At 56.3% G+C, this 61,843-nt stretch overlaps 3 protein-coding genes across 13 annotated transcripts in view; all 3 read left to right on the plus strand.

Moving 5' to 3' along the window:
- The window catches only part of LOC118702108 (keratin, type I cytoskeletal 42), a 6,189-nt gene extending 1,783 nt beyond the window's left edge, over nt 1-4,406 (plus strand). The window contains exons 2-6 of the mRNA XM_036407758.2: nt 1,373-1,455; nt 1,574-1,730; nt 2,805-2,966; nt 3,797-3,922; nt 4,182-4,406. Of these exons, the coding sequence (XP_036263651.2) occupies nt 1,373-1,455; nt 1,574-1,730; nt 2,805-2,966; nt 3,797-3,922; nt 4,182-4,406 (753 nt within the window). The remainder of the gene's footprint in view (nt 1-1,372; nt 1,456-1,573; nt 1,731-2,804; nt 2,967-3,796; nt 3,923-4,181) is intronic.
- A 3,521-nt stretch (nt 4,407-7,927) lies between these two features.
- Nucleotides 7,928-22,900, plus strand: KRT17 (keratin 17). Of its 2 annotated transcripts, XM_036407711.1 has the most exons (8): nt 7,928-8,485; nt 9,592-9,674; nt 10,066-10,222; nt 10,734-10,895; nt 11,826-11,951; nt 12,056-12,276; nt 12,363-12,388; nt 13,156-13,382. In XM_036407711.1, exons 1-8 carry the CDS (start codon nt 8,033-8,035, stop codon nt 13,248-13,250), a joined length of 1,323 nt encoding a protein of 440 aa, XP_036263604.1. In that variant the 5' UTR covers nt 7,928-8,032; the 3' UTR covers nt 13,251-13,382. The 2 variants fall into 2 exon arrangements, with proteins under 2 accessions (XP_036263604.1, XP_036263605.1); XM_036407712.2 differs by lacking the exons at nt 12,363-12,388; nt 13,156-13,382 and adding an exon at nt 22,832-22,900 and having other exon boundaries at nt 12,056-12,280.
- LOC118702084 (keratin, type I cytoskeletal 14) lies at nt 20,350-55,799 on the plus strand. Of its 10 annotated transcripts, XM_045570776.1 has the most exons (11): nt 20,401-20,725; nt 39,319-39,632; nt 40,711-40,793; nt 41,344-41,500; nt 41,667-41,828; nt 41,911-42,036; nt 42,129-42,349; nt 42,446-42,492; nt 45,030-45,038; nt 49,499-49,504; nt 55,787-55,799. In XM_045570776.1, coding segments are annotated over exons 1-11 (1,359 nt in total). In that variant the 5' UTR covers nt 20,401-20,493; the 3' UTR covers nt 55,789-55,799. The 10 variants fall into 10 exon arrangements, with proteins under 10 accessions (XP_036263616.1, XP_045426732.1, XP_036263612.1 ...); XM_045570775.1 differs by lacking the exons at nt 39,319-39,632; nt 40,711-40,793; nt 41,344-41,500; ... (5 more) ...; nt 49,499-49,504; nt 55,787-55,799 and adding exons at nt 20,765-21,030; nt 21,464-21,546; nt 21,696-21,852; ... (4 more) ...; nt 33,659-33,664; nt 43,036-43,339 and having other exon boundaries at nt 20,402-20,728; XM_036407723.2 differs by lacking the exons at nt 45,030-45,038; nt 49,499-49,504; nt 55,787-55,799 and adding an exon at nt 43,036-43,339 and having other exon boundaries at nt 20,350-20,469; nt 39,088-39,632.
- The last annotated feature ends 6,044 nt before the right edge of the window (nt 55,800-61,843 follow it).

Below are 61,843 nucleotides of genomic sequence, written 5' to 3' on the forward strand. Positions count from 1 at the left end.
TTGGTCTGGGCCACGGGGCGCCCGGGAGAGCCCCTATGAGTCAGCGTGTTCCCCAGTCCGTTCGGGGTCGGCCAACTCCCCAACACCAACCCCAGTGCCCCCTGCACCCCCGCCTCCGCCCCTCTGAGTCACCGTGCCCCTCAGGGGTGTTGGCAATGGCCCCGGCGCCCCTCACCAGGCCCGGACAGCATCCTGAGCGGGGAGGTGAGAGGGACGGACCCACGGAGGCCTGCCTCCCAGAGCGGCCCCCGGCTCAGCCTGGAAACCTGGGGCCGGAGCCAGGAGGAGCCGACCGCCGAAGCTTCCCTCTCTGCACCTTCTGCACTCCAGCCCTCAGCCTTCCCAAAATTCCAGATCGCACCCTCCAATCCGGGCCTCGCTCTGCCCACCAGCTCCATGGGTCTTGGCTGGAGTTTCTCTTGGGCATTTCTCACAACAACAACGACGACGACAGCAGCAGTAATAATAACGGGCCCTCTGCTCCTTCGCGAGTCTTCCCTGTTTTCACTTACACGTCCCGATGACCCGGTGGGACAAGAAAACGTTGCCCTGGGTGTGCGTGCGGCGGGGTCAGTGGTAACCTCGCTAATTAATTAATCACCTCATTAAAGGAGTGTTTCCCCGGGGCCAGCTCTGGCCCAGGCGCCATGCCCAGAGCTGGGGATTCTAAAGGGAAGGAGACAGACGTGGCCCAGAGTCCACGGGGGGAAGAAATAAAAGAAGCCATGGAAAAATCACACTCGGGAGAAGCGCCGTGAGAGAGGGAGGGGCAGGAAGGAGACATGTCCAGGAGGAGGGACCCCGGTGGGGAACTGCTGCGGGCTTCCTGGAGGAGGTGGCAACTGAGTCTAGAGGTGAAAGAGGGAGACAGGCCCTAACTGGTTTGGCTCAGTGGATAGAGCGTCGGCCTGCACACTCAAGGGTCCCAGGTTCATTTCCTGTCAAGGGCATGTACCTTGGTTGCGGGCACATACCCAGTAGGGGGTGTGCAGGAGGCAGCTGATCCATGTTTCTAACTTTCTATCCCTCTCCCTTTCTCCATAAAAAATCAATAAAATATATTTTAAAAGAAAGAAAGAAAGAAAGAAAGAAAGAAAGAAAGACAGAAAGACAGAAAAGAAAGAGGGAGTCAGGTCCAGGTGGCTTGGGCAGTGACCCCATGTTGTTTAGGGATAGATGTGAGTCTGCTGGCATCATGGTTACCTGGGCACAGTGCCCCTGCCCCTCTGTGAGTCCCCCAGTTAGGTCCTCAGAGGAGGAGTCCACACCATGGGGACCCTCCTTCCCTCGGGCACCCCCTCCAAAGAGCTGCTAGAGGGGTGCAGGGTCTCCCTGGGTGCTTGCTCACAGGGCCCACCATCGCTCTCCCCAGATCCTGGCCGCCACCATCGACAACGCCAGCCTGGTGCTGCAGATCGACAACGCCCGCCTGGCCGCCGACGACTTCCGCACCAAGTGAGTCCGGGCCTCCGGGGCTGCTGGCCGTGGGTCCAGCCCTGTGCCTCACCGGGCCCTCCGTGTGCCCGGGGGCGGCCCAGGGGTCCCCCATGGCTCACGCCTCCGCCCCTCCCAGGTACGAGATGGAGCTGAACCTGCGCATGAGCGTGGAGGGCGACACCAATGGCCTGCGCCGGGTGCTGGATGAGCTGACCCTGGCCCGGGCCGACCTGGAAATGCAGATCGAGAACCTGAAGGAGGAGCTGGCCTACCTGAGGAAGAACCACGAGGAGGTGAGGCCCGCCGGGGGGTGACAGCAGGAGACACTCGCCTGGGAACGAGCAAGGCTGGGGCCTCCCGATCTGCCTGGGCCAGGGCCCTGCTCTGCACCCAGTGCCCATCCAGGGTGGGTGCCTGGCCCTGGCCCTGACCTGGGTGACCCTGGGAGGGCCCTGGGGGAGGCCCGGAGGGCCCTGTCCCCACCAGGATACTTCCCATGTCCCCGAAGGCACGGCCTGCTGTGAGGTGGCAGTTAGCGATCTAATGAGATTGCATTCTAAGAACACGCGTGCTGATTAATAGTTAATTAAAGGGGTGATAGTCATCTGCCCGGCACACGGCAGTGATTCACAGCAAAGGTCTCCGCTGGCACCAGCACCAGCGCTGCGAGAAAAGTGTGGGATCTCCCCTCCATCGGGACGAAACGGGGGCTCAGAGAGGCTCAGGGGTTTACCCAAGGCTGCACAGGCGTCTTTCCTCCAAACCGCCCGACCCATGTCCACATCCCGGTCCAACTCCACCCCTCTGCCACCTCCCCCCCTCCTTTTTCAGGGAACTCTGCATCCCGGGGGCCCCAAGACTCAACCCAAAACCCTGCAGGGGGGGCGGCTCATGAGCCTGTGGGCTTCCTTCTCAGCTGACCTCTGGGCTGCCCTGAGCTAGGGGGGCCCGAACCCCGAGCATCAGAAGCCCAGAAAGTGCCTCCGATGGGCTTTGGGGCTGGTGATAGGGAGGGCATTTCCTAATGAGACCTGGTCCTTGGGGCTGCTTTGTGGTCGGCAGTGGGCGACAAGGCGGGGAGCTTGTCCCGGCGCGTCCCCTGTCAGGACAGAGAGCTGGGGATGGACACACAGCACACACTGTGTGGATGGAACCGAGTGTGTGTTGGGGAAGATGTCCGATGTCCCCACAGCCCCGCACCTTGGAGCCGTGACAGCTGCCCCCACCTTCAGGGCGAGGAGCCGGTGGCCTGTCTGTGTGCCTGTCCATCTGGCATCGGCACCCGTCTCGCCCGGTGGAGAAGGCGGGCCGCAGGGTCGCTCTCCCTGGGGGGCCCTGGGTGAGCGCCCGCTCTCCTCTCTGCCCAGGAGATGAACGCCCTGCGCGGCCAGGTGGGCGGGGACGTGAGCGTGGAGATGGACGCCGCCCCGGGCGTGGACCTGAGCCGCATCCTGAACGAGATGCGCGACCAGTACGAGAAGATCGCGGAGAAGAACCGCAAGGACGCCGAGGACTGGTTCTTCACCAAGGTGGGTGGCCCGCGGGGGCAGGTGTGCGCACACCTGTGCGTGCCTGTGCCGCGCGCGGAGCGTGGGCTGGAGCACGTGTAGCCGCTCAGGCTGTGCCATCTGGAAGGACCTTCGGAAAGCGGTTGGACCAACCCTCAAGTTGGGATGCGGATGGCGAGGCCCCCAGAGAGGCCCCAGGCTCAGAGCTCACAGCATCCCCCACTGCGGCCTGGAAACCAGGTCTCCCCGCAGTCAGGGCTTCGCCCGCTCAGGCCTCTGCAGGTGTGTGTGTGTTTGGAGGCACACTCAGACCCTCAGGAAACACGTGGAGAAGTGACAGGTCCCCAGGACAGGACCAGGCACAGAAAGACAAGACCCAGCTGAAACCGATTTGGCTCAGTGGATAGAGCATCGGCCTGTGGACTGAAGGGTCCCAGGTTCGATTCCAGTCAAGGGCATGTACCTTGTCTGCAGGCACATCTCCAGTAGGAGGTGTGCAGGAGGCAGTTGATCACTGATTCTCTCTCATCGATGTTTCTAACTCTATCTCTCTCCCTTCCTCTCTATAAAAAAATCAATAAAATATATTTTTTTTAAAAAAGAAAGAAAGACAAGACCCAGGCCTGTCTGAGCCTTGCCCACATCTCAGGGGCAGTAGCCCATGCAGGTGCCCGCAACGCAGGGCGAATTCCGAACCGAGGGGGTCTGTGTGCACGTGTGTCTGGGGCCCCCAGAGGCCAGCGAGGCACTGGCGGGGCAGGTCTGGGAGGCCAGGGCTCGGGGGTGGCCCCTGTCCCCGGCCCCACCTCCACACGGGGCCTCCTGAAGCCCCACGGCCCTCCCGCTTGCAGACGGAGGAGCTGAACCGCGAGGTGGCCACCAACACGGAGGCCCTGCAGAGCCACCGGACGGAGATCTCCGAGCTGCGCCGCTCCGTGCAGAACCTGGAGATTGAGCTGCAGTCCCAGCTCAGCATGGTAGGGCTTCGTCCCGCCCCTCCCCGCCTCCCTGCCTCGGCCCTGTCATCACAGGGCTACCCCGGCTGCGTGGACCCCCCCCTCGGAGAACCAGACTCCCTCACCTGTGTCACTTCCACTGTGACAGAGCCCCTCACTGCCCCAGTGACCACCCCGCCTCGTTACTGGCTGCACCCACAACCCCCACGGGGGGCTCCTCCTGTGGGTGGGGAAGGGTCCCGGCTCCGTCTTACCCGCCCACCCGCCTGCTGGCCCACAGAAAGCGTCGCTGGAGGGCAGCCTGGCGGAGACCGAGGCGCGCTACGGGGCGCAGCTGGCCCAGCTGCAGGGGCTCATCGGCAGCGTCGAGCAGCAGCTGGGCGAGCTGCGCTGCGACATGGAGCGGCAGAACCACGAGTACCAGGTGCTGCTGGACGTGAAGACGCGGCTGGAGCAGGAGATCGCCACCTACCGCCGCCTGCTGGAGGGCGAGGACGCCCAGTGAGTGGGGGCGCGGGGCCCAGGCTTCCCCCCCGGGACAGGGGCAGCCCTGGCAGAGGCCAGGCGGAGGTGTGGAGGCTGGCAGGGGGTGACACAGAGACCGCTGGCTGGGGTCTGGGGAGCACGGAAAGCCGCCTTAAAGCAGGCTGAGTCAGTCGTGTAGGCATGGAGGGGCTTTGCACAGAGCCACAGGACATAACAGGCACAGAAAGACAAAACCCAGGAGGTCAAGAGGTCTCAGAGCATTCCCTCTGGCTGCAGACGGACAGCTGCATCCTCGAGGCCAGGGGGTCACGGGGGTCACGGGGACCTGCCAGGAGGCTGGAGCAGGGAGTCAGGCCGCCTGCTGGGTGGAAGGAGTGGGGGCACAGGCAGGGGCAGGGGCAGGCCGGGGTGTGGGGGCGAACCTGGCTCACAGCAGGATTCAATCAGAGCTGAGTGAGCATGCGAATCAGAGCTGAGTGAGCGCGTCAAGGCCTGGGTAACCATGACCCTGGGTTTCTGGTTCCCATGGCTCGCGGTGGGCGATGCCATTACCCAGGATGGGGTGCGGACCGGGGCGGCCATCTGGTTTGGAGTTGGGAAGGTGGATCGGGCCTACTGTAAAGGGGCCGAGACCGTCTTGGAGCCGCCATGCTTCGTCATGTATTCCAGCGTTTTTGTGTCCTGAGGATGGTGACGTCTACCTGTAGTCCAACCACAGTCTCTCTTGCTTCACTGGAGTCTATTTGCTGGGCCCTTCTCCTTGTAAACCCCGGGCTGGCTGCAAAGGGCCTCTGGGCCCCTTTCCGTACTCCTGTCCATTTTTGGGCCTGTGCCCTTTGACCTTGCGGTTGCTGTTCTTTTCCGTGCACTCCCAGTTGGGATTCCTCTGATTTTCTGGGACCTCTCTCCCTCACTCTGGGGCTCCCCAGCTGCTTCTCCTTCAGGGAAATGGGGCTCCCAGCCAGCACCCCTGGGCTGACGGTCCCCTCTCCCTCCCCGCAGCCTGGCCAACCAGTACTCCTCGTTCATGGCCTCACAGCCCACGCGGGAAGGTAAGAGTAAGCCCCATCCTGCCCAGGGGAGGTGGGAGAGTGGGAGGACCTTCTGTGTGGGAGACGGGGGGAGGGGCTCGGCCTGAGGTTCCCTGCCCCACCCCCTCCCTCTTCAGCCACGGTGACCAGCCGCCAGGTGCGCACCATCGTGGAGGAGGTCCAGGATGGCAAGGTGGTCACCTCCCGGGAGCAGGTCCACCGCTCTACCCACTGAGCCCTCCCCCCTCGCAACAGCCCAGCCTCGAGGGTCACGGGGCGGCCACCGCCTCCAGCCCCCAGCGCGCTGCTGCTGGGCCCCGCGCGCCCGTCGGGGCCTCGGCCTGCGAGCTGTTGCCTTTCTGTACCTGCTTCCCACCGCCCTCGCTGAGGGGCCGCCCGAGGTGGCCCCCGTGACCCCTATTAAAGCTTGGCCTGAAGTTCAATGCCTCCTGGGGTCCAGTGTGGTCATTGGTGTGGGGCCCTGTGGGCTGAGGGACTGGGGGCGAAGGAGAGTCCGTTCCATTTTGGGGTGGAGGATGCCTGGCTGGCGTGGCTCAGTGGTTGAATGTTGGCCTGTGAACCAGGAGGTCGTGGTTTGATTCCCCTCAATTCCCAGTGTGTGGGCTGCAGAAGCACCCGTCAGTGATTCTCTCTCATCATGGATGCTTCTATCTCTCCCTCTCCCAACCTCTCTGAAATCAATAAACATATCGATATATTTAAAGGGTAAGCTCTCACCTCACCCTGTGGCCCCTTGGGGTGGGGGAGGGCTAGGGAGGTGGGAGGGGGCCTGGCTTTCGGTTCTCCTAGTTCCCTTTGACCGTGAGGCCCTTCCCACAGCGGCCATTGCCCCATCTGGTAGCTCAGCTCCTCTCTGCTCCCTGGGCTCCCGGGAGGATGAGAGGGAAGGAGGAGGACGACCTAGGGCTCGGCGATGGGCCAGCCCCACAAGCGGGGACTGTGTCTAAGAATCAGCCCCTGGGTGGCCATCGCCTGTGCTGGCCCCTGGGAGGACCCCTGGCTTCCCTGGGAGTTTCGCCTGTTCTAGAAGCTCCCGCCTTCGCCTGGGTCTGGGGGGGAGAGGCTGGGCAGGGGGCTTCCTGAGGGTGGGCCGGAACATGGGTGGGTGAGAGGAGGTGGCAGCGGCACAGCCCGAGAGACCAGACCGGCTCTGCCCGGCTCGGGGTGTGTGTGAGGCGGGGTGACCACAGTGTCAGGGAGCGTGGGGGGCTGTCTTGTTTGCTTTGGTGGCTTGGCAGCCGCCGGGCTGTTGGGGAATCTCGGTCGGCTGCCGGCGGGGGCTGTCCGGGCCTGCCTGGGGAGTGGAAGCCATCGGCAGGCAGCCTGAGACACGACCACATTCCGCCCAGCCCGTCTGCTGGGGCCTGGAGCCTGGGACCCAGGCCGGGCCTGGGTGGGGGGCAGGGCAGGGGAGCGCTGAGGGGCGGCTCAGGGTCCATCCCGAAGGCCCACGTCAGGGAAGGCTGTGGGTGGGGGACTGGCTGGGAGGGTCTCAGGAAGGCCTCTTCTTAGGCAGTGTCCTTGGACAGGAGCGAAAGGGTAAGCTCTCACCTCACCCTGTGGCCCCTTGGGGTGGGGGAGGGCTAGGGAGGTGGGAGGGGGCCTGGCTTTCGGTTCTCCTAGTTCCCTTTGACTGTGAGGCCCTTCCCACAGCGGCCATTGCCCCATCTGGTAGCTCAGCTCCTCTCTGCCCACTCCAGCCCTCCGCCCCCGCGTCGGCGAGTCCCGGGGTTGGGGCAGGTCAGATCACTGGCCAGATGGACTTGCAGCCCCTAAGAGCGCTCCCCTGGGGCCAGGGCTGGGCAGAGGGGGGCGGGGGCAGGGGTCTGGAGCTGTGGGACGAGGGGTGAAACACCGCCAGGCAGTGGGACACGATCCCTCACAAGCCCTCGTCTCCTTAGCTGTAACATGGGGTGGTCAGCTGACACCTGACCATGTGACTGTGTTGTGTGCTGAGCCTGGTGGTTTAGGTCCAGATGCCAAGGCAGGATGGGGGCTCCATCCTCGCTGCCTCCCCAGCCCACAGCCCTGGGCGTGTAGCGTGGTGTGTCAGTAAGCTCAGGCTGGGGGCTGGGGGAGCTGCCGGGTTCCCTAACCTTTTCCCTACCGGGCCCAGGGCCCAGGGCCCAGGTGGGCCGGGGTGGGGAGGCAGCTGCCTGGGAGGGCCTGGGACAGTGACGTCCTGCCTCTCCTCTTCCCCATATTAGGTCATGGGAAAGCGTAGCTCCGGGGCCTGCCTGAATCACAGGTGACGGCTTAAGCACAGAGACAGGCGCACGCACATGCAGACGCCCAGCGATGGGGCTTCGGAGAAATGAGGCAAAACCCGGGGGTGGGAGGGGAGGGGGCCCACGGGCACCTGGGAGCTGGCTGCCAGCCAGGGGTGATGAAAGCCCAGGGGAATGGAAAGAGGAGCAAGCCTATTGTCATCGCCCACTCCCCCTTCCCGCCCTCCCCGCCCACTGCCCGGCCTGTTATAAAGGAGCAGGCGGGCCCCAGCAGCCAAGGCACCTCAGGCTTCTCCTCAGCAGCCCTCTCTCTCTCGCTCTGTGCTCCTGCTCTGTGCTCCTGCCTGCCACCCACTGCCACCACCATGACCACCACCATCCGCCAGTTCACGTCCTCCAGCTCCATCAAGGGCTCCTCCTCGGGTCTGGGGGGCGGTTCGTCCCGCACCTCCTGCCGCCTGTCTAGCGGCCTGGGTGCCGGCTCCTGCAGGCTGGGCTCGGCCGGCGGCCTGGGCAGCGCCCTGGGCAGTGCCCTGGGGAGCGGCAGCTACTCCAGCTGCTACAGCTTTGGCTCTGGCGGCGGCGGCAGCTATGGCAGTAGCTTCGGGGGCGTCGACGGGCTGCTGGCGGGCGGCGAGAAGGCCACCATGCAGAACCTCAACGACCGCCTGGCCTCCTACCTGGACAAGGTGCGCGCCCTGGAGGAGGCCAACACGGAGCTGGAGGTCAAGATCCGCGACTGGTACCAGAAGCAGGCCCCGGGGCCCGCCCGCGACTACAGTCACTACTACCACACCATCGAGGACCTGAAGAGCAAGGTGGGGCGCCGGGGAGGGGGCTGTGGGGGGCCGTGGCTTCTCCCCCAAATCCTGCCCAGCCTGGGACCCAGCCCGGGCGCTGTCACAGGGCCTCAGGGGGCCCAGGACGGCTCGGCTCTGGGGTGGCCTCTGGGAGCCCAGCTTGGGGGCTGCTCTCTGGCTCATGTTATTCATTTTTTGGGGCGGGGCAAGCAGGCCTCAGGGAGCTCCTTCTAGTCTCCTTGTCCTCATCCCAGAGCTTCTTGCCAGTTCGTGGGTGACAGGACCAGGCGAATGGGCACATCTCGGGGACTGGGCGGGCTCGGGAGGCTGCAGGGTGTGTGGGCACCTCTCTCCTCGGAGCCTGAGGGGGTTTGGGGCAATGGCGGGGTCAGGGGTCTGAGTGAGCATCAGTGGCACCTGCTGGGAGGCGGAGACAGGAGAACGGGGGCGGGGCCTCAGGAGGCCTCCTGGGAGCCTTATTTGGGTATTTTTCTGGCTTCCCCATCCCTCCTGCTGCTCCCTCAAGAACTGGGCTGAGCCAACAGGGGGGTGGGGGATTAGGGGTGCAGAAGGGGGGGTGGGGAGCTGCCCTCTGGAGCCCTCAGGCAAAGTTTAGCAGGAGTGGAGACTTCTGGTTGGAAAACACTCTTTAGTGAGGACTCTTAGCCTTCCTTTTGGGGGAGACTCTCGGGGGCACCATCTCCCCAGCTGTAAAGTGTGGGGGTTGCCCACATCCCCGCTGCTTTCTGGGCTTCTGGGACAGCTTCTGCCGGGAGGCATCCCCTGCCCCTACCTCCCTCCCACCCACGTTCTGGGGCTCCCCTCCCACCACCTGATTCCCAGCCTGAGAGCCCCCAGGTGGGCGGGCTGCCTGCTCTGGGAGTCAGCTAGGAAGGTAGGTCCTGGGGGGACTGGAGGCAAGTTTCAGCACATTAAACTCATGCTGGCCTGAGGGCTTTGTTAACAATTATGCGCAAGAGAGGAGAGAGGCTGGGCGGGGGGCGGGAGCCCTCCTGAAGCAGGCGGCCACCTCCTGGCCCGCAGGCAGGAAGGCCCAGCTCTGAACCCTGGTCAGGGTTGAACCCCCTGCACCCCGTGACCCGACTATCCCCCCACTTCCCCAGATCCTCACGGCCACGGTGGACAACGCCAGCATCCTGCTGCAGATCGACAACGCCCGTCTGGCTGCCGACGACTTTCGTACCAAGTGAGCCTTCACCGCTGAGCCGGAGAGGCCCTGGGGCCCCCCTCCCCACCCAGGGACCCCTCAGTTGCTTGTGATACCGGCCAAGAGCCAGGGGTGTGGGGGGATGGGAGAGTCTACCTCGTAGTCCGGGGTGCAGCAAATTCGGAAGGTCCCGGGCTGAGGTGATGGATAAGAGAGAGCAAGCGGAGGCAGGAGGGAGAAGCAGGAAGCCAGGTGGGGTATGGCCTTGCCCTGCCTGTTCCCAGGGCCCCAGCGCTGGAGCTTGCTCCCACCCCTCGCCATCTTCATTCTTCATGAGCCTCAGGGCGCCCTGGCGGAAGCAGGGTGCTCGCCAGGACCCGGCCCTGCCCGTCCCAGTGTCCAGACGGAGGTCTCTGGGTTCCCTTCGCAGGTTTGAGACGGAGCAGGCCCTGCGGGTGAGCGTGGAGGCGGACATCAACGGCCTGCGCCGGGTGCTGGACGAGCTGACCCTGGCCCGGGCCGACCTGGAGATGCAGATTGAGAACCTGAAGGAGGAGCTGGCCTACCTGAGGAAGAACCACGAGGAGGTGAGGCGGGCGGGGTAGCAGGTACTCCAGGCTGGCCACCTGGTAGGGCTGCCCTGTCTGAGGGGCCCTGACCCCCGGGGGTCCAGAGCCAGCAAGCAGGCCAGCCTCCTTCCCTCTTCCCTGCATCGGAGGGACCTCCCAGGGGCCCACAGAGGCGTCTTCGGCCCTCCCCTGCTTTCACCTCCCTCCCAAGGACAGGCCCTAAGTGAAGAGGTCCCCCTGTCCTAGCCCAAACCCTTGAACCAGGGTCCCATGCAGCAGTTTGGAAATGAGAGGGGATATTCTGGGGGACAGGCCTGAGAATGAGATTTTATCTTTGGGGGGAGACACAGAACCTGCCCGCAGTCTGACGAGGGAGGCAGAGCCCGTACAGAGCAGGTGAACTCGTGGTTGGGAGGGTCAGGGGGCAGAGGGCAGGCAGAATGAGGGAGGGGTCTGGAGATCCTGCATGGTGGGAGTGAGAGAGCGGGGCATGCCCGGACGCCCACGTCACATTCCCCGTCCCCCACAGGAGATGAACTCCCTGCGAGGCCAGGTGGGAGGCGAGATCAACGTGGAGATGGATGCCGCCCCGGGCGTGGACCTGAGCCGCATCCTGTCCGAGATGCGCGACCAGTACGAGAAGATGGCGGAGAAGAACCGCAAGGACGCCGAGGACTGGTTCTTCAGCAAGGTACGGGCTGCTGGGGCAGAGGCCTCGCCCAGAGGCTGGGGAGGCTGGGGTGCAAGAGCCGAGCCCCCGCAGCAAGCCCAGGGCCTGGCATCCTGGGGGCACCTCTCCTCAGTGAGCCAAGCGCACCCAGGAGTTCCGGCTCGCCCATGGCATCCACGGCTGGGAGCTTGGCTAAAGCTGGGATGTGGGGGTGGGTGGGGAGCCCCACTCAGGAGCACAGCCAGAGGAGACAGGCCCCGGGACCCTCCGCCTGTCCTGTAAGAAGGCAGGAACCGCCATCAGGGGCCTGGCTACAGATCCTTAGCAGGGGAGGGGAAGGCACCCATTAGAGTTCTCTTTTTTTTTTTTTAAATATTTTTTTTAAAATATATTTTATTGATTTTTTACAGAGAGGAAGGGAGAGAGATAGCTAGAAACGTCGATGAGAGAGAAACATTGACCAGCTGCCTCCTGTACACCCCCCACCTGGGATGTGCCCGCAACCAATGTACATGCCCCCGACCGGAATTGAACCCGGGACCTTTCAGTCCGCAGATGGACGCTCTACCACTGAGCCAAACCGGCTTCAGCCCATTAGGGTTCTCAAGTTTCCTACTCTTGTACCTTCCACCTGTGGGATTAAGGTTAAAACTGAACATACTCCCAAGGTTTCGGGGCTTTGGGAAGTGGGAAGCTGAGGAGAGACAGTCCCCGCACAGTGAGGCTGAGGAGGAGGGCTGAGTGGCCCAGGGGAGGTCAGCAAGGCGAACAGGGTCAGGGTCATGGGGTGTGTGTATGTGTGTGTGTGTGGGTGGGGGCGGTGAGCATGCACCTGTCTGGGCACAGAATGGGTCCTGGGCTGAGGCTGTGCAGGGCGGGGTGGTGGTTGTCTGACTCGCAGACGGGATCCCAGGCCCGCTCAGCACCGTCCGTCCTGTGTTCTGTCCGCAGACCGAGGAGCTGAACCGCGAGGTGGCCACCAACACGGAGCTGGTGCAGAGCAGCAAGAGCGAGATCTCCGAGCTCCGACGCACTGTACAGGCCCTGGAGATCGAGCTGCAGTCCCAGCTCAGCATGGTAGGGGGGCGGCCAGGCCCGGGGCGGGCTCCCGGGGTGGGGGGCCCACAGGGGGCATCCACCACCACCCACTCTGACCCCCTGCGCCTCCCGCCTTCCCGCAGAAAGCATCCCTGGAGGGCAGCCTGGCGGAGACGGAGAACCGCTACTGCGTGCAGCTGTCCCAGATCCAGGGGCTGATCGGCAGCGTGGAGGAGCAGCTGGCCCAGCTGCGCTGCGACATGGAGCAGCAGAACCAGGACTACAAGATCCTGCTGGACGTGAAGACGCGGCTGGAGCAGGAGATCACCACCTACCGCCGCCTGCTGGAGGGCGAGGACGCCCAGTGAGTGGGGGCCTGGGGCCGGGGCTGGGGGCGGGGCTGGAGATCTCAGACCCACAGCTGATCTCCCCTCTCTGTTTCCTTTGCAGCCTGACTCAGTACAAGCCCAAAGAACGTAAGAATCTCGGATTGTGGTCTCTGCGGGCGGGGCGGCACGGGGCACGCACCCATCTGCACCTTGCTGGGGGAGGATCCCCCCGGGCTCCAGGAAATGATGGCTGATCCTCAGTGAGGCTGGGGGAAGGGACCCATTAGGGTTCAAGGTTGATGCTCAGGGCAATCAAGGAGACACGGTCTGGCTCAAAAGGCTGGGAGATGGTCCTTCATCCTGGAGTCCTGCTCTGACGGGGGAAACATGGTCCTAACTCCGGAGACCGACCTCTGATGGGGGGGCAAGGACCAGGTCTTGTGACCTTTGCCCTGAGACCCTGTACATGAGCGAAAGCCGTCCCGACTCTGGCTCTAGCCTGGCGGGGGAACGGGGCTTGGTCCTTGTCCTCAGATCCCAGTCTGATGGGGGACATAACATCCTAGCCTGGCGGAGGCAATGGGGACCAGGGGCTGGCCTTGGGGAGCCCAGCCCAGGCTGATGGGAGAGATAGGAGCATAGACCATGCCCTGGAGATGGCAGAGAAATGGAGTTAGACCCCATGTGTGGGCACCCCGTCTGCGAGGTCCCGGTCTTTCAGAAGGACACGTGGGTCAGAATCACCCCACCCACCTGGGGGCCGGGGCACCAGCAGCAGGACGTGTGTGTGTGTGTGTGTGTGTGTGTGTGTGTGTGTGTGATGCCGAGGAGCAGCAGAGGCATGGACAGAGCCGTGGCTGTGGGGGAAAGACTCTCTGGGCCCCCGCCCGCCTCTGACTGTCCATCTCCTGCAGCCGTGACCACCCGCCAGGTGCGCACCATTGTGGAAGAGGTGCAGGACGGCAAGGTCATCTCCTCCCGAGAGCAGGTCCACCAGACCACCCGCTGAGGACACTGCTCCCTGTCCCCTGCCCCCAGGGCCCTCATCAGCCCTGCAGCCTCGACCTCCCCAGCCTGAGCCCCCTGGCTCCCCGTACCTTCCCCACGCCCCTGCCTGACCAATAAAGCTTGTTAACTCAGACGTGGAATGCCTCCTGATTGTGGCCACTGATTGGCCCCAGGGAGGGGTGGGTGAGCGGAAGCGGGGGCGGGGATGGGGCAGGGGAGGAGTCCGAGGATGGACGCCCCTGGGATGGACGTCACTGTTGTTGACGTAGAGCACATGTGTCAAACACAAGGCCCACAGGCCAAATCCGTCCCGCCAGGCCTTGCAATGTGGCCCGCACCGCGCTGTCATCACTGCACTCCGCTGCGTTTCCATCACAATGACAGTTTATGACTGTTCAGTAAACCATTCGGCCCGCGATTTAGGCTGGATTTTAGATTTTGGCCCCTTCTCTGATTGAGTTCGACACCCCTAATGTAGAGCCTCAGACCCAGGTAAGGAGTAGGTCTGGGCAGAGCTTGTGTGCGGTGGTCCCAGGGCCGGCGGTGCAGGCCGGGGGAGACCCGAGTGCGGTCAGTGTATGGGGGTCTTAGGTGACCTCCTCATGGCCTCTAAGTGGGTGTGTGGCCTTGGGCAGTCGCTTCCTTTTGCTGAACCTCATTCTCTCATCTGTACATGGGGGAGCAGATTACAAGTGTGGGAGCTAGAGGTCCAGGGAATGTTGCATCACTCCTCGAGGTCTCCATCTAAGAGGGGACAGGGTTGGGACAGGACAGTCTGGGTTCTCTTGGGAGAGGCACCGGGGGAGGGGAGATGGTTAGGGTCCCCCGTTGCCTAAGAGAAAGGTGGAGTCTCCCAGGAATGTTTTCTTAAATGGTCAGCTGCCACTTGGGATGGGGTGCTGGGGCGTAGGTGGTAGTGGGGAGCAGCCCCATCCTGCCTGCAGGTGGGGTGGTGGGAAATGCATCCTGGAGAGGGGCCGGGGCAGCCCCGCGCAGCCCCACCCAGGACCCTCTGGGCCCCACCTCTTTCAGGTGAGGAGCAGCTGGGAGGAGCCAGACACCAGGAAGTCTGCCTTTGAGTAAATCCGGAAACCATGGGGTGGGGCGAGCCTGCTTTCCTGGTTTTCTTGGAGAAGTGGGAGTGGGTGGAAGGGATGAATAAGGGATGGGGCTGCCGCCCCATCAGACCTGGGTGTCCCAACACCTGCTGGATCCTGGTGCCTGGAGAGGAGGGCGGGGCTTGGGCGGGTAGGGGGCAGGAGCCGGTGGGGCAGTGGCAACAGCGGCTGTCTAGGAAGTGGGCAGCTGGGGTTGGGCTTTGGGCAGGCCCCAGACCCACGCTGGACCCCAGAAGCCACAGGAAGCGAGGAGTGAGATGAGTCCCAGCTAACGGCCCTTCTGGCCCTCATACTGGGGAGCCCACGCCTGCAGAGGCCACTGGCTCTCCAGGGGCTGGGCCTGCAGGTGTTGCTCTGTCAGAGGCTGACGCCTCTCAGCCGCCTGAGCAGCAGCAGGAAAGGATTCAGGATGGGCAGGTGGCATCGTATCCCAGGCCCCGCTGCACATCCGGCCACAACCAGCAGAACCAGCCCTGGGCTGAGGACGGCTGCTCCGGGGGGTGATCTCATTTGTTTGAACAGCCTTCCTAGGAAGCAGGAGGCTCTGGGAAGAGAAGAGGCGCCTCCTGTGTGAACGGGGACACGGAGGCTCTGAGGAGCTGTGACTCAGCCCTTACCTGGAGCCTGGCATGTCAGGGGTGGAGCAGGTGCTGCCGGAGGCGGAGACGCTGTGCTGGGAAGAGGAACCCAGAGCCCCACCTCCTGCCCAGCCTCAGGCTGGGAGGCAGCGGTTCTCTCTCCACAGACCGGGCTCCTCCCACGATGCAGCGTGCGGAGGAGTCAGTGTGGGGCTGGCCAGCGCTTCTCTTCTTGTTTATTTTATTTTATTTTATTTTATTTTATTATTTTATTTTATTTTATTTTTATTGTTGCCCCTCTGCTGGGGAAGGAGACCTTGCCCACAAAGTGAGGGGGTGCGTGGCTCAGAAGGTCATAAGAGGGGAGCAGCCCGATGTGCTGAGAACTGAGTTAGGAGAGGCAGAGGCTGCCATGCTGGGGTTGGGGTTCACGGGAGACAGTCCTGGGCCCCAAGGGGATGCCCACTCTCTCCGGAAGTGCTCAGCCCAGGCCTGGGCAGGGGGGGTCGCGGGGCACAGACTAGGTTCAGGGGACTATGGCCTCTGGGGGGTGGCATGAGAATCTTTGGTGGCTTTTTTCGGGCACCATTGCCTATGAATTGGAAGACCCAGCTGTGGGCGTTATACAGAGTCTCACGGTTCATCCGTACTCACCCATGTTTTGCACCGAACAGTTAGTGGGTCGGTCACTGCCCTCAGTGTGCCTCACCCACTCTGTTAGGATGGACCCCCACCCACCTGATTCCCAGGCTCAGACCCTAGGGGTCACCAGCCCCTGAGACTCCTCCACGTCCTGGGATGCTGACCACAGGCAATACACTGCCCATGGTACTGCCCGCTCTGTGCCTGGGTCTGCATGGGGCCTGGGGGAAGCTAGAGACACCGGCCCTGGTCTGCAGGGACCCTAGCCTAGGAGCGTGAGCACTGCACAGTGGTGGGCTGACAATATGCCCTTTGCCTAATGCAGTGTGGACCTCCTGTGCCACCCATGCTGTGGGTGGCTGAGGAGACAGCGGGCCCAGAGCCAGGACAGTTCTCCCACCAGGCACAGGACTCAGGCTGCAACTGACATTGACCCAGCCATGGGACTCCCTGAGGGTGTGTAGACCATTGTGAGGGGCCATGACAGCCCCTGCCCGGGGGGAGGAGGGGCATCAAACACGGGGGAGCTTGGCGTTCAGGTTCACCCAGATCCTGGGACCAGTCATGGGGCTAGCGCCTGAGGCAGGGACATTTGTTCACCCCCAGAGAGCTTGCCCCACCCCCTGCAGCCCCTCACAGCTGAGCACACTCTACTGGGATTGGCTCTGCCCCCAGTCCTTCCAAATGGTATGCCCTCAGCGTTTCTCTTCTTGTTTTTTTTGTTTTGTTTGTTTTGTTTGTGTTTGTTTTTTAGTGTTGTTTTTGCACATCAATGCACATAGTAGGTGCTTTATAAATATCTGTGAATAAATGTAATATGGCCACCAGTCTGTGCTTTATTTATTTCATCTCTAACATGCCTGTGAAGTAGTGCTGATCTTCCCATTTCCCAGAGAAGGAAACTGAGGCCCAGAAAGACACAAAGTCTTGTCCAATATCTGGTCCTTGCTTGCCTGACTCCAGACTGCTCTGTCCTGGCCCATCCAACCTCTTCTCCCTTCATCCTTCCCTGGAGCCCATGGATGTGGCTGCCACCAGGAGCTGAAGGCCCTGCAGCCCCCTCCTCACTCCCCTCAGCATCCCTGGGGCCTTCTTCCCCCAGGCCTGGCTGGTTACTAGAAAGAAAACAGTCCTAGGACCTACCTTGTCCTGGTGATGCTGTGCAGTGGGCTGAGGCTGTGCAGTGAGCTGATGCTGTGCAGTGGGCAGAGACTGTGCAGTGGGCTGAGGCTGATGCAGTGGGCAGATGCTGTGCAGTGGGCAGAGACTGTGCAGTGGGCTGAGGCTGATGCAGTGGGCAGATACTGTGCAGTGGGCAGACGCTGTGCAGTGGGCTGAGGCTGATGCAGTGGGCAGAGGCTGTGCAGTGGGCTGAGGCTGATGCAGTGGGAAGATGTTGTGCAGTGGGCAGATGCTGTGCAATGAGCCAGAACAGGGCCCAGGGATCTGGATAGAATGCTGGTAATCAGTCAGATTTGTGAATCTGGCAAGTGGAGGCATGGCATTGGCCAATAGTATTTCCTGGCAAACTCTGGGATGAGATGACCTCATACCTGAGATGGGACGGCCCCAGAAGAGGGGAATGAGGTGAACCCACTTCCTGGAGGTGCTCTGTGCCCACCTGGCCTGGGGATTCCGGCGCTTGGCAACTTTGGGGCAGGTGTAATGGAGGAAATGCTCCCCACTCCTCTGCCAACTCAGATCGTCTGAGGCCCAGCTGGAGCCTCCGCTGGTTCAGCCACCTTCCCAGGAGGGTCTCAGAGGCAGCCCCTCCTTTACTGCGGGGCTGGGAGCTGGTAATACTCACCCAGCTGCATCCTGAGGACAGAGTGTCTCCGGGTTTCTGGCACTCGGTGCTGCATCCCCACCTCAGTGTTCTCCCCGGGTCAAGTCATAAGGTCCAAGGTCAGTGACTGTATCACACCCCCTGCGCCCCCAATGCCAGGCGTGTGGTGGGTGCTTGGTCTGTGGTGTTGACTGAGTGGTTCAATGGGTTGGTCAGCAACTTTATTCCTGCAGCTTCTCGGCCCAGCCAGCTCCCTGGGCCTTCAGTGCTGGGCCTGTGTGCACCCCTCCCTGCACCTGCAGGGATGGGGGAGGGGCAGTGATCCAAGTAGAAAGGAGGCAGAAGCTGTGTGGGGGACAGAGAGGGAAAGCTCGAAGAACAGGGTTCGGGTTTGAGTCCCTGCTCCCTGGCTGTGTAACCTGGGGAAAGTCTCTCTCTCTCTTTGGTGGGAGCTTGGTGGCCTTTGGTGACCTCAAAGGTCATGTCCAGTTCTGAGGGTGATGAGTCTGGAGTCGGCCCTGACCTCCAGGCCCGCCCTGACACCTGGGTTGGTAGGATTTTTTTCGTCCAAAAATTCCAAGCCCCCTTTACCTATTTGCAGAGTGTGGGGAGGGAGGGAGCATCTCCCAGGCTTAGTCCTAAAGGCGTGTGCTGGGCACCAGCTCTGCTAATACCACTGGCTCTGTGCCCACAGCCAGATGACTGATGGGGTGCCATGCAGCACTGGCAAAGCCCGGCTGTGCTGAGGCAGAGAGTTTCAGGGTGGTATCGCCCAGCAGAGCTCAGGCTGAGGCAGGCCCTCCCTACTCCTCGCCTCGACAAAGGCACTTCCGAGCAAAGACCATGGCCAGCTCTGTGGGTCTCCCCTCAGTCCCCCACCCCCCAAGGAGGCCTCTGATTTTGGGTCTAGACCCTCCCGATCCTGCCTCCAGCCCTTGGGCCAAGGTCATGCCCACTGTGGGCAGAGCGCCTTCCAGGTCGGTAGATGAGCACAGACACACCTTGGTCCCTCCTCTAAGACGCTGTGGGCAAGGGGGGCTGTTACGGGGCAGAAACAGAACAGCGGGTCCTCGCTGTAGCTGTAAGACACATTAATCACACTCTGTTATTCGCGATCGTTCTGCCCTGATTAGAGAAAGCACATTCTGGCCTGGCTGAGAGTTGTGTGCCTGGGGACATGGGAGTCAACCTCGGAAGGCGGCCATTCTCCTTTTCCAGAACTGCCTGTCATCACGGAAACTTGAACAAGCTTGTTGCCCAAACAATCTGGCCCCGGAGGTGCCCTCCCTTTGCGACCACCAGCATGCCTGGCCGGGAACCTGTCACCGTTATCCCATGCCCGCTTCCCATGCGTGTCCTTCCTGCTGTCCCAGGTGACCTCTGTCCTTCTTCCCAATACAAGCATGTGGTGGTGGTGGTGGGGGGCAGAGCAGATTTTCGTGATGGCCAGCTGCTCTCCCATGTTGCCGGCAGTACTGGGATAGACACTCTGTGGCTGCTCCATTGGCTCAGGTGGTGACAGGCAGCCCGGACCCGTGCCATGTTCGGAGATGGCCCAAGCTTGGTCCTGGTCCCAGACTAATGAATGACTTCAGGGGAATCGCCCCCTCTCTGGGGTTCCCTCTACTTCACAGGATGAGTTCAAGACAAAGATGTATGTTGGGGGTGCACAGAAAGAGTGGCTCAGAGTGGTGGAAAGGGCTCCAGCTGGACAAATGGACAGACTGGGGTTCCGACCTCAGTTCCCCATTGACTGGGGTCTTGGGAAGCCCACTTACCTTTGCACTTCCCTGTCTGTGAACTTGTGGCAGGGACAGGCGCAGGTAGGACACTCTATGCCACTCCCGAGAGTGGCAGGTGACCAAGAGCCACCTTCCCATCTCTCTCAACTGAAGGAGAAGGCCCTGCCAGGAGTCTGTGGACTCTTGAGAGAAAACTGCTGGGAGCTGAGCCCTGGACACAGTGTGGGGACTCAAAGCCCGTGGAGTGGTCAGGGGTCACTCATGGTGCTAGTCGCAGGACAGGGACCCCCTCCCATCACAGCGTACAGTGGGTGCCAGCGATTAGGTGAAGCAATGCATTTGAGGTGGGTTGCTCATGAGCACAGAGAGGAGGGCAGGGGTGTGGGAGGGAGGTGCCAGGAAGAGGTGGGCTTGAGGAGGTAGGTGAGGGGCATCTGTGCTGGATAAAAGGGGGGGGCCTGAAGGAACTGGTGAGGGAGGGTCAGAGCTGGCCATTGGGGAGGGGCCGAGGGGTTCTTCGTGCACATTTCTCTGTGGCTGGTGGTGTGTCCTCCACTTTTACAGATAGAAACCCCTGGGGTCCGAGGGGCTAAAGGATGCCTGTGCCATGCAGCTTGTAGGGGGCAGAGCCGGGGTTGAAGCTGCCACCTGGCCAACTCCATGGGCACTCTATCCAACTCATACATGATTAGTAAGCAGGCTGGTTCCATGGTGCACACACGGAGAGTGATCACATCTATAGAACTAGCAGGGACTCCAAGACCACCCGGTCCAGCCTGGTCACTTTGCTGGGGGTATAGGCCCAGAGAGGGTAGGTGAGGGGTCCCAGGTCACACAGGGAGCCAGGAAGAGCCAGGCCAGGAGCCAGCTCTCCTGCCAACAGCCAGGCGTGCGGGATCCCCAGGGCCGCATCCCGAGAGGGCCCTGGGACGGCGCGGCCGAGGCTGTCACCGTGGGGCAGGGAGTCTTCCACGGGCTGACTCACTGCCCGGGGACGCAGCCGACACAAAGCGGCCCGGGCCAAGGCCCTGCAGTCCCCTGGGGCTCCGGGAACAGGAGCTGATGGCTGCCGCCCAGCCTGAGTCACCACCACCCGGCTTTTGTGTGTGTTTTCTCTCGGCCCCACACCCCCAGAGCTGGGTGGGAACTGCGAGCAGCACAGCGACCCCGGGCTGAGTAATCCTGCGCGGGGAGTTGGACGGGACTGGAGTGACGAAACCCGGAGGGGAACCCGGAGTCAGCAGTTGGGAGGGCCCCGCCTTCCCAGGAACAGTATAAAGGTGCCGGGCTCCCCGAGCCCCAGCATCCTCCCGCCTTCCTGAGCACCTCTCTCTTCTCTCTGCCGACTCACTCGCTCGCTCACTCACTCACCTCCAACATGACCACCTGCAGCCGCCAGTTCTCCTCCTCCAGCTCCATGAAGGGCGCCTGTGGCCTTGGCGGCGGCTCCAGCCGCATGTCCTCCGTCCTGGCTGGCGGGTCCTGCCGGGCCTCCAGCGCCTTCGGGGGCATGTCCTCCTCCCGCTTCTCCTCCGGGGGAGCCTGCGGGCTGGGAGGCGGCTATGGCGGCGGCTTCAGCAGCAGCAGCTTTGGTGGAGGCCTGGGTAGTGGCTTCGGAGGAGGTTATGGCGGTGGCCTTGGTGGTGGCCTTGGTGGTGGCCTTGGTGGTGGCTTTGGCGGTGGCTTCGGCAGTGGCTTTGGTGGTGGCGATGGTGGCCTCCTCTCTGGCAACGAAAAGATCACCATGCAGAACCTCAACGACCGCCTGGCCTCCTACCTGGACAAGGTGCGCGCCCTGGAGGAGGCCAACACCGACCTGGAGGTCAAGATCCGGGACTGGTACCAGAGGCAGCGGCCCAGTGAGGTCAAGGACTACAGCCACTACTTCAGGACCATCGAGGAGCTCAGGAACAAGGTGGGCGGGCCAGGGGGGTGGCTCTGGTGGGTGGAGCACCAAGAGAGGTCCTGGAGCAGTGGCCCTTAGGAAACCACTTGCTAGCATCTCCGTTTTATAAACAGGGAGACCGAGGCTGGCCTGGGGGCAGTGGCCGAGGGTCCTTTTTCAGCATCGAGCTGGGCCTGGGACCCAGGCTCTCTTATTTCCCTGCATGCCCAGCTTCTCTCAGACTCGGGCCCGGAATGGGGTGGTGGGAGAGGTGGTTGCGTCCCCACCGCACCCTGAGCTGGGTGGGAAGGCACCCCAGGCTGGCTGGAGAAGCAGAGAGCCTGACCTGCCAGCCAGGAAACCCCCAAAGGTGGGGAGACTTCCTTCTCCCCTCTGTGCTCTTCGCCCCTGAGCAGCGGGGATGGTGGTTAACGCTGCCTCCTGCCTTTCTCCTGCTCTGCAGATCATCACGGCCACCATCGAGAATGCCCAGCCCATCCTGCAGATCGACAATGCCAGGCTGGCAGCTGACGACTTCAGGACCAAGTGAGTCTTCTGCTTGGCAGGGCCGAGGGCCGAGGGCCGAGGGCAGAGGGCAGGGTTTGGGTCTCAGAGGCCTACCCAGGGGCACCAGCAGGGCTTGGGTCTCAGAGACCTCATGGACACAACCTGATGCCCTGACCTCTGTCTGCCAGGTACGAGCATGAGCTGGCTCTGCGCCAGAGCGTGGAGGCGGACATCAACGGCCTGCGCCGGGTGCTGGACGAGCTGACCCTGGCCCGGGCCGACCTGGAGATGCAGATCGAGAGCCTGAAGGAGGAGCTGGCCTACCTGAGGAAGAACCACGAGGAGGTGAGGCGGTGGCAGCTGCTGGCATTGGTTAGTGGGAGGCGGGGTCAGCGGAGGGGATAGATGCTGAGCTGACTCCCTCTTGCCATCCCTTCCTAGGAGATGCTTGCCCTGCGGGGTCAGACTGGCGGGGACGTCAACGTGGAGATGGATGCCGCCCCGGGCGTGGACCTGAGCCGCATCCTGAACGAGATGCGAGACCAGTACGAGCAGATGGCGGAGAAGAACCGCCGAGACGCGGAGGCCTGGTTCCTGAGCAAGGTGGGGCTGGGCCCTCGGGCCTCCCGCCGGACTTCCCAGCCGGGGGGCCGCCGCTGGAGTGCCTCACACCTTCTGCTCTGCTTCCCCATCTCAGACCGACGAGCTGAACAGAGAAGTGGCCTCCAACAGCCAGCTGGTGCAGAGCAACCGCAGCGAGGTGACCGAGCTCCGGAGGACACTCCAGAGCCTGGAGATCGAGCTGCAGTCCCAGCTCAGCATGGTACGAAAGCTCGGCCCTAACCCCAAGCCACCAGGGATGGACACCAACCCCTCAACACCGCCACAATAGTTCCTCCTCTCCTTCCCCAAGCGTGGGGCTGAAGGGAAACTTGTACCCACTCTATAGATGGAGCAATGGAGGCCCAGAATGGGGGAATAACTTTTCTCCATGTTGCCTGACCCCCATAGCCCATGCACCTCCCAGAAAACATGCCCAGAGACCTGTAGGGACGGCAGTGACCACCTCCAACGACTCTCTTTTTCTCTCACGAACAGAAAGCATCCCTGGAGGGCAGCCTGGAGGAGACCAAAGGCCGCTACTGCATGCAGCTGTCCCAGATCCAGGGCATGATCGGCAGCGTGGAGGAGCAGCTGGCCCAGCTGCGCTGCGAGATGGAGCAGCAGAGCCACGAGTACCAGATCCTGCTGGACGTGAAGACGCGGCTGGAGCAGGAGATCGCCACCTACCGCCGCCTGCTGGAGGGCGAGGACGCCCAGTGAGTTGCCTGCCCCTGCACCCCATCCCCCCCAGTCCTACTCCATAGACCCTTCAGCACCCCCACCCCATGCTGCTGCTCCCAGCACCTCTAACCGCTCTGTCTTTTCTCCCCCCCAGTCTCTCCTCCTCTCAGCACACGTCATCATCCAGCCAATCCTATTCCCGAGATGGTAAGTAAGACTCCTGAGGGTCCCAGGCACTCCAGAGCCTCTGTCCCCTCCTTCCTCCTCCTTTTCCCTGTGTGGGGCCAGCTGAGCTGCCAGAATCCTTCTCACCTCATCTCTTCTCTCCCACAGCCATGTCCTCCTCCTCCTCCTCCGGCCGCCAGACTCGCCCCCTCCCCAAGGAGCAGGGCTCCTCAAGCTTCAGCCAGGGCCAGAGCCTCAAGCACTGAGCTGCCTCTCCCAGAACTTCCTGTCCACCCACCGGCCTCACCTCCGGAAGGCCTGGGCCAAGCCCCTGTTCTCCCAGCGCAAGTCCCAGCTGTCTCCCCTTCCCCTCCGCTGGTGGTGGGCAAATAAAGCTGACTTTCTGGTTGATGCAAACAAGTGTGGTCTCTGTTCTTGAACTGATGAGGAGGGAGTTGAAGGTGATGCCCAGGAGCCTTCTGGGACCTCAGTCTGAGGGATACGAGAAAGAGCGAAGCTTGGAGGAGTCTGCAGGGTCTTTGCAGAAGACCTCCATGCCCTTGTGGGAGGGGAGGGGAGAGACAAGGTGGGAAGGAGCTCCCGCACACCAACAGACATCCTGGGAGGCATCTGACAGAGGTTCTTCCCTGAGACCTCCTAGCAACTCTGTGACCTGGGTGTGGTCACAGACACAACCCTGGGATTCAGGGAGGTTAAGCCACTTGCATGAAGTCACACTGAACACCACGGAGGTTCCCGGCCAGGTCTGTCTGGCTGCCATGAGCATGCCATGACAGTTTTCCCAAGACCTTTGAGGGATTCGAACACAATACAGAACATTACAAAACAGGCTATTAAGGTAGCAGGATGGCCCCAGGGAAGACGATCCCACAGATCATCATCACCCCGGCTTCTGAGGGCCCATCTCAGCGTGCCTTTCTTCTGTGCCACCCTGCCACCTTCGCTATTTTAACCCACAGACTCAACGCTTGAGTTCTTAGCTTTGATCCCTTGTCTCCTCACCTTTGCACCGAGAGAGCAGGCTAGGGTTAACTCCTGACTCCATCTTGTGCTACCTCCTCTATTTTGTATAACTATGTCACTATGTAACTGGACCCCAGCCCTCACCCAACCAATCGAAGTCAGCCAAAGCAGTGACCTCACCGCCCCTATAAATTATTTGTTCTAGAGAAACCCGCTCTCTTCCTCCACCTTGCCACTGGGTCGGTATGTGGGGCGTGAGCTCAGGCTCCCTGGTGGTCTTTGGGGATCATGAAATCTGAGCATAACAGCCCACAATGACTTTTCTGTTGGACAGTGGAAGGGCGAGACTGCCTTGGGGATAGTCAATGCCCATAGTTAGAGCCTTTCTCCTCCCCACCTGCTCCTCCTCCTAACCCCTGTCAACTCCTCCCCCCCCCCCCTCAGCCTGTACATTTTGTGCTGATGAGCTTCCTGAGAAATATCTCCTCTTTGTTCCCCAAACCACTGCTCCATTCAGACCTGCCTCCTCTCTCCCTAGAACTGGCCACAGCCTGCTCACCAGGGCCCTTTGCTGTCCATCTCTCCCACCCTCATTTCTGCCCAGCGACCTTCCTACAAGAATGTGGTCAAGATGAAGAACAAGGATGTGATCCGGACGCCTCTGCCTCACCCCTCATGATGTTTCTTTTCCCCTCCGATGCTTGGCCCTTCCTTCTCTACCCCACTTTGCTTCCGCTCCACCCTTCCCTGCCCTGTGCTCATGAGTCAGCCGTACCTGACTAATGGCATTGTCCCACACCTCTCACTTGCCATGGATGCCTTCCATCTTTTAAAATTTTAATCAAAACAAATCAAAGTTAAGTGTGTATGACATAATAAAACCTTTATGAAAAAGAGCCATTCCCCCCCCCCCCCCCCAAAAAAAAAGGGTGAGGGAGAGCCATTCCAGTTTGTGACACATACCTGCATTCCCACCTCCCACTTTCTTAGCTGTTACTTTTGGCATTTGCCTTCTTATTTTATTTTATTTTATTATGATTGCTTTTTAATTCTAACTTGAGGACATGCTTAGAGAGAAGGGGTGGAGAGAGAGAGAGAGAGAGAGAGAGAGAGAGAGAGAGAGAGAGAGAGAGAGAGAGAGAGAGATCAACTGATTGCCTTCTATAAATACCCAACCAGGAATCAAACCCACAATCCAGGTATGTGCCCTGACTGAGAATTGAACCGGCAACCTTTAGGTGCACAGGATGATGCTCAACCCTCCTTATTTTAGACAACAGGCTTATACTACTATTTCTTGATTTTTTTTAAAAAAAGTTTTAATGTTTAATGCTTGACTTATTGCTATGAAGGATGGGGACTTACTAAGCTCTCGTATACAGCATTGTCCCATCCCACTTCTTCCTCACTTTCCTTTTCTTCCCATCTTCTCAATATATCCATTTCAATAGATTGAAAATCACTAGATAAATGTTTAATGTTTCCATTATTATGACTATTTAAATACTAGTCACAGTCAAATCATATTTTATACTATATTAAATTTCTTCGTAATAAATATCTCTTCTTCAATTTGTTTAGGTTTTCTATGTACCTATCACTAACTTATTCTCTCATTCAATGTTGAAAGTATAAATCTCCTCTTCATATGTTGAACACTGCCTATTCCATCAACTTCATCTTTTCAAAGATGACCCTCCTGGAGCCCTCTGTCTCCCTGGTTCGGTCTGTCTGATTGCTCGCTAGGCCTGCTGTCACCCTGGAATCTCTCTTCCCCGTCATCTGGGGGTCCCTTCTTTCTGTGTTATATCCCTTGTTTCCTGGATCCCATGTATTCCTTTTCTTTTCTCCTCTTCATGTTAGTGAAGCGCATTTTCTAGTATTTTATGAGAAAGGATTCATAGCACTTTTATGTCTGAAAATATGGTTAATCAACCTTCACTACCCTCACTCTTGACTGATAGTTGGGCAGGGTATGGAATTCTAGTTGGAAATAATTTTCCCTCAGTATTTGGAAGGTATTGTTACACTGCTTCCTGGCATCTCAATAGTGTTGCTGTTAAGTCTAATGCTATTTTGATTATGGATTCTTCATACAATCCTATTCCTATCCCTTTCCTCAGAACTTTTGGGTTTTTCCCTTTCTTTCCAACAGGCTGAAATGTCACATGTTGCCTCTTCACCTGTCGGATTGGGCACTTGGCAGAATCTTTCAATGTGGAAACCCATGCTTTTCAGTTCTGAGAGATTTTCTTGAATAATTTATTTGATGATTTCCGCTCCTTCATTTTCTCTGCTGTATCCTGTAGAGACAAATCATAAACCTTTTGGCCTGGGCAGCATGGCTCAGTGGTTGAGCATCAACCTGTGAACCAGGAGGTCAAAATTTGGTTCCTGGTCAGGGCACATGCCTAGGTTGTGGGTTTGATCCTCATTGGGGGTGTGCAGGAGGAAGCTGATCAGTGATTCTCTCTCATTATTGATGTTTCTATTTCTACCTCCCACTCCCCTCCTTTCTGAAATCAAGAAAAATATATTAAACAAACAAAAAAATAAACAACAACAACAAAAACACACCATAAACCCCTTTGAAGAAGTACAACCTGAAACCAGAAATGTGAGTTTCCCCTTTAATAAGGGAACCAGCTTGTCCATCCAGAAATGCCTTGATGCCTGGATTCCTCAAACCAAGATTTAAGTCCCAAACCAGGCTGCAATTTTCTCATAGCTGCTGAGGCGAGGAGGTTGAGTGGCTCTCGAATGTTGCTTGTAACCTGTCTACTTCCAACACGCCCTCAGATTCCTTATGCTTGACTTAATGTCAACGTTTGTGAAATATTGTTTCAGATAACTGCGTAAAGTGCTTGAAACAATGGCCGGAGTGAGAATTAATGATAGCCTATAAAGTATATCTGCTGATGTAAATGCATTAGAGCTAAGCTCGTAAGCTTCTGCTTTCTTTGGGCCCATTGTTCTGGGGAGCTATAAAAAGCATAGCATGCCTCCCTGTCTCCGAGATAAGGGATTTCTTGTTTGCCTTCCCACTGCGGTGGGTCTGGGTCGGTTGCTTGTGTAAAGCCTTTTGATGACACCCTGAAACAAACAGGAATGACGCCTTCTGTTTTGCCTGTCCCCACAGCCCGTAGGCAGCAGCCAGCCCCGAAGGGACACCCATACACATTGGTGGGGTCAAACCAGGGGTTTGGTGTAGAAGCTGCTGTTCTTGCTGGTCTTATCAAAGCCTTCTCAGAAGCAGATTTCTTGAGAACAGGCTTCTTTGGATTCCATGTGCCTCTGGGGGTGGTACTGAGGAGCTTCTGTGGGAGAGAGAGCAGTGGAGGGACAGAGTCCGGTCTGTGAGGGCTGAGGCTCCGAGCACCTGCAGCTCTTTATCAGGCGGGCCTACCAGATCGAGTGTGAGGTCCCCACCACGGGCTGATGTAGCTTTGTGCCCTCTCTTCCCCCAGTGGTCCAGGACTCCTACAGGGCTTTGAGCAGACTGAGGGGGGGGGTTAAAGCATAGATGGCTATTTAGGGGAGTCCATTTCGGACTTGGCTCCCTGCACACACATTGCTGGGATCCCAGCATCTCTGTCTTCCCTATGATCATGGTATTGTTTCCCATAAAACAGGTATGTTTTGGTCCTTCCAGTTTTTATCTGCCATATGAAGAGTGTGATAACATAAGTGGAAATAGAAAAAATAAAAACATCCATCCATTGTTTCGCCCCCCTGGGTTTTCCCTCTCCCAGGTTCTTCTCTGGCCCTGTGACTTGTGAGTTCATAGCAAAGGTGAGTTTCAAAGACATAGGGGCTTCGGGGTTACATGAATAATTTCAAAGAAATAAAAGACTGGCATAAAAGGACGTACCCTGTTTCTCCCAAAATAAGACAGTGTCTTATATTAATTTTTTCTCCCAAAGTTGCGCTAGGTCTTATTTTCGGAGGATGTCTTATTTTGGGGGAAACACGGTAAGTGCCATTATTCATACGGGACTAAAACTGGGAAAACATTCCAGTGACCGCCCATCAGCACTGTACAGTGATACGCAGAAGAAAAGAACTAAAACGAAAGCAGGATCACAGTCCCTTGCAGAAGGAGTGCGAAATAGCATCGGGAGGCAAGAGGCCGCCCTGGTGTTGAACTCCGAGCACGGCTCCGGACCCATCTCTTCATCTCTCTGCATTTCAGTCTGTAAATGTTGGCTGCTAGTATCTACCTGAGAGGCTCATGTGAGCATTAAGGGAGGTAAAATGTATACAGCAGGCACCCAGTAAGTGTGTGCTCACTCTTTCCCTCTCCCGTGGACAGTCTTCACAGCAGCCTGGCCTGGGCGACCTCATTTGATTCTTGCAGCTGTGTTTCTGGCCTGGCACAGCTGAGCTGGCTCTCTGCCGAGACTCCCACCTGTCTCCCCACACCGCACCCTCCCATTTTACAGGTGAGAATCTCAGGCTCGGGGAGGTTGAGTGGTTTGCCCGAGGGCGCAGGAGTGGCAGGTGAGGTGTCAGAACACCCCTGTGGGTCAGACCCCTGGCCTAGTTAGACTTGCTCTGGTCACAGAGAAGGCGCGTTCTCGCAGGAGCCTAGGGAACTCAGCTGTGTCCACTTCGAGGCTGCTCTGGGCCAGGTGTGCTGGGCTTGGGGCGGGAGCAGGGTGGGGGTGACAGTGACCAATCAGGGGCTGCCCTGGTCTTAAAGGAGACACTGCCTTCCAGCATGGAGGCAGGGAACGGCCCTGTTCGTTCTTCTTCTCCCAGAGGTGCCTGTGGTGGGTGCAGGGTGGGCTGTGCTACAAAACCCAAGCACCCCCGCTGACAGCCCCATCCTGGCTGATGCCTGCCCTCCTCTTCCTCCTCCTCTGGGAGAAAGGCAGTGGGGTGTTTACATCATGGAAGTGGTAAGTGCTACAAATCGGGGCTTGACTGATTGACAAACTTCTTCTAACGCCACTTCTTCAAAATAGACTCACCTAGGCCGTGGTATTTTGTGGAAGAGCCACACTCAAGGGGCCAAAGAGTTGCATGTGGCTCGCAAGCCGAGGTTTGCCAACCACTGGTCTAGATTTAAGAAAACCTAGACTGCAACGTTTTAAGAAAAAAATATTCATTGATTTTTTTTCCTGTCTGTCTTGAGGGCTTCATTTATTTATTTTTTAGTAATTCTTTAAAGTATCACATATGTCCCCTTCTCCTCCCATTAACCCCTTATATCCCATCCCTGCCCCCACCCCAGGCCTTCAGCATCCTATGGTCCGTGCCCATGGGCCATGCATACATGCATACCAGGTCTTTGGTTCCTCCTCCACCTTCCCTTTGAGATTTCCCACTCTGTTTTATGCTTCCATGTCTCTGGATCCACTTTAATCATCAGCGTATTTTGCTACTTAGATTTCTACCTATGAGTGAGATCCTGTGATACCTATTTTAAGAAAAACATATTCAAAATAACACAGCTTAATCTTAAAAGTGTGTCATGTCTGCCCAGCTGGTGTGGCTCAATGGCTGAGCATTGACCTATGAACTAGGAAGTCATGGTTCAATTCTTGGTCAGGACACATGCCCAGGTTGTAGGCTTGATCCCGAGTGTGGGGCATACAGGAGGCTGCTGATCAGTGATTCTCTCTCATCATTGCTGTTTCCATGTCTCTCTCCCTTTCCAAAATAAATGGAAGTAATAATAATAATAATAATAATAATAATAATAATAGCCAAAGCCGGTTTGGCTCAGCAGTAGAGCGTCAGTCTACGGACTGAAAGGTCCCAGGTTTGATTGCGGTCAAGGACATGTACATTGGTTGCAGGCACATCCCCTGTAGGGGGTGTGCAAGAGGCAGCTGGTCGATGTTTCTCTCTCATTGATGTTTCTAGCTCTCTATTTCTCTCCCTTCCTCTCTGTAAAAAAATCAAAATATATTAAAAAAAATAATAATAAGAGCTCATGTGCCTCAGTGTAGGTTCCAGAATCAGACTCTCAGACAAAAATCCAAGAGCAAGAAGTGTTTTTGAAAAAAAAAAAAGAAGTGTTTTGGGTGGTGTCTCGGGAACACCATTAGGGAGCAGGTAGGTGAGAGGGGGAGGGAGGGAAGGGCTACTGACAGGTGTGTTATCAAGCACGTGAACACTGGACAGCTGTAGCTTCATCCTGCCATAGGACCCCGGAGACAAGGTAGAATATGCACCCAGAATTCTTCCTCAAAGATGAGGGAGCTGGGGCTTTTGTCCCCTGATCCCATCAGTCCCAGATCAGGGCGCCTCTCAGGCAGGGTTGGTGCTAACTTCCTAGCATTCCAGCCTGCCTCCTGCACAGGCAGCACGGGCTGTGGTGGCTGGAGGCCCTCGGGCAAGTGTCTCCGGTGCTGACCGTTGGAAATCTGGCCATTGAGTGCCCAGGAGAAGTGGCTGGAGCTTGGTGAGTCCAGGAGGTGGGCTGTGACGCCGCCAGGGGTAGGGGCCTCAGCTTTAAGGACACCCACACATCCAGTGGCAGCTGGGAGGGGGTCAGCACTGGGAGAGGGAGGCCCAGGGGAATGCTGCTGCCTTTATGTCTCTAACACAGAAGGTAACACCTTGCCCAAGGGACAAAATCAGGTTTCAGAGGCAATGCCTAGGACAGTGCAGAGCTCAGGAAACGGGAGCTCTCAGTGTCCTTCAGATGCTAGAGTTCAGACTCTTTATTAGTGAATGGGAGTTTCCTATTCCATCATTGTTTCCCCTTTTGCCTTGACTGCCAGGAAACCCAGAGCTGGATGTCAGGTATTAGCAACCACTTCCCCGTGTTACCGCCACCTCCCTTTTACAGTAGACACACTTTGGGGTGGTTGTTGGGGCCAGATCTGTGCCCCACCTTCTTCTGATATCCTTGGTCATGGAGGTCGGGTGGCAGTCACATATGTCTGCAGGGTTAGTCATATGAATCCAGCCACTGGTGACACCAGCCCACACAGAGATCTTGCTTGGGACTTTTTCTCTTTCTTTCTTCCTTTCTTCCTTTCTTCCTTCCTTCCTTCCTTCCTTCCTTCCTTCCTTTCTTTCTTTCTTTCTTTCTTTCTTTCTTTCTTTCTTTCTTTCTTTCTTTCTTTCTTTCTTTCTTTCTCCCTTTCTCCCTTTCTCTCTTTCTCTCTTTCTTTCTCTCTTTCTCTCTTTCTCTCTTTCTCCCTCTCTCTCTCTCTCTCTCTCTCTCTCTCTCTCTCTCTCTCTCTCTCTCTTAAATATATATATATTGAAGGGAAAGATAGAGAGAGATAAACATCAATGATGACAGAGAATGGAATCGAGCCCACAACCCAAGCAAGTGCCTTGACCAGGAGTGACCTCCTGGTACACTGAGGCACACCAGTTAGGCTCCTAGAGCTTTTCAAAATTTGGTCTGATCTTCTCTGGCCATGAGGCCAAAGGAAGAGTTCAGGGAGGCCTTCAGACATGGTTCAAGTCTTATGGAAGAAGGAGGAAGAGCAAAGCCTAGGTGTGGGTATGTGCGTGCGTGCGTGCATGCGTGCGTGCGTGTGAGTCCATGTGTGAGTGTGTGTGCACGCGCATGCGCACACCACTGTTGCCTGGTTGCACAACCTGGGCTGGGAGGAGAAGAGCCAGGACCTGGTGATGCTGAGTGGTGGGTGAGGCTTCCTCTGGCCTCTGGACCTCATTGGACCCGGAGCTGGGTTTCTCCATCTCCCCACCCAGACCAGGGGAGGTAGTGCTGGCCCCAGCTCAGCGCGGGGGTCCTGTTGGCAGCTGCCGTGCCTTATCCCTCACACCCTCACTGTCCTGCTGACTCTGCCCCAGCAGGGCTCCAGGCCTGCCCGTTCCTGTGGGCTCCGCCCTGGCCAGGCCCTCTGACTCGCCAGCTCATCACCAGGACCCTGCTGGCCTCAGCAGCTCCTCCAGCCTCCTCCTCCTCTTGTCTCTCCCACACCCCCGCACTTTCCTGGATCCTCTTTGTTCTTTGTCTCTCTCTGTATGACTCCGATACCTGTTCTCCGATGGCGCTACCCCTTGCTGCCCCCCTCCCTGGGGCAAGCACCTAGGGGTTCATTGAAGGGAGATGTTTTTAAACACTGACTCTGTCCAGCACGGTGCTGGCCACAGCCATGATTTACTGGCCCCTGCCCAGAATCCCATTGGACTGGAGACAGACTGAGCCCTCTGCATGGGCCAAGGTCACATGGCTAGGGGGTGGAGAGCCCAGACTGAGCCCCCTGACTGACTTGGGAGGCCCTGTTGCTTCCTGGATCCCACACATGTCAGCCCGGGGAGAAGGCAGGGGTGTGGGGGGGTGACCTGCATGACGCTGCATCTGCTCCCCACCCTCTGATGGTGAACATCACTCCTTCTCTCTCTGGAGCTCTCCAGGACCCCTCTCCCATCTACCCTTCTCCTTGGACCTGAGGCCCCTGCAGTGCAGGATCCTGACACAGCCGTTCTGGCTCCCAGCTGCCTACTTCCCCGAGTTCCCACAGCCACGCCCCTGCCTGGGAATACTCCACCCACCCAGGGCTTTTCCTTCTCTGAAAACCTGAGTCAAACGCAGCCTTTCCAAGAAGCCTTTCGCGTGATACCCACCCCACCTGGTGGCTCTTCGGCTCCATGTTCCCCTCAGCCCGGCCCGTGGAGCAGAGAAAGCTCTGGGCTCATCGGCCCTCCCCCTTCAGAATAATCATCTCCGAGGGCTGTGTCTCCTCCATCAGATTAGAGCAATTATAGGAAATTAACATGCTGAGCAGCACCGACTGGAGGAGAAGCATTTTGTGACCCCCAGAACACCGTAGTAAGCTTTGGGGGGCAGGCACAGACCACGGAGGCAGAGGGAGGGAGAAGGGGAAAGCCAGGTGATCTGAGGGGTGGGGTGGGACTTCCAGGAGAGGAGAGATCTGAGCCAGCACCACCCCTTACCTGGACAATGGCCAGGTAGCATCTTCCTTCCTAGTTTTTGCTTTTCTGCCCCTCTGCCAAAGAATGTGCCCCCGGCTGCCAAGAGGCCTTTGTAAAGCACACCTGGCAATGTTCCTCCCCTGCGCGGACCCCACTCAGTGCCCCCCAGTGTTGTCAGGAAAAAGTCTGAGCTCTTCAGCAGACCTTGGTCACCGGCCTCCGCTCTCAGCTCGGTCAGGCTGACGCAGGCTCCAGCGCTGGGCTCGGCGGTGGCTCAGCGATGCTTCAGGCTGCGGTTGTCCTCAGACCAGTGGGTCTTTGGGCAAGTGGGATGCCCATCCTCACTTTCTTTGCTTGCTTAGCATCTGTTCAGTGAAAAGCTCCTCTGAGATGCTTGCCCATGCTGGGATGGGTGGAATGCCTGCTCTTTCCGTGGGTTCCATTCATCATTCACCCACCTGGCCACAGGCCTACCCACCCACCATCCATCCTCCATTTTTCTAGTTATCCATCCATCTATCCATCCATCCATCCATCATCACCCATCATGCACCCATCCATCCATCCATCATCCATCCATTCTCCATCTGTCTTATTCCCTTACCAATTTCCCTTTCCTCTCTTTCTACCCGCTCCTCATCCTCCCTTTCTTTTGCCCTTCATTGAGCATCTACTTTATGCCACACAGTCTGCAGAAATCATATCTTTTCTTAAAAAAAAAATGATTGCAGAGAGGAAGGGAGAGGGAAGGAGAGATAGACACATCAGTCATGAGAGAGAATCATTGAGAGAATCAGTGATCTGCTGCCTTCTGCACGCCCCCTACTGGGGGTTGAGCTCACACCAGGCATGTGCCCTGCCCAGGAACCAAATCTTGGCCTCCTGGTTCCTAGGTCGATGCTCCACCCTGAGCCATGCCCGCTGGGCCAGAAATCATATCTTACATTTGTGTGTTAAACTGAGGTCTAGTCTTAAAGAGCAGGAGGCATTTAGACAGAAAGAAAGGACAGAAGCGGAAATGCAGGCAGAGGCCTGAGATCGGTGGGGACATGGTGGTCAGCGATGGACTGGGCCATAGGGGAGGAAGCTCAGCTTGCAGTGGGCATTGTGGGTACATGGCTGGAGAGCTGGGCCTTCCTTTCCCGGAACAGGGAGCTGATAGACGGTGCGTGAGTGGACCCACCTGTTGCCGGCCCTTGGCCATCTGACCGTTCAAGTTCTTAACAACCGGAGTGTGATTCCGGGGCACAGGCTCTCACAGGGACACCTGGCTCTTTTGACCCCACCTGTCCCACCCCCCTGCCCAGCTCACATTTCTGGGTGGCATGTGTTACAGATTTCGCTCTTTCAAGGCAGGCTTTGCTGTGTGACTTTGTTTTTGTTTTTTTTTAATTTAATATATTTTATTGATTTTTCACAGAGAGGAAGGGAGAGGGATAGAGAGTTAGAAACATCGATGAGAGAGTCATCGATCAGCTGCCTCTTGCGCGCCCCCCATTGGGGATGTGCCCGCAACTAAGGTACATGCCCTTGACCGGAACTGAACCCGGGACCTTTCAGTCTGCAGACCGACGCCCTATCCACTGAGCCAAACCGGTTTCGGCTGCTGTGTGACTTTGGACATGACCCTTCCCCTCCCAGGGCCTCAGCCTCCTAATCTGTAAAGCTCAGAGACTAGGTCTAGACTCTAGGTGACCATGAAGGCCTTTGTTGGCTCTGAGTTTTGGGGACCCCCTCACAAGGAGGGGACTTGGCACTGGAAAGCGAGCCTTGCCGCAGGCAGAGTGGGGATTGGGTCCTGGCTGACAGCTTCCTTGCTGTGAACTTGGGAGGTTTCCTTGACCTCTGAACCTTTTGCATCTATAAGGCGGGGTGGTCAGTCTGTCCTGTCAGCACTCACAGCTGGCAGGCTCGGACAAGGCGAGGGGATGCTGAAACACTGGGCTCAGCCTATCGGTTGTGTCAGCCAGGCTCTCTCTTGGCCCGGATGGGCTGGCCGGCCTGGGAAAGCAGCGGGCGGCAGAGCTCTCTGGGGGAAAGGGGACCAGCGTCTTGGGGAGGTGCTCCTGCTTGCCTCCTGAGCCTGCAGTCCGCCTGCCAGCCTGCTCCTGCCCCGTGCTGGTCCTGTCTTTCTGATGACAGAGGCTGAGGCCCAACATACTGTCTCTATGAGTGACAGCTCCCTGGGCAGGAGATCTGGCTACACACAGGTGGCGAGGGCTTGGTGGGGAGAGGGATGAACAGGAGAGGCTAAAGGCTGCTCCTAGCCTGACCCTGGTTGTGGGCTCCATCCCAAGTGGGGATCATGCAGGAGGCAGCCCATCCATGAGAAATTCTCTCATTGTTGTTGTTTCTATTTCTCTCCCTCTTTGAAACCAATAAAAAAAAAAATTAAATTTTTTAAAAAGCTGCTCCCAGAAGCCTCTCAGATTGGCCCTGCTCATCTCTTAGCACAATCATCTCTCTCTCTCTTTAAAAACATATTTTTATTGATTTCAGAGAGAAAGGGAAAGGTAGAGAGACAGAAACATCAATGATGAGAGGGGATTTCTCATGGATTGGCTATACACTGCACGCCCCCTATTGAGGATTAAATCTACCACCCAGACATGTTCCCAGGCTGATGCTCTATCCACTGAGCCAAACTGGCCAGGGTGCACAGCTATCTCTTTACCGAATTTCTCACCACCGCCTCTGCAACGTCTGTTAGGTGGGGTAGTGGGTGGAATAGTCTCCCCCTTAAATGCATGACCTCCTGGAACCTCAGAACTTGATCTTATTTGAACACAGGTCTTTGCTGCTGTAAGTGTGGTGAGAACTGAGATGAGATCGTACTGGATTGGGGTGGGCATTCAATCCTATGTGTGTCCTTATCAGACGCAGAGGAGAACACAGAGGGACAGAGATGAAGGCCGCATGGAGCTGGAGGCAGAGATGGGAGGGGCGCTGCCGCACAGCACGGGAGGCAAGGAGCCACCAGCTGCCCAGAGAGGAGGAGGGAGTCTCCCCCAGCGCCTTCAGGGGAGCGGCCTGCCCACACCTCGAGGTGGGACTTCTGGCCCCCGGACCTGTGAGCGAAGGACTTCCTCTCCTTCTAAACCACCAGGCAAGTGGTCCTTTGTTACGGCAGTTCCAGAACGCAGGCATTGCTTTCCTTGTGTCTCTTCATGTCTTAAGTCAGTGGTCGGCAAACTGCGGCTCACGAGCCACACGCGGCCCTTTGGTCCCCTGAGTGTGGCTCTTCCACAAAGTACCACGGCCTGGGAGAGTCTGTGTTGAAGAAGTGGCATTAGAAGAAGCTTACGTCTAAAAAATGTGGCTCTCCAAAGACATGCCCATTGTTGTGCTGTTGATACTTGGCTCTGTGGACTCATGAGCTTGTGGACCGCAATCCTGAGTGATTTTGATGTGCATCCTCTGGTCCCTCTCAGGTAGGGGGAGGGAGGAGGGCTCGCTCAGGACAGGGGCAGTCTTTTCCCTTAGCTTGGGCTCCAAGCCACCAGCTGTAGCTAGCTCCCTCCTCAGGCCGGGCTGTTCCTCCTCAGGATCCCTCCCCCTGGCTCCCTGCCTGGCCCTCAGCACACAGTGCAGGCCCTTCATCTGTTTGGATTGGCCTGGGTCCCCCCCACAGGCTGGTGCAAGGAGACTCATCGACCACAAGAGGCACCGCCCCAGGCTCCTGCATTACCCCTCCTTCCCAGGCGGCAGGAGGAGGGTCAGGTAAAGGCACCCACACGAAGCCTGCCTAGCAGACCCCCCCCCCCCCCATTCCATGAACCCCTGCTGTCCCAGAGAGCTGCCTCTCCTCAAAACATCCCAAGCCCGAGGCTGGGCCATTGGCGCCTCCGTGCATGGGGGCTTGGCCTCAGGATGTGAGTCAGAGTTCTAATCCAGAGGTGGTGGTGTGGGGGGTGTCAGACTTGCATTCCACAGCAGGGTCTCAGGTCTGTGGGGGAGGGAAGCTGGCAAAGGTCTCTCCTTAGACGGTGCATGGGGTTATTTATGTGTCTCTGGGTCCCTATCCTCTTTCCCTTTTGGGATCCCCCCTTGGAGGACGGCAAGGGAGGAGCCTGCTTTGGGTTCCATGACTGCAGGAGGCCTCTTCCTGTGTCCCTTGCTCTGGGGGGCCTCTCTGGGGGTCCCTGCAGTGGAGGGAGGCAGGCGGTGGGCTCTGCACCCCCTTCGGCTCCCAGGGTCCCTCTGGATGCCGCATTGTTCTCTGGTGAGCACCCGCCACCCCCAACCCACAGCCAACGTGCCTCCTAAGAGCATCCATCTCTCCCTCCTAAAAGTCTGTCTCTGCCAAAGTGCTGAGGCCTCTGGCTGGGGAATTACAGGGCTGGGAAGGAGATTAGGAGTGTCTGGCAGGGTGGGGCCCTGGCTTACTCACATCCTTGTGAGTGCTCTGCCTGCAGATTTAGGGAGCCCAAGGCCTCCAGTGTTTGTCTCAGCTTTGTCTCCTGAGCTCCCGAGCCAGGTGGCGGGGCGAGGGCTGGGGGGTGAGGGGGTGGGAGGGGGCGGCTCCCTCCATCTGCTTTGATGGCAGGGAGGGTGGGGGGAGAGGGAGGCTCTCGCTTCTCTTTCGGGAGCAGCTGATCCTCAGAAGAGCCTCCAGCGGGGGCTGTTGAGGCCTGTCTGGGGAGATGGGCAGCCCCAGACACGACCGCATTCCTCCCCACATGCCCGCCGGGGTCTGTGGGGCTGAGGGGCTGGCGGGAAGGCGGGTACAGCCCGAGGGGTGCCTTTGGCGTCCTCTGGGAGATGTGGGAAAGCTGAGGTCCCTTGTGCATGCTCTTAGGGCAGAACAAGACGGAGCCCTGGAATGTCCCGCAACCATTGGGGCCTCAGGAGCCAGGGACCCCAGCCCACTCCCAGGACCTGCACTGCCTCCCTCCTTCCCCCCAACATAAACCCTTGGGAGCTTTAAAAGGGGCACCTGAGCCAGCCCCTCCCAACAGGGCTGTCCCAGGGGCCTGAGAGCACCACCCCCCTTGGAGCCCAGACTGGGCTACAGCCCAGCTCTCCAGCTTCGTGCCACACTCGGCTAACGAGACCCTTTCACATGCTCTGCCGTGTTGGATTCTGGGAGCTGACTTCGCAGTACGCGGGGTGGATGGCGTTTGCTTCCATTTGACAGATGAGCAAACTGAGGCCCAAAGAAGTGTCAGATCCTGGGTGGTAAAGGAGCAAATGGCAGGACTCATCGGCTGCGTGCTCTTTCCTGAAGTGTCTGGCTGTGCCTGAGACGCCCCTGCCTCTGGCCGGACTGAGCAGCTGGAGCTTTGGACTCCCCTCTCCTTTGCCTCCCCCCCACCCCCTACCGCAGGCCTGTGGAGGGTCTCCCGGCCTTTGCTCAGGGCTGGGGAGAGCTGCCTGGGTTTCCCTTTCAAGTGGGTGTCAGGCAGGTTTGGCTCAGTGGATAGAGTGACAGCCTGCGGACTTGAGAGGTCCCTGGTTCGATTCCGGTCAGGGGCATGTACATTGGTTTTGGGCACGTCCCCAGTGGGGGGTGTGCAGGAGGCAGCTGATTGATGTTTCTCATCAATGTTTCTAACTATCTCTCTCTTCCTCTCTGTAAAAAATCAATATATTTTAAAATAAAATATACTTTAGAAATAAATAAGTAAATAATAAATAAAGGGGGTGTCCGGGTGGCAGCCTGAGCCACCTAACCGTCTGGGCCTGGCTCAGAGATGTGACAGGCTCCTTGGCACAGCCCTGCAGGTCAGACCCGGGAGGGCCCAGGACTTCCTCGTTTCTTTCTTCAAATGGCCATGCTGAGGGCGCCTCTGGGTCTGTGTGACCTGCCGTGCTGGTGTCCTTCGAGGCCAGTGTTGCTTTGCATGGTGGTCTTCCTGGAAGAGGAGTGTCTGAGTCTCGCGTAGTTCATGGGCAACGGACAGGTCATCAGGTTTATGGTGCAGAGGCCCTGCTCCCGCCACCGGACGGAGCCCAGCACACAGGCTCCCGAGAGCCCCAGGTCCCAGGGCCTGATGGGAAAGTGTAGCCTGCAGGCCCACACCTTCTCGCATGAATCATGCCTGGCGGGACAAGAAACCCAAAGCACCCCAAACAATGAGTTTCCATTAAAATATGATGGACGTGACAAGGCAGAGGCGAGGAGGGAGCTGGCGGGGAGGGGCCTGGCCTGTGGGTGGTGAAAGCCAAGGGGGATGGAGAATGCCAGGCCCGCCCCCTACCCAGGGCTATAAAGCACCTGCTTCCTTCTCCCACGTACCCGAGCACCTCTCTCTTCTCTGCCGACTCACTCGCTCACTCGCTCACTCACCTCCCTCCTCGGCACCATGACCACCTGCAGCCGCCAGTTCTCCTCCTCCAGCTCCATGATGGGTGGCGGTAGCTGTGGCTTTGGCAGTGGCTCCAGCCGCATGTCCTCTGTCCTGGCCGGTGGGTCCTGCCGGGCCTCCAACGCCTTCGGGGGCACGTCCTCCTCCCGCTTCTCCTCCGGTGGGGGCTACGGGCTGGGAGGCGGCTTCAGCAGCAGCAGCTTTGGTGGAGGCCTGGGCAGTGGCTTCGGAGGAGGATTTGGTGGTGGCCTTGGCGGTGGCTATGGTGGCGGCTATGGTGCTGGCATAGGTGCTGGCATGGGCGGTGGTGATGGACTCCTGGTGGGTAGCGAGAAGGTGACTATGCAGAACCTCAACGACCGCCTGGCCTCCTACCTGGACAAGGTGCGCGCCCTGGAGGAGGCCAACGCCGACCTGGAGGTCAAGATCCGGGACTGGTACCAGAGGCAGCGGCCCAGTGAGGTCAAGGACTACAGCCCCTACTTCAAGACCATCGAGGACCTCAGGAACAAGGTGGGCGGGCCAGGCAGCTGGGGGTGCCATTCCAGCTCCCTCACTCTAGAGCGATAGATGCCTCAGGCCATGGGCACCTGTAGGTTCCTGGGTCAGATGCCTCCCTCTGGCCCCGGATGCCCCACAGAGCTGGTCGGTGGGAAGACCGTGAATTCTTACCCTTTATATGACCAAGGAGGAAGCGGTAGTCTGGGTGGTGCTCTGACCTGCCCAAGGGCACAGTGCACATTCACGGCAGAGCCGAGGCTAAACGCCGGTGCTCCACCTGTCAGCACAGGAGACAGCTACCTGCTCTCTGGGGCAGGCGAGGAGCGAGGCTGTAACGGGACCCAGTCAGATGCCCAAACTGCTCATTAGCTCATTAGTCTGGGCTGTGGCGGCTGCCGCCCATGAGCCCTGGCACCCGCCAGCCCCACCCCACAGCCAGGAGAGCACGGAAACCCACAGAGACCAGCAGTGGCAGCTGACCTTACCTGCCCTTTGCAGGAAGGAGCCTGGGGGGCTTGTGGCATCTGACTCCGGGCCCCTACTCCGTGCTCCCCCACCCCCCACCCCACTCCAGGATATTATTCCCCTAATATTTCCCTAATCCACGAAACGAGGGAGGGAACGCCAGCCAATCAGGGTTCAACCGATCTTTGTCTTCTGCTTCCTCTTTTCTGATTCTCTGTGCTTTCCCGTGGCCCTTGCTCTGTGAGCTGGGAAAGGAATGCATGTGCCCGCAGGGCCTGGCAGGGCTGGCGTTGCAGAGAGAACTCAGACTGAGAACTGGGTCTCACCTGTAGGAAGGGAACTGGAAGAGAAGCAGTTCAGGTTTTGCAACAAGCCGGTGGTAAAAGCAGGATCAGAACTCAAGCGCTTTTGGCTCAAAGGCCAGGGAACTTTCCACCCCCGCTGCTGGCCATGCGTCAGCAAAGCCCTGGGTCAAAGCTGGCCTCCCAGCGGTCACCCTTCAGGCTGCTGCAGTGGCGAAGGCTTGTGGGAGGTGGTGCGTGAAAGCCAAGGCCAGGTGCTGGCTGCAGTGGAGCCTGGCCGGGGATGTCCATTTGACCAATGCCCTGTGCCCTTTGCCTTGCAGATCCTCACGGCCACCGTGGACAACGCCAATGTCCTCCTGCAGATTGACAACGCCCGCCTGGCCGCAGATGACTTCCGCACCAAGTGAGTGGGCAGGGGTGGCCCGGAATGGGGCATTTTTGGAGCAGGGTTGCCTGAACAGAGCCGATGCGCGCCAGGCTGGCCATGTGGAAACCCGTTAGGGTGCTCATAAAAATAGAAGGCTTGTGGGCCCCACCCTTGGCGTTCTGATTCAGTTATTTTAACAGGCTCCCCGAGTGATTCTGACCCGCAGCCAGGTGTGGGAGTCAGTTTTATGGAGAGGCCACTCCCCACTTCCCCACGCGGCCCTGAAGTTTAGGAGGCAGTCACATTTGGAGGTCTTGTGTGCAATCCTTGAGTGAAGCTAGAAGTATCTCCCTCCCCTGAATCCCGGCACCATGATAAGCTGCCCTATTCCCTGTCACCCCCACCCCAGGAATGAGCATCTGAGCAACCCATGGGTACTGTGTCCAACCATGCCATTTCCCAGATTGGCACCCTACACTACCCGCAGGGCGCCAATGATGGGAAGAGGCTGCGGGAGGAAGAGAACCAAGCCTTCAGTGTGGTCAGGATAGCTGTCTCACGCCTTCTCTCTCTCGGGTCATCCCAGGTACGAGACGGAGCTGAACCTGCGCATGAGCGTGGAGGCCGACACCAACGGCCTGCGCCGGGTGCTGGACGAGCTGACCCTGGCCCGGGCCGACCTGGAGATGCAGATCGAGAGCCTGAAGGAGGAGCTGGCCTACCTGAGGAAGAACCATGAGGAGGTGAGAGCTCAGTGGAAAAGCCAGCTTAGAAGATTAGCGGGGAGGGAAGGGATAGAACTGAGTCTGTGGAGGGCAACGTTCAGGCCATGAGCGTCTCTGGCTGGGGAACACCCCAGTCAGCTGCCAGAATGAGGCTCCCATTGGAGATTGTTCTTTGGTTGTGCAGGAGATGAACTCCATGCGAGGCCAGGTGGGCGGAGACGTCAACGTGGAGATGGACGCCGCCCCTGGTGTGGACCTGAGCCGCATCCTGAACGAGATGCGTGACCAGTACGAGAAGATCGCGGAGAAGAACCGCAAGGACGCCGAGGAATGGTTCTTCAGCAAGGTGGGTGCCGTTCGGGTGCAGGGGACCCAGGATACCAGCCTCCTGGGGACTTCCAGGGTGAATAACGTGCTCTTTTCTGCAGACCGAGGAGCTGAACCGCGAGGTGGCCACCAACAGCGAACTGGTGCAGAGCAGCAAGAGCGAGATCTCCGAACTCCGGCGCACTGTGCAGAACCTGGAGATCGAGCTGCAGTCCCAGCTCAGCATGGTAGGGGCGCGGCCAGCCTGGGGCGGGCCAAGGTCTAGGAGGAAGAGATGGACCGACTCCATGATCCTTGATCCTCTTTTCCTCCCTTACAGAAAGCATCCCTGGAGAACAGTCTAGAGGAGACCAAAGGCCGCTACTGCATGCAGCTGGCCCAGATCCAGGAGATGATCGGCAGCGTGGAGGAGCAGCTGGCCCAGCTGCGCTGCGAGATGGAGCAGCAGAACCAGGAGTACAAGATCCTGCTGGACGTGAAGACGCGGCTGGAGCAGGAGATCGCCACCTACCGCCGCCTGCTGGAGGGCGAGGACGCCCAGTGAGTGCCCAGTCCTCCCTCCTAGTCCCTCCCTTCATGATTCACTCACTGCACCCCCAGTGTGTTTAACCATCCTGCCCCTTTCTGTCTTCACAGCCTCTCCTCCTCCCAGTTCTCCTCTGGCTCTCATTCGTCCAGAGATGGTAAGACTTTCCTCCTCATCCAGCCTCAGAACCAGCGCTGGTCTCCCAGTAGGCCTAGGGGGCTGGATATGGGCTTCTAGGGGGTGCTGAGCTAGAGTTTTCTCACCAATTATCCCTTATCAACCACTCTCTAAATCCTCCTTAGGGCTAAGAGCTGGTGGGCTTCCACATTTTACTTTTATGAACCAGCGTCTATGGCAGACAGCATGGTCCTAGGGGTCAGCACCATGGACAGGGCCCTACAGGGCTCTGTCTGTCCTGGGCCAATCTGTGTCTATTTGAGTCCATCTGGACTGAACCAGTCCCGTCTGAGTTCTTAGGAGGCTCCTGTCTGAGGACACAGACTCTACTCCTAACCTTGGAGGCCCTAATCTGAAAAATAAAATGTGCTGGTCGTATCAGTGCTAGTTCGGGAGCGGTGAAGGAAGACAGGACAGCAGGGAGGCAGCTCATTTGATTCCTCTCAACTCCTTGGCCTCCCTGCTTCTGATTGCTTCATTGCCTCGTCACCGCTGCTAACGCCTTCTCTCCCCTGTTCCCCAGTGTCCTCCTCCAGCCGCCAGATCCGCACCAAGGTCGTGGACGTGCACGATGGCAAGGTGGTGTCCACCCACGAGCAGGTCCTTCGCACCAAGAACTGAGGCTGCTCAGCATCGCTCAGGCCTAGGAAGCACGCTCCCCCACCCCCCTGCTGTGTGGACACAGATCCCATTGAGGGATCCCCACTCCTGCAACACCACCTTCTCCCCCCTCCTCCCCCCCACACACAGGCACTTCACACCTGAGCCCTGCCTCGCCCTTGCCCGCTCCTGGCATTCAATAAAGCTTTGTTATCTGAGTTGCACAACTCCCGCCTCTGCCTGGTCATTGTCAGCAGTGGAGGTGGGAGAAAGCGGGGGAAGCTTCTCTCTGGAGCTCGTCCTAGCACCTGGCTGTAGCCTCTGGGACTGGGAGAAAGGGCCCAGGAGAGGGTTGGGCTCAGGTCCCGGCATGGCTTTCACCATCTTCAAAGGTACAGATGCAAGTGTGTACCAGGTCATGTGTGGTGTCCTCTAGGGCATGGAGGCACACACACTCGTTGAGTCACTCGTTCATTCGTCTGTTCATTCATTCTCCAGACACTACTGAGTGTCTTTGGTGTGTCAGGCTCTGTGCTAGGGATGGTCATTAAGGATTTCTTTGAGACTATATTGAAGCTATAGATCTTCTCTTTCAACGCTCCCCCAAATAAGCATATTTGCATACAATTCATGAAATTCGTGAGTCCCTAAAGCTCTTCAATAAAAGTCTGTGAATTTAATAAGAACCATATGCCTCCCTGAGAACTTTGTTTCTCCCCATCCACTTGCTCTTGCCTCCAGAGCTGGGCCTCAATTCTGACTGCTCTTAGTTGACATAGAACAAGTTGGTTATCATCGTCAAGTGTCAGTTTCTACATATGAAAAGTGAGCATAAGGGCAGTGCCTTCCATGTGGGCTTGTGGTGAGGATTTTAGGGAAGAAGGCCTGTGAGGCAACTAACACAGTGCTTGGCACAGTGCAAGCTCAGGGCATCGCTGGGTGAGCAGTGCCAGATCAGCTGTCTCTTGTGCTTGGTGACTCTCTGTCCATGGTAAGGCCCTTCTTAGATGCCTTGGGAACAGACTCACTGGTCTCTAACCCTGGCTCTGTTCTGCATGAGCTCTGTGATCTTGGAGAGCCTCAGTTTCCCAACTTGTCCAGGCAGCATGCACTCTGCTTCTTGGTGTTGCTATGGGAATCCAAGGAGTAAATACACATTAAGAGCCAGGGTTATGGAGGCCTCCCTGGTGGCAGTGTCTTCTCCTCTTTGGGGGAGACTGGAGAAGGTCGGGGTAGGGGAAGACCTGAATGCATAGTGGAGATTCCAGAGGTGGGTAGGGCTCACTGCCCCGAGCTAGGAAAGAGTTGCATGAGGGAGACTTCTAGGGAGAGCCGAGGGTGGGACTGGGGCTAAAGAAATACGTACGTAGCCCTGGCCCATGGGTCTCAGTGGTTAGAACACTGGCCCATTCACTGAAGGTCACAGGTTCCATTCCAAGTTCTCCCTGCATTGCAAATTCTATCCCCAGTCAGGGATTATATGGGAGGCAACTAATCGATGTATCTCTCTCACATTGATATTAATCTCCCCCCCCTCTTTTTCTCTCCCCCCACCTTACCTTCTGACCAATTTTTCTAAAAATTAATGGAAAAATATCCTTGGGTGAGGATTAATTTTGAAAAAGGAAAGAAAGATGTAGTCTTTGAGGGGCAAAGTGTTGGAATCAGACATCCTGGGTTGGAGTCCTGGCTCCTACACTGACTAGCCTAGAGAAGTTTGGGCAAAATCCTCTTTTGAAAAAATGGGCAATAAAACCCTCAGTATATAAGGCTGATGAAGGATGAGATAATCTCATGCAGGTGACGATTTTAGCATTGTGGTTGGCACATAGTCGGCGCTCTCTAAATGGTAACCCAAGAAGGCATGTTATTAGGAAAAGGAATGAAGTGAGATTGGTGACCTCATCTTCACTCCAGGGAAGAGCGGTCTGCTTTGTGTCCTTTAACTCCTGGATATCCTTTCACCTGACTTTTGGCACCAAGAAGGGTTGATCTGGGTGCTCTCTGGGTGGGGGTGGGCTGCTCCAGAGTGCATGACTAGAGTTTTGGATGTATGGAGGGATAGTCAAGGAGGAGGGCAAGGGATGGTTTTGTGAACCTGGAAATGATAAGACCCTGGAGGAGGGGCTGCGTGGACCATGGGGATCAGCTTTCCCTGTTAGGCATCAGGCTCAAGTGTATGGCATCTGGGGAGTAGTCCACATGTGGGAGGCCTCATGGGCCTGGACAGAGAGCAAAACGTCAGTTGTCATAGTTGAGGATGAGTTGAGGATGCTCTGCATTGAATAACCATTTCTGGACATCACTCTGCCACGGAGGTGGTACCAGATTAAAGTTTCCACCCCCAAGGAAGATCTGGTTTAGGAGAATATAGTAATGTGAGATTTCTTAGACTTTGGTGTGGTGGGTTAGCTTTTCCTCCTCCGAATGACTGCCATCACTGTCTGGAGTAGTGGTTCTCAACCTTCCTAATGCCACAACCCTTTAATACAGTTCCTCATGTTGTGGTGACCCCCAACTATAAAATTATTTTTGTTGCTACTTCATAACTTTAATTTTGCTACTGTTATGAATTGTAATGTAAATGTCTGTGTTTTCCAATGGTCTTAGGCCACCTTGCTAGCGGTTCTCAACCTGTGGGTCGTGACCTTCTGATTGCCCTGCTGGTCACCCCACAGATTGACCCTGATCACTGGCCAGGCCTAGGGACTCTACCCATGCATGACTTTCGTGCCCCAGGCCTCTAGTGATTTTATAAGCAGCTAATGGTCTGTCTCAAATTCCCTTCTGTTAAGAAAAAGAGATTTTTTTCCTGTTATTTAAAACTGAATCCCGACTGAATCAGGATCTTGCTGGTGTTCTGCCTACCTATTGATTATATTTACTACTCTTTCTTTAAGCTCTCCACTACAGTTAAAAGAAACTAGTAAAAAACCCAAAACAAAACAAAACAAAACAACAACAACAAAAAACACCTATTCAATCCCCATTTTATCACTGTGTGCTGTGCTTCCGGAATCTCCTATCTTAATAGTAGCTATAGTTTTACTACCTTCATTTCAGGCCCATCTAGGCCAGAAAGCCCTTCTGATGCTCATGTCATTCATTCAACTATTTTTATAGGGTAACTATGTATTAAGTTCCTTCTGTGCCAAACACTATTTAATGAACAAAAGAGACAAAGATTCTTTCCTATATGGAGATTACATTCTTGGTGGGAGGGGTGGGGGTGGGAATCAAGAAACGTATTGAGTAAATAAATTATCATAATATATTTGAAGGTGGTAAGTGCAAAGAGAAGAAGGGAAGGGTGAGGGGGATTGGAGTTCTGTGATGGGGCTTGGGGAGAGGGGGGAGAATTGCAACATTAATAGGTGAAATAAGTCATCGAGAAGGTGAAATTTCAGCAATGACTTGCCAGAGTGAGGGAGGCAGGTATGTGATGGGTGATGACTCAGGCACGAGGCTTGAGTGAGTAAAGCCCGAAGGTGGGAACATAGATGATAGATTCAAAGACAAGTGAGGAGGCCAGTGTTGCTGGAGCAGAGTGAGTGAATGAGGGAATGAGTAGTGGGAGGGGAGGCCAGAGAGGCAAGGGGTGGCTGCATCCCACTGGGCTTTGTGGTCCCTCTAAGGAGTTTGGCTTTTACGCTCAGTGAAATGGGAACCACTGAAAGCACAATGGTAAGCTCAGGGCCCCAGGAAGGCAAAGGCCAGAGGAGCTGGGTGCCAAGTTCATGGCCTGGAGGGGAGGATTCAGGACACCTGCACAACCAGGAGCCACCACACCGGTTCCTACTGGAGCCAGTGCAAGCGTTTATCCCATGAAGCCAGTGAGGTTTTCGAGGTGCCTACAGCAGCTAGCCTTGGCGAATGCAACTAACACACAGGATTTCACATGGAGAAGCAGCACCATCTAAGTTACATGTTAAAAGGATCTGTCTGTCTACTGTTTGGTTAGAGGCCGAGGGAGCAAGGATAGAAGCAGAGAGACCAGTCTGGAGGGAAGTAATCCAGGCAACAGATGATGGCACTCAAAGTGGGGAGGGTCTGAGGTGGTTGATCCTGGACATAACTTAACGGTGGCACTATCAGGATTCTTGTCTGTGTAAAAAGCAAGGAGTCAAGATGTCTCCGTGTCTTTTTTTTTTTTTTTTTTTATTTTTTTTTTTTTGAGGAAGGGTGAGGGAGAGAGATATAGAAACATCAGTGATGAGAGAGAATCATTGATCAGCTGCCTCCTGCATGCACATCCTACCCTGTCGACGGAGCCTGCAACCTGGGTATGTGCCCTGACTGGGAATCAAATCATGATCTCCTGGTTCATAGGTTGATGTTCAACTACTGACCCATGCTGGCAGGCACTTTGTGTCTTTTTGTCTGAGCAGCTGGATGAGAAAAGTTGTTACCCAATAAGATGGCGAGGCTGTGAGTAGAGGCTGTTGGGGCGAAAGATGAATCCATTTTGGACATTCTGAATTTACAATGTCTTCAAGGCACAGCTATGGGCTGAGTCATGTCCCCTGAAATCCATATGTGGAGGCCTTAACTCATAGTGTCTCAGAATGTGCCTTTTCTTTCTTTCTTTCTTTCTTTCTTCTTTCTTTCTTTTTCTTTTTCTTTTTCTTTTTCTTTTCTTCTTCTTCTTCTTCTTCTTCTTCTTCTTCTTCTTCTTCTTCTTCTTTTTTTTTTGAGAAAGGGCTTTTAAAGAGGCAATTAAATCAAAATGCTCTAATCCAATCTGATTGGTGTCCGTATAAGAAGAGGAAATTGGACACACAGAGACACCAGAGAAAGACCACGGGAGGACATAACAAGAAGGTGGCCATCTGCAAGCTAAGGAGAGAGGCCTCGGAAGAAACCAAACCTGCCGACACCTCGATTTTGGAGTTCTAGCCTCCAGAATCATGAGACAAGACATTTATGTTGTTTTAGTCACCCAGTGTGCGGTATTTTGTTATGACACCCCTACAAGACGAAGACAGACACCCAAGCAGAGACTTCTTCGGTCTCTCCTCGCCTGTAATCCCTTCTTTTACGAAATCCTGTATCAATCGGGGTTTTAGCCTGCAAAGACCAGAGCCCACTCTCTGAAGCCAGCTTGTCAAGGGATGTCGGGTAAGTCATAGAAGCTCCAGGAAGAACTCGCAAGGAACGAGGCTTGAAGGCTGTGCAGCCGGAGCAAGCTCCACTCCTGCCACCCTCTGCGGGCACAGACTTGGCGGCACTTGCCACCGGATGCCGCTGCTCAGCCCCTGGCATTGCTGCTTCTAGAAGCCGGGTGACTCTGGGGCCACTCCTGCCAGAGTGGATCCCGTGGGGCACCGCCTTCGGGACGTTAGCTGCCAGCTTGCAGGCTTGGGCAATGCATAATGGTTGTATGATAATGGCTGGGCGAGCCCGGCCACGCGCCTGTGCCCCGGCTGCAGGGGCAGCTGGGAAGCTCATTTCTGGCTGGTAGATTGGGGAGGCACAGCCATCGGATGGAAAATTTCCTTCCAAAGACCTGGGTGCCCAAGAATAAGGACAATTGTTCTCAGGAGGAGGGGACAGTCCCCTTCTCAGGACTTCCCCTGGGCCAGGCACTGTGTTAAGCACTTTATACATGTGTTACCTTATATAGTCCTCACAACTACCTCCTGATGCTGTTCCTTTTTAATTTCCTACAAGAGGAAACTTGATTAGTGGGATTAAATGACTTGCCAGGCCTGGCCAGTGTGGCTCAGTTGGTTGGGCATTGTCCCATGCAAGGAAAGGTTGCCAGTTTGATTCCCTGTCAGGGCATGTGCCCGGGCTGTGGCCTTGATCTCAGTAGGGGACCTGCAAGAGGCAGCCTATTGATGTTATGTTCTCACCTCTCTCTCTCTCTCTCTCTCTCTCTCTCTCTCTCTCTCCCTCTCCACCCCCCCCAAAAAAAATCAATAATAATAAACTATTCTTTTAAAAAAGTGACTTGCCAAAAAGATCATATGGCTTCTAAGGGGCAGAAGCAGGATTTCAATCTGAGAAGTCTGATCCAATGAAGGAGGGGTTATTATGCCCATTTTATAGATGAAGAAACTCTAGCACAGAGAGGGTAAGTAGCTTGTCTGAGGTGACACAGCTCAGCAGTGACCAAGCAGAGACTCAACTCCAGGTTGGCCTGGCTCCGAAGCTGCTGTTCTTCCTGCCCTCTCTGGCCCCGGTGAGTAGTAAGTCCCCACTGAATACAGAGATGAGCAAATCCTCTCAGCAGAGGCTCGTCAGAAATGCCTTTTGTGGGAAGCAATGATATACAAAGAAGTGAGAAAAAATGACTTCACATGTGTGGCTCCTTTCCTGGGGCCTTGGATTCCCACCCTAGAAGCCCGGGATCTGTGTCTGCCAAGGGAGAAAGAGTAAATGAGTCGAGTGTGGAGGACTGAGAGTGACAGCGGGACTGTCTCTGAACATCCTTTTGGCTCCAACATCTATTATTCTGACACTCATAAATCTCACACTTTGATCTCCCCGAGTTCCCGTTCCATGCAGTCTCTCCTACATGTCATGGCTGCTGCTGGCCCTCTTGGCCCCGGGGCCCTGCCACTCTCTCCCTGTCTCAGGCCCAAACATGAACCAAGTCTGTTCCCTGCTCTGCTCCTCTCACTAAACTTGGAACAACTTGGACTACCCGAGGGGATTCTCATGATACTGATAGCAAAGTTCAAGGAAACAAACCACCACCAGCAACAAGTAAGACCCAGGAGGTACAGTGCAGTGTGACATCAAAGATGCCGTGAGGAGAGGTAAGGCAAGGGTGGCCGTCTCAACACTGCCTGGTTACCAACATATCCACCTGGGGTCTCCATCTCTTTTAATCCCTTCTTCGGATCATTAATTTTATCTGTTCATCCGTTCAACTAGTATTTATTAGTTCCTTTTATCTGTCAGGGGTTGAAAATAAATAAGCCTGGCCAGTGTGGCTCAGTGGTTGAGCATCGACCTATGAACCAGGAGGTCACAGTTTGATTCCTGGTCAGGGCACGTGCCCAGGTTGTGGGCTCCATTCCCAGTGTGGGGCGTGCAGGAGGCAGCTGATCAGTGATTCTCCCTCATCATTGATGTTTCTGTCTTTCTCGCTCCTCCCTTCCTCCCTGAAAGCAATAAAAATATATTGTAAAATAAAAATAAAAATAAATAAAATTGTTGACGAAACAGACGAGGTCTCTTTCTCCCTGGGGCACTCAATCTAGTGCTGGAGGCAGTTAAGCAGACTGGTCATTGCTAAATGGTGTGGCGAGTGCAGTCGGTGATTGGAGGAGACGGTGTAGGTGGGAAGGAGGAATGGGAAAGCTGATTGGCCTCCTGATGGATTCCGTACGTCATCTTATTTATTTCTCACAACTATGAGAAGTAGATGCTGTTGCGTTAATTTACAGATGTGTGTGAGAGAGAGAAGGGGAGTAACTGGCCCAAAGTTGGCCTGGCTCTAAGTCTTGGCCTCCTAGCACCTTCTATCTGACCTCTACCAATTTTAGCTCTTTCCAAGGTCAGAGATGGGCTTCCGAAGAGCAAGAAACAACCTTGCAACCAACTAAGAGTGATCTGGGCTCTCTGGCTTCTGTGTCCCCTGTGAAGTCACTCGGTCTGAGCTTGTTGGGAATGTGTGGCTGACTAACTAAGGTAGGAATGAGGGTGTTGGACAGGGTGGCCACTAAGGTCTCTCTGCCCCAACACGATCTGGTTCTGACACTCAGACGTCCCCAGATGGCTCCGATCTTCCTGGCTTCCGGGAACTTGGTCCATAAATCTCTCAATCCATCTTGGCCACCCCCAGCGCCCTGACTCTTAGGGACATGCCATTTTCACCGTAACTCAGGCCACACCCAGCAAGCCGCAATCCATTCATCTGTTCCTCTCAGCATGGCTAGGACGCGCTGGGCATTGTCAGCAGAAAATTTCTCCAAGACAGAGGGAAACCTCAGGGAAGGGAAGTGAATCAAGGAAACACAAAACCCATGAGAAAGAGTCACACCTGTTTGAGGTCCACAGGTAGGGTGGGGACTTAGAGGAAGGTCAGCTCCTCTGAGCTCCCCACTCATCAGGAGTCCCAAGTACAGCCCTTGTCCACCTTGCCAAGCCACTGACACCTTCATTCACTGCGTACTCAGGGAGGCCTGCTCTGTGCCTGCAGGCCCCCAACGAACACAGCTAGCTGCTGGGGTTACAACAGCGACCCAGGTAGATACAGGCTCTGTCGTTAAGGGTCTCTTAGTGGAGACCACCCATGACAGCAACCACAGCACAGGGTGCTGACTTCCACTCCAAGGGTTTGGGGGCACACAGCAGGAGTGTGTCACCCAGGCTTGGGGTTCATGGAACATTCCACAGAGGAAGTGCTGGGACAAGATCTGATGATGGGTTGGCTTTATGCAGGTGATAGTTGATAGAGAGAGAGAGTGTGTGTGTGTGTGTGTGTGTGTGGGTTGGGGATGGTGAGTGTTCTGGGCACAGGGAACTGTATCTGTAAAGGCCTGGAGGTGACACTGAATGTGGCGCCGGTGAAGGTCCTGGAACACATTACAGTGCAGAGTATGAGGAGGGGCTGGTGAGGGTTGGTGGCGAGTATGTCATGAAGGGTTTGCTCAGTGAAATGAGAAGATGGAAGGGCTGCAGATAAGCCCGTACCCCCTCCACTCTCACCTGTGGTGGGGAACAGGGCTCTCTTGGAAGAACTGCCCGCCATCTTCGTTCCAGATAATCCCCTCCTGGGAGAGGACGAGTCTGGCAAGAAGACACGTGGTCTCCAGTCTGGTGGGAGGTTGCATTGGTGTTGAGGAGTGTCAACCTTCAAACCCCCTGCACCTGTTTTCTCCAAGTAACCACAAGGGCCAGGTTGTGTCACTGCTTCAACGGCTCCCCGTGTGTGCATCATACGGTCACTGGTGAGGTTCCCCGCCCCCTAGCTGAGAATGGGTCCCCTCTTCTCTCCATTGATAGCAATTATAATTCTCCTTTCATCATCATGCTCCACTTCACCCCACCCTTGTCATTATTACATCAGGACCTCCTCTGTGCTCAGACTTTGATTAAGCCATCTACTTGAAATCCCACAACCACTCAACTTCACAGATGGGAAACTGAGGCCCAGACAGATGCCAGAGCTCAGCTGACAAAGGGTCTGGAGGGGTCTGACTCTCAAGCCCACCCTGACCGCCGCATGCCCACTGAAGTAATCACAGAGCACCGGCTGAGGGCAGAGGTGAACATATCCCAAGAGCAGGCAAGCTTTGGAAATCCTCTTCTCTGGAAGCGAGAAGACTCAGAAGAGTGTGTTCATTTCCCAGTTATTTCTTGTCTCTGAGCCTCCATCTTCTTGCTAGAGGGCTCCGGTGTGTGGGACAAATGGAGGGACATGCAGGAATTAAGACATTTGTGTAGATGGTGCCATAGACTTTCTGAGCCGTGGAATCCCTGGGGTCTCACATCCATCCCTGGTGACACCATGTGCTCAGCCACAGGGCCAGACAGCCCTCCTTTCTCTCAGGGCCAAAGATGGACCAACCGCATCCCTTCCCTCCACTCCCTTTGACATGACCAGAACATTCTGAGATTTCCCAAGGGAGCTTCAGCCAGCCCTGATGGATGCCTGGAATAAATACAGAGAAAACAAAAGAAAATTCAAACCCCATAGCCAATAGTCACATATGGGGAGCAAAAACTGTGTGTGTGTGTGTGTGTGTGTGTGTGTGTGTGTGTGAGTGTGGCTGGAGAGGAGGTTTGCCAAAGCATCCTCTTCATTAGAGTTCCTAACAGGATCCCCTTCTGGTATTCTCTGGGCCTCTGAAGTTTTCAATATATATTCCCGGGTGTTAGTAAATATAAAAATAGTCCCCCTCCAAAAAAACAAAACAAAAAGACAAAACAAAAAGACAAAAAAACAACAACAACCAAAACTGCTGTGACCAAATCCAGTGGGAAAGGTGGAAGTAAATGAGCCAAACTTGGACCTCACCACCCACCAGGGACACACATGTGAGCACAAACCACCTGTAGCCACAGCTGAGGGCAGTGGTAGGCGAGCTCAGGTTAAGGAGCTCAGTGGGGATCCCAATCCGGACGTGGATGAGGATCAGGTTTAGGATTAGAAGATGCAGGTGGAAGGGGGAACGAGCGGAGGTATGGCGGCGGTGGGGGAATGGGTGGTGGCGAGCGCAGAGGCATGGAGGTAAGAGCCAGCCTGGCACTACCAAGACACCGGAAGAAGTTTGGAATGGTGGAAGGGAAAGAGTGCCCAGGCTGGGCGGCCCCTGGTGGCCTTTCTGGGAGGCTGCTCTGAGCCTCTTGCCCACATTTGCTGTTTGTGCAGGGCAGCAGTCCTCAGTCCAAACACTGACCCCTCTCCCCAAAGTGTACCCTCCCTCTCCCCAAAGTGTACCCTCCCATCTGGCGGATCTGGGAGGGAACTGAAGTTAGAGAGCTTAGTGTCTGACCTAAGGACCGACAGGAAGTGTGGGGCTCCCTGCCCTCCTGGATTTGAGCCCATGTGCATGGGGTTTGGTGGCTGGTGGGCTTTCCCTCCGGCATCTTGCCTCAACCCCTTGCGAGGAATTTAGGGATGTTTCTCGGTCTCCCTTGATATATGCTCTGGGTCTATGCATGTATCAGGATCCCAGGGGTCCCACTAAAGTCTTCTTCCAATGGACTGAATGGAGGGGGCTGGTCTATTCCGGGAAGTATTCAGTCGTGTGGGTTATGGTGTGATTCCAGCATGTCAAGGAGGAGGGAGGCTGGGCTGACACGGGGTGGGGCAGGGAGGTCAGCCTGGAAGGTGTGGGCAGTTTGCATCAGCTCCAGCTTCCTCCACAGCCGTGGCAGCAGTGGCCCCTGGTGGCCATTTTACACACGCACAGGAGGAAACTGGCAGATAAACTGCAACTTCCAGGGTGGGGCGGGTCCTTTCCTTGGAGAGAAGCCTCCTTCACTCCTTGTTGGCTCTACCCACTGAGCCAAACCGATTTCGGCTTCTTCCCCTTGTTAAGTCCTTTCTTCCCGCCTGTACAGCTGGAGGTGGAAGAAGCCTCCTTCACTCCTTGTTGACATGCACAGGCCACACAGCTAGAATCCAGGTCTTTGGACGTCTAGCCCTCCTGGGTCCTTAAACCACTCTCAGCTCAATGCAGGTTTGCTGTCTGCCGAAGGGCCAGGGAGCCCCGGCAGGTGTGGCTCAGTGGATTGGGCATCGTCCGGCGCACTGAAACGTTGCCGATTCAAGTCCTGGCCAGGGCACATGGCCGGGGTACAGGTTGGATGTCCAGTAGGAGGTGAGCAGGAGGCGGCCGATGGATATTTCTCTCTCCCTCTCCCTTCCTTCCTCTCCTTCTAAAAATCAATTTAAAAAATCCTGAAAAAGAAAGTAGCCTGGATGGCAGGCCTGCCTTTGCCCAGACAGCCCCTCCCCACCCACCCCACCTCTCCTTGACCCTCCTCTCTGGTCAGAATTGAGCAGAGTCAGGGGTACAGCAACAAGCAGGGGAGGTAGCAGGGAGTCCACCTGGTGGCAGGGCTGCTAGTCCCGCGTGGCCTCCAGGAGGCGCTGTGGCACCAAGCTGGCGAGGCTCTGGATGGCTCCTGCCCAGGCAGGGCTAGTTGGGCCTGCTGAGGAGGAAGGTTGCTACTGGTGGCAGGCGGAGCTCCAAAAGGCAGGGCGTGGCCAGCAGCCTGCTGGGAAGGAAGCGGTGGCCGGCTCCCAAGTGGACACCACCACCTTTTCCCGTGGCCCAGGTGCTGGCCTCTATCCACCTGGCAAACCCCTACTCTCAGAGCCTCTGAATGGCCTGGGAAGGGGGTATGTGGGATCACTGCCCAGTCACCGGTCTGGGAGAGGGTTTCCTAGGGGCTGAGGGATCCTCCAAGGCCAGCCAGCTGCTAGGACAGAGCCGAGACTGGATCCCGGCTTCCTATTCTACAGCCCAGGCCCTCACACAAGGGGCATGCCCCTGCGCTGTGAACTGGTGGAGGGCAGGGGGGCGTTGGGGCCAGCTCTGCTGCTACCTGCCCACAGGGCCTGCAGCCGGGCACTGGGCCTCTCTGGGCCTCAGTCTCCTCCTCTGCAGCGTGGGTGGCGGCCATCCTCCCTGAAGGTGGTTGTAAGAAACGGAGAGAACGAATTTCTGCCCCGGCGCCTGCGCTAGAGCAGCTGGTGTAAATGTGGGAACACCAGAGCCCTGCCCTGCTCCCCTGGGGTGGGGAGGGGGAGCTGCCGGACTGTGGGGGTGCGGAGTGTGGGGCGGGCGGGCGGGCAGCGCTCGGCTGTGGGAGCCAGCGCAGAGCCAGAACTGAGCGGAGCTGGGTCTGGTGGGGTCAGTGGCGGGGCAGGGCGTGAGGGCTGTGTGGTGAGTCACTCACCAGCTCAGATAATGTGGAGAAAGGGAAGGAGTGTGGGGGTGGCTGGGCCTGGAGGCACCAGGCACCAGGCTAACAGGCAGGGAGGCAGCCCTAGGGAAGGAGGGGAGGGCCTGGCGTGGGGCCAGCTGCCCCAGGAGCTGGGGTGGGGCCAAAGGAGAAATGTGGCCTGGGACCTCTCAACGTGGGCAGAGAGGTTCAGAGGAGGCATGAGGCTGCTCCCCCCCCCCCCCGCTGCCCCTTCCCCTTCTCTTCTTCTTCCCCCCTTTAAAAAAAATATATTTTATTGACTTTTAAAGAGAGGAATTGAGAGGGATAGAGAGTTAGAAACATCGATGAGAGAGAAGCATCGATCAGCTGCCTCCTGCACACCCTCCACTGGGGATGTGCCGGCAACCAAGGTACGTGCCCTTGACCGGAATCGAACCCGGGACCTTTCAATCCTGCAGGCCGATGCTCTACCCACTGAGCCAAACCGATTTCGGCTTCTTCCCCTTGTTAAGTCCTTTCTTCCCGCCTGTACAGCTGGAGGTGGAGGAGAAGGCCCTGTGGGCCTCTCTCAGCCCCTGTGAGGTCACCATCTAAGACAGACAGACAGACAGACGGAGGCAGTATCCGCATGAGTACTAGTACCTGTGAGCCACACTTGCATGGGCCAGGCTGCCCACAGGATGTTCTGGGCTCTCAGGGCAAACGGACTGAGTTTTAGAGAAGGCTTTTGGAGTGTGAACAGAAGTCTGGATGTGCCTGGGGAGGAGCAAGGGTGGACCTGTGCCTGGAGGGACACAGGAGGAGGGAGCAGTGTGATGGGAGCTACAGAGTGCTGCCCCACAGGACCAGTGGCCACAGCTGGCCTGTGAGTGGAATAGTTATTCAGTCTCTCTTCCCATCCATCTCCTGCAGCTGACTCCCATTGGCCAGAGACCAGCCTTCCCAGCAGAGAGAGAATGGATCCAGTGGACCTGGGAGAATTCTTAGGGCCACGGGGGACACACAAATGAGTAGCAGACCCTGCCCGCAAAGATGTTCATCATCTAGCAGAGGAGGTAAGATCCAACCAACTCTCACCGGGTGGGGAGAGGACAGCCCGGAGAGATTCCGAGAAAGCACCAGGTGGGCTCGGAGGAGGGAAGGAGCTGGGGTGGGGAGAGTGCTAGGGATCGTAGAGGCTTTAAGGAAAAATGGTGTATTGGTTCCCTGTGGCTGGTGTCACATGTTACCACAGAGTTCGTGGCTTACAACAGAAATCTGAAATGGGTCTCAAGGGTCAGCCGGACAGTGTTAACTTCTGGAGGCTCTAGGGAAGAACCTGTCTCCTTGCTTCTCCCAGCTTCCAGAGGCCATCTGCATTCCTTGGCTTGTGGCCCCTTCCTTCAAAGTGCATCCCTCCAACTTCCATCTCCCCGGTCACATCTCCTCTCTCGGACTTGGACCATCCCGCCTCCCTCTTATACGGACCCTGGTGGTTACCTGGACCCACTCAGAAAACCCAGGACCATCTCTCCACCTGCAAAGTCCCTTCCTGCCATGTAAGGTGCATAGTCACAGGCTGGGGGGTTAGGATGGGTCCGTCTCCGGGGGGCCGCTGTCTGCTTACCGCAGGGGGCGCTGGAGGTGGGGCAGGGTGTAGACGTGTGAAGGCCCAGGAAAGGAGCCTGCAGGTGCAGGGGACAGCCGGGCAGAGGCACGGGTGAGAGGACATGAGCAGCACCTGCGCTCCGGGTGTGTGGTTGCGGGAAGGTGTGGTTTGGGGGAACAGGCCTGGAAAAGCTGAAAGGCCAGTGCCTGCTCTGTTTTCAAGTCAATGCAGCTGGCCTCTGAGTGGAGGGGCGGGATACTGCCCGCTGAGGTCCAGCGAGCCCAGCCGAGGGCCAGGTTAGCATCCCTGCTGAGTGTTCCCGCCACTGCTCTATTCAGGCATGGTCCTGAATAAAGGACCATGCCTGAATAACATCATCCCCTCGGTGGTGTGTTCTCCATTTAGCCCTGCCCCTCCCCCCCCACGTGACCCCATGCCAGGCAGTGTTATTCACAGACAATGGTTATTTATCGAACTCTGAAGTGGTGTTATTAGCCCCATTTCAGAGGTGAGGAAACCGAGGCGCTGAGAGTTACAGAACTGGCCTCGGGTGACAAGGCTTTCCTAGTAAAACCAATAGTGGATCATGACTTACAGCCAGGCCATGTTTTATAGGGGAGGAAACTGGAGCTCCGGGAGGTTAAATAATCGGGCTCTCAAAACCAAGGTGCGGCTCAGGTTTCAAAGGCCGGGCTTGTCACTGCCTCAAAGGCCCAAACACCGTCACTGGTAACTCCTAACGCGTCACTGCGGCTACCACCGGTACAGCTGAGCACCCGTTTTGTAGTGATTTGCAAAAGCTCTTTCCCTGCCCCACCGCTACCCCGCCCACTAGACAGGCAGCTGGCCAGGGGCCGGGCCCAGGTCTCTTTCATCTCTGAATTCTGCACCTGGCACTGGGCCTGGCTCAGAGCACAGGAGGGTGTGAATGAGGCTTCCTGGGTGTGGCTCTGGGCAAAGCTGGGCATTGCCTAGGGAGCTCACCTGCAGCCACGGAGACCCAGAGGGGCTGCTGTGGGCTTGAGGCCTGCTGGGCCCTGACTTGGGGGTCTCAGCCCATTCAAATTTCTTGGCAGATCAGAATGCCCAAGTTCGTCTGTTTGTTTATTTAACACACTAGAGGCCGAGTGCACGAATTTGTGCACCAGTGGGATCCTCTCGAGCCTGGCCTGCGAACTGGCTGATTGGGGCCGCAGGAAGTTGGCTGGCCTGAGGAAGGGACCGTGGGAGGTTGGCTGGCCAGGGGGAGAAGCCAAGGGAGGTAGGCTGGCAGGCCTCATCAGGGCCGTTGGGGCCAGCTTGGGGGAGGGGCCTCAGGAGGTTGGCTGCATTGAGCATCTGCTCCTCTGGTGGTCCATGCATGTCATAGTGACCAGTCGTTTGGTCATTCTGTTGCTTAGGCTTTTATATATATAGATGTACGTTATATTTAGTTTTTGGAAGACCGTATATATATTTACATACAGTTTTGGAAGACTTTATATAGTTTTTGGCTAAAACAGTACAAAAATTTAAAGAACAGATAACAAAATGCTAGTCTTCCTAAATCCTTTGAACCCAATCTCCCAGCTCCCCTTGCAGGAAGCATCCCATGCTACCCCTTTCTAGTGTAGCTTTCTAAAGAGAGCCTCTGCGTGTGCAAACATAAGTGTGTCTACGCTCTTCCCCGGAGCGCACACTCTAAGGGTAGCCATCTACATGCATTGCTTTGCAATCTTCTTTCATTTAATAAAATATTTTGAAAAAAATTTTTTTTAAATCTTCACCGAGGTGCCATTTATTTTTAGAGAGAGAGGAAGAGAGAAACATGGATGTGAGAGGAAAAACATCAATTGGGTTGCTTCCCACATGTGCCCTGACCAGGGATTGAACCCGAAACCTAAGTACCATGTGTCCTGACGGGGAATTGAACCCAAAACCTTGCGGCGCATGAGACAACATTCCAATGAACTGAGCCGCCCCATAGAGCACTGCCTCATTCTTTTAGGATGGTGACACTGTATTCTGCTGCAGAGTGTCATGTAATGGAGATTTGGGTGCTTCTAGTATTTTGCTATTATAAATAAAGCTGCAACAAACATCCTAGGATATCATGTCATGTTGTACGTGTGCAAAAGTATACCTAAAAGAGAAATACCTGTGAGAGAAGTTAAGTCAAAAATCAGATTTAAAATTTTGATAGATGTTGGAAATCACTGTTCACAGAGTGTGTGCTGATTTTACTGCTACCAAGAATGTGTGGGTTGTCCAGTTCCCCATGATTCCAACAAACAATAAGTTATCATCTCTTTCCATCTATACCAATCGGACATGAAGGAAGCGAGATTGCATAATAGTCTAAATTTGCATTTCTCCCATTGGGAGTGAGGCTGAGCATTTTCCTATGCCCAAATGCAATTTGTATATCTCTTTCTGAAGACTCTGTGCTTTATTCTTTTTGTGTGTTTGCTATTAATCCTCACCCGAGGATATTTTTTCCATTGATTTTTAAAGACAGGGGATAGGGAAGGGAAGGGGGAGATGTGAGAGAGACACATGGATTTTGTTGCCTCCCACATATGCCTGGCCGGGTGGGGCCGGGGATCAAATCTGCAAGCCAGGTACGTGCCTTTGTCTGGGAATAGACCCAGAGGCACTGGGGTACGCAGGCCGGTGCTCTGAACACAGGGCTGTTGGTTCATATTCTTGCTCTTCTTCCTGGGTTGTTGGTCTCTGTTATTTCTAGGAACTCCATATGCTTAAGGGTATTAACCTTCGGCCCATGATCTAGGTTGCCAATATTTTCCCCTTCTGCTGTTCTCATATGTTAGGAAAGGCTTCCTGCTTATCACTTGCCTACTTATCTTATCTCCTTTGTAATTATCCCTCCTATTCTCTGGAATTTTCATCCCGGTGATCTGACAGAAAGCTTTACATCATCTCTTTTAAAGATACTCTCTTTTGTGTTGGTGATAATTCTCCGTGGACCTTTGGCATGTCTGCCCATCTTGTAGCCAGCAACACGGGCAGCTTTTGTTCTGATCTGTCTTTCCAGGGGTGTTTGCAAGGTGAGTTGTCTTAGAGGAGAGAGACAGCCTCTCCCAAGGAGCAGAGGCCGGTTTCTCCCTCCTGTTCTGTATAATAACAAGGATTTCTCCTCCTGGAGCAAAGACCCATCAGACGGGTTTGCTTGCAGGCCCATTGGAAAAGATTTGGTTTTCCAGAGCTTGGCGTTTCTTGGCATTGCATGACGTAGCCCCCAGCGGGGTCCAGCTTTACTTGGGGTGTGGGGCAAGAGGAATCAGTGCAAACCTGAAGCGCCAACTGCTTGCTGTGTTGCGAGTAAGGAAGTCTTCTGGCTCTGACCTAGGCCTCTCGGGTCTTCTGCAGGCTAGCTGGTTAGCGGGCAAAAAGAAGAAATCTCAGACCCTTCTAGTATTTTTTTAATTTAATTTTAATTTAATTTAATTTAATTTAATTTAATTTAATTTTATTTTATTTTATTTTATTTTATTTTATTTTATTTTATTTTTAGCATTTAGCAGCTGGGCAGAGTGAGAAAGAAAGAACACACCAGGCCGGGAATTGGGTCTCTTACTTCACACCCCATGTTTTGGTAACACCAGCACAGCCTTTCCCTGCTAGCAGTAGGCTGCCTATGGCTAGGCTTCTCATGGCTGATCTATCTTAAAAACAAACAAACAAACAAACAAAACACCAAAAGTAATATGTATATATATTTAATTGATTTTTTTCAGAGAGGAAGGGAGAGGGATAGTTAGAAACATCAATGAGAGAGAAACATCGATCAGCTGTCTCCTGCACACCTCCCACAGGGGATGTTGCCCACAACTGAGGTACTTGCCCTTGACCGGAATTGAACCCAGGACCCTTTAGTCTGCAGGCTGATACTCTATCCACTGAGCCAAACCGGTTCTGGCTAAAAAAGAAGAGATACGGAGAGATAGAAACATCATTGATAAGAGAGAAGCATTGACCTACTGCCTCCTGCATGCCCCTTACTGGGGATTGACCTGGTAACTTGGCCACATGCCCTGACGGGGAATCAGACTGTGACCTCCTGGTTCATAGATTAATGCTTAACCACTGAACCACACCGGCGGGACATGGCTGATTTATCTTTGTGTCTGGCTCACACCTTCACGCTTCACAATCTCATTCTTGGGCTGCTGGTTCTCAAACTTGGGTGAGCCCCAGAATCAGACACACAAATATATTGTCTCACCCACAGGGGTTTGATTCGGTGGCCCTGGCGAGGACCCTAGGACTCGGTGTTTTAAACAAACTTCCCAGGCGAGGCTGTCTCAGAGGCTTTGAGTCCCACACTGCAAGTCTCTGCTGCCACAGAGGCTTGTGAGCAGTGACTCCATCAAAGCAGGCAGAGCCCCGGAGACCAGCTCTGAGGGAGGTGCCACCATTGTTTGGTGTGGAAGTGATAAAGGCTAGGAGTATGGGGGTGCAGAGGGAAGGAATGAAGCTGGGACACCCAGCTGGGACAACAGCTCCAGGGCACCCTGCTCCTGGCTCTCTGACTCATCTGACACTTTGCATGTGTCACCTTCTGACTCAGAAAGAAAAACTCAAATCCAGCGAGCTGACCTGCAAAGGCCCTTCCTTGTCTGAGTGCAGTCAGCTCTGTAGCCATTACTGCCCAGGTTCTCCTTTGGCTCAGGGATTAGGCCTGAGGCGTGGGGCCAGGCCTCCAAGGTGAAATCCCCGCTCTGCCCCTTACTGGACTTTAGGCTTACGTAAGCTCCGCTCAGTTTCCTAGTCAGTAACATAGGGATAT

The sequence above is a fragment of the Pipistrellus kuhlii genome, unplaced genomic scaffold (genome assembly GCF_014108245.1).
Source record: "Pipistrellus kuhlii isolate mPipKuh1 unplaced genomic scaffold, mPipKuh1.p scaffold_m20_p_37, whole genome shotgun sequence".
Classification (NCBI taxonomy): Eukaryota; Metazoa; Chordata; class Mammalia; order Chiroptera; family Vespertilionidae; genus Pipistrellus; species Pipistrellus kuhlii.

What these genes read in the sequence shown, in the direction of transcription:
- LOC118702084 (XM_045570772.1), top strand. Translation starts at nt 20,494, where the DNA reads ATGACCACCTGCAGCCGCCAGTTCTCCTCCTCCAGCTCCATGAAGGGC. An exon ending in TCGAGGAGCTCAGGAACAAG is followed by an intron (nt 21,031 to 21,463) that starts GTGGGCGGGCCA and finishes CCTGCTCTGCAG; the next exon opens with ATCATCACGGCCACCATCGA. An exon ending in GCTGACGACTTCAGGACCAA is followed by an intron (nt 21,547 to 21,695) that starts GTGAGTCTTCTG and finishes TCTGTCTGCCAG; the next exon opens with GTACGAGCATGAGCTGGCTC.
- KRT17 (XM_036407711.1), top strand. Translation starts at nt 8,033, where the DNA reads ATGACCACCACCATCCGCCAGTTCACGTCCTCCAGCTCCATCAAGGGC. An exon ending in TCGAGGACCTGAAGAGCAAG is followed by an intron (nt 8,486 to 9,591) that starts GTGGGGCGCCGG and finishes CCACTTCCCCAG; the next exon opens with ATCCTCACGGCCACGGTGGA. An exon ending in TGAGGAAGAACCACGAGGAG is followed by an intron (nt 10,223 to 10,733) that starts GTGAGGCGGGCG and finishes CGTCCCCCACAG; the next exon opens with GAGATGAACTCCCTGCGAGG.